The following is a 72,089-nucleotide window of genomic DNA, read 5'->3' on the forward strand; positions in this document are numbered from 1 at the left end:
TGAAGCACCACACAGAACTCCTGAGCTCTTTGGAGCACAATTTCATGACTACAGACTTGGTCTTACTCTCTATTTAAAATGAGGGAGCAGAGGCTCAGAGACTTGTTCAAAGGCCATCACTTGGACAGAGACCCAACTGGGAAAAACCACATCCCATGATATGGTGAGTGGTCAAGTGTGCTCTCTCTCTCTGTGCTGTGATTATGATGCCTACTGACATTCAGTTGGTCAAGAAAGTTCCTTTTGGGGGACAGGAGAGTGTTGAAGCATTTTTTTTGTGTGTGTGGAGGGTGAAGGAAGGATCTACTTCAAATGCCTGGCATGAGGGTATCTAGATTTGATACTCAATGCTGGCTCTCAAAGAGAGAAGTCGAGGAAGTATGTTGGCTTAAAAATCAAAAGATATATAGGCCAGCATGTTGGGTTTTACAACTGATGCTGTCCTATAGATACCTCCCAGAATATACAAGGCCTTTGCCTATTGGAAAGTCCTAGGCTGACGTTGTAAGCATTTCTATGAGACTCTGGGCTAGAGGCAAAGCAATGTCCTGACTTTAAATAACTCGAAGTCCCAGGCACACGCCCCCTTCAGCATCCTCTGGAGTCTTAGACACTCTGGGGTTCAAGCTGTTTCTACCATGTGCCACTTCTTGTTGTCTAGGGACTGAAATAGCCTCTTCTGGCTCTCAGGTAAATGGGCCATGAGCTCCTCAGAGGTGCATATTTTACCTATTCATCTTTGCCTCCCTTGCTACTGGCCCATTCACTCCTACATAGGTACTTGAGAAATGTCACATCCAGAGCTTGCGACATGATTTTGATTGGAAGAGGGCTTCTCATTAAAGCCACCAAGCTCAATGGTGGGAAGACAGCAGGGTATTTGTCAGAAAACTGACCTGGCTAATCATATTACTCTATCCCTGACTTACAGTCCAATTTGGGGAAGGTTATACTTGCTAGGCTTTGGTTTCTTCTACTGTAAAATGAGGAAGACAGATGAGATCACTTCCAGGGTCTCTTCCAGTCTGACCCCTCATAGGTAACCCTTATTTTTGTGATAATAATAATGGTAACTGTTCTGTTTATGGAGTATTCACTGAAGATACCCTCTATTTACGTATAACAACACCCAGCAGGGTCGGAAGAATGATGCCCCCTTGCAAACAAGGAAATGTAGGAGCAAAGAGATTGTAACTTGCACAAGTTCACAGGATAAGCCAAAGACAGAAATGGGAGTCAAAGTTAGATTTTCTGGACCCTGAATCTCCCTCACTATGCCATGTTCCCCCAAATGTAAGATGAGAAAGGAAAGGGATGGGGGGAGAGCAACCATGACAAAAGGCTCTCATAAGCCATTCTTGTCCACTCTTTTTTCCACCCCGCCTGGCTCAGGAGTGTGGATTACAAACTTTCAGCCTCTGCTTTGATCATTACCAGGAGCAGAAATCTCATCCTGCATCCCACGGCATACACTGGAGCCAGTTCTAATTGTTGAAGTGCTCTTCCTCAAACCTCTCTTCTTTTCTCTTCTACTTCTGGGTCTTGGATCAGTTCATTAAAATGGAGAAAAAAGCATGAAGCCTGTCTGAGCAGATAAAACCAGCTAGGCCTCAGCAGTCACCTAAACTTTACTTGCAAACTCTGGGCTGTTTCTTGTAAATGCTGATATACTAAAGAGAAACAGAACTTAAGTTCAACTGATCAGAAACCGCCAATAAACTCAACCTTTTGTAACTACAGACTTTCCAACAAAATAGACCAAAGAGGGTCATTATAGAAATATGACCAAATATTTTCTTGGCTTTACTTCTATGGCCATTCTATAAATGCCTGCCCATCATGTTCTCTCAGTGGAGATTCTAAACCACTTCTGGTTTGGAACTGCCTCATCATGAATCATTACTTCCTCAAATAAAAAAATCTTTAAATTTTGTGCCTCAGTTTACCTTTTGAACAGTCCTGCTCTCCTGGGTCTCTTCTATCCCTCTGCCAGTGGAAGGATTTGAGTTTCACAGAAAGGTCAGAATGTGAGAGGGCCTACGAGCTATGTCATGCTTTCTAGGCTATTTTTAATCAAGGAGTTTTTGGCATAAACCAGATCATTCTGAAAAGGAAAGATTTCTATCCGTCTCTTGCGAGAGGCTACCTGGCACAGGGTGGTCCAACCTTCTTCAGTTTCTGTTTCTCTGCAATTGGCAAGGGAATTGCTGGTAGTGCCAAAGCGTGAAGCTTCTTAGTGTTTATGGAGACTCCTTTTGTTTGGATTTGAACATCTCTCTGAAAGTGGAAGGTGCGGGGAAATCCCGTGGTGTTTCCTCAGTGATGGCTTTAATTGCTAAAGTACACTAAAGGTTAGAGTGGGTGCTGGTGAAAGACTGGGGAAGCTCACACTTTCCTGTGCCACATGCATTTCAAAGTTGGTTTCCTGTTCTAGTTCCTGTGTGTGGCTTTATAAACTTTGTCTTGCCAGAATGCTGGCCCCTGAAACACACTTCTGGGTGGAGCTGACCTGGGGAGGGAAATAGTGGCTTGGACATGCCCAGGGGCCAGTGCTTAGAAGGAACTGAAGGATGTTGGTGTTGAGCTCCAGATGGACTTGTTCATGCCCTTGAAACTTTTCTCTTGCCATGAGTGGTGGTGAGAGCATGGTTCTTCACACCCTTCTCCTTATAGAAGTTGAAAGGTGCTGGGTGTGGTGGTGCATGCCTGTAATCCCGATGGATGGGGGTAGGGAACTGAGTCAGGAGGACCATGAGTTCAAAGCCAGCCTCAGCAACTTAGTGAGGTCCTAAAAGCAACTCAGCAAGACCCTTGTCTCTAAGTAAAATATAAAAAAAGGGCTGAGAATATGGCTCACTGGTTAAGCACCACTGGGTTCAATCCCTGGTACCAAAAAAAAAAAAAGTCGAAAGGTATACATTTATTTGCAAGAGTCTATTGAATTTCTGTTATAATTTAAAAGTTGGACCTCTAAAATGATATAGAAAACAATGAAATGAAATTGAACCATTAGGAATCCCTTTGTCTAACTTTTTCATATCTACATTATGACTTTGTTAACTATGGTGTTACCCTACGGTGCAATAGAACATCAAAAGTTGTTCCTCCTATCTAATGGTAAGTTCATGTCCTTTGTCTAATCTCTCCCATTCCCCTGCTCCTCCCTGTCCTCCCCAGTCTCTGGGAACCACTGTTCTGTTCTTGCTTCATAAGGTGATAGATATGCTAATTACCCTGATTGCATCATTGCATAATGGATATATGTCTCAAAGTATTGGGTAGCCCATAATATGTACAATTATTGTGTGCCAATTAAAAGGTTAACTGATTAACTAAAAAAGAAGGGTAAAAGCTGTGTACTTTACAATGTAAAAAAAAAAATCAATATTTAATTTTTTGAATGTCAGGGTCCAGGAGATTTGACTTCTATTTCCTCCTATAGCTCTTCCAGTCTATGCCCAGGTTGACCTACAGGGGTCCCGAGGAGCCCTTTCCCTTCCATCTTTCTCCGCCCCCCCCCCCTTTTTTTTTCACTGTTATCTCTGTTTTCCACGTTGTCTAATCTTGAACACATTTCAAGGACATTTCCTCATTTTATCCTGTATCCTCTGTCCCTCACTCTGACTCACAAGTCAAACAAGCCTCTCTTGCTAACCCTGACCTCTTCTTGCAGCATAACTGAGATCCTCTGTTATTCCGGGAGCATTGTCCTTGAAGGTTTCAAGGGTGAAGGTGGGTGGGGTGGGGCAGGCAGACTGTCCCCTTTTGCCACACATGCATGGAGTATCCAAGAATAAAGGACAGTAGAAAAAATCCCAAGGATGAAGGATAGGCCAGAATAAGGAAGCTCAGAGAAAATAAGATTCTGAAGGAAAACCTCAAAGTCAGAGCTCCTGGATCAGAGACCAGACAGGGAAGAATAGAGGAGAATGCTCCACTGTGCCCACCACGTACAGGGACTTCGCCTTCCCCAGGCTCCTGGTAGAAGAATACAGAAGAACGGTATCACATCTGGCTCCCTACGAGGGTTCTGGCCACGGATGAAAACCATCTGTTCACTGTTTTGCTTTAACCAAGTCCGTTTTTTTCACTGCTCCTTTTGAAACCCCAGTGACCAAGTCTCCAAAGTCACTGTCTCACTTTTCCCTTTAGAGGACTCACTTTTTACTTCATGTAAAGGGCAGGACCTTTGGGATCTTGGTCCTTCAGAGATGTCCACCTTCACCCTGGTAAATCTCCATTCACTGAAACTGGCTTCTCCTCTTTTTAGGAATCACAGGGATTGATCGCCTTTTCTAAACCTGAGCATGCCATCTGAGCCCTCCAGCTAAAGCCATTTCCAATCTCCAATTGCCCTCTTCTCTCTTTCTAGAAGATTCACCCTTTCTCTCCCTGGGTTTCCTTTTGTGGACCTTAAAGAAGTTTAGGTCTCTTCTGATCTTTCTACCACTGTCTTTGCCATGTTCTATTCTGTCCTCTTCTTCCCCAGCCTTCTTGTCTTTGACCTTCTATAATCCATACCCCCCTCATTATAAAAGCACCCTCCCACTGCCACCACTACTTTCTTTCAAATAGTCTAGCCCCACACCTCTGGGATTGAACCAGGGGTGCTTAACATCTGAGCCACATCCCCAGCCCTTTTTATTTTTTTTATTTTGAGATAGAGTCTAGCTAAATTGCTTTGGCCTTGATAAGGTGCTGAAGTTGGCTTTGAATTTGTAATCCTCCTGCCTCAGCTTCCCAAGCTGCTGGGATTACAGGCATGTGCCACTGTGCCTGGATGTCTCTGTTTATACTTGATAAAGATGTGTGTATGTGTGTGGTTCTGGGGATCAGATGAAGGGCCTCATGCATGCTAAGCATGTGCTCTACCACTGATCTATGCTCCCAGATTGAGGATTTTTTTAATTAGTGAAAATAAAAATCATCCATAATTCCACCATTGGAAATAGCAGTGATTAGCACCGGAGGCAGCAGAAAAGCACTTTTTCCTCTAATTCTGTTCTTTTCTATTGTACATGTTTAATCCTTATGGTGTTCATAGAATTGCTTCTCTTAACGTTATTTTGAAATGTTTTTCTTTTTGTCGATGAAATCCCACTTAATTTTCTGGTCTTTCTCTGTTCTCATTTTCTAAAATATACAATATGTAAAATATACATTATAGAAAATGTGTATTATCATATAAAATTGTATGTTAAAATTGTATGTTATTGGTCATATTGTATGTTATACAAATAATTACATATTATATTTGTATTTGTACAAATAAATAATATATGGTTATATGTTATATTTATAGGCATGCACATTAGATCTGAGAGTATTTTTTTTGTTAGCTGTGGAATTTTCTTTCTTATGTACAGATAAACAGAAATACAAAATCAATTGACATAAATCAGCAAGTATAAATGCATTTTGATCATTCTTTCACAGGCTTAAAGCTGCATAAAACAATTTTCTAAATCTTGGTCTATGGTGACCATAGTAGATCTGTTATAATCTTCTGAAAGATGACCTTCTCAGTGTCACAGCAAGGTGATGTCCTGTGACTAGACAAGTTTCTTTCTCTTTCTTTGCTGATTTTGACTTTGGGTGGGGAGTGCCAGGATGGCAATATTGATCGTGACGTAGGGAGGTCTAGGTGTATATCCCTATGAAAGAAAGCAAGTAGCTATAGAAAGAATCCAACAATTGCAGCTCTTAATAACTTCCCAGCACATTACACGGAAAAGATTGGATAGAAGTCTTCTTTCCCCCGGGATGAAGCCAGAATTGATTCCTCCGCAGGTTTATGTGAACTTGAACTGTGGATCAGAGAAGAATCTCATTTCCTTATAGGAGATTTTATTAATGCATACTTACTGCAGATTGCTTATTTGGAGAAAACTGTGCTTCAGGAAATACATAAAAACAAAATTACACCTTACATGCTAAACAGAAGTTGAGTGTTATAGACAATTCAATCACCTTGAACTGTGTGTCAGGAGACCTGAATTTTAGCTCTAGCTCTGAACATGATGAGTGACCTTAACCCCACCAGCTAAAGGATGGGTTCATATATTGATTTCTAGATTCTTTTCAGTTTAAGTTGGTGTTGGTATTATTATTATTAACTTATACTTATTGACTCTTGATTATGTGCCAGGAGTCATGCTGGGTGCTCTGCAGAGTTATTTATTTGATTTTCATGTTAACCCTATGAGGAAGGACTGTTTTGTCAGCTTTAGTGAGGTATAATTGACAAATAGAAATTGTGTATATTTAAAGGGAAAGACATGATCTTTGATATTTGTATATACTATGAAATGATTACCATAATCAAGCTAGTTAACATAGCTATCATCTTAATAGTTAACATGATGAGAATACTTGAAATCTACTGTCCTAGCAAATTTCAAATATATAATACAGTACTGTTAAGGAAAGTCACCATGCTGCACATCAGATCTTCGGAAACTCATTTGTTTTGCATAAGTGAAAGTTGGTATGCTTTGACCACCGTCTCCCCCTCCCCTACCTCCAAGACCCTGGCAACCACCATTCTACTTTTTGTTTGTACAAATTTGACTTTTAAGATGCTAGATAGAAGTGCAATCATATTGTAATGTCTTTCTGTGTCTGACTTATTTCACTTAGCACCAGGTTCATCCACATGGCACCACCAAATGATATTCTTATTATCCCTACTTGAGCAAAAAGGAAATATTGGCTTAAAGAAGCAAAGTAACTTTCTCAGTGTCCCATAGCCCGTGAAAATTGACTGAAGGATTTAAATCTAGGTCTCCTTGACTCCAGATCGCATGATCTAGATCCCGAATGGCTGCCACTTGAGTGTTAGTTAGAGGTGGGAAATCATGCTGGAGCCTGGGGCCATGGCAAACAGGAAGCTTGGTGAAAGATGCAGGGAGGAGATTAATCCTGAATAACAGCAGGATTTGAATTATCAAATAGGAGGAAAGCCTCAGAGGTGAGGACATTGCATAAACAAAAAGAGATTGACATCTGGATTTGGTGTTCAAAAAGCTACTCTTTTGCATCTGACACACACACTTGGTACCCCTTGAATCCTTGGTGAATAAACAAGCCACATGAAGTGGTAGACAGAAAGGCATTTAAGGACTGTAATGTATTAACCTTGAATCTAGGCAGAAGCAGGCAGCATGTTTGCACAACTCAATTAGGCAATATTCGGTATTCAGATAGAAGTGAAACAGATTTTCACCTCCTAACATGCTGTGAGACTTTGTTCCAGTTATGGTGCCCATTCCAACTTGTCCATCTCAGATAATGCATCAGTTCCAGTGGAGTTTAGACCTGGATTCTCCCTTGAACGCAGCTGTCTCCCTGCAGTATCAAATCCTTCTTTGTGACAATTAAAATGAATGACTGTGTGGGCAGGGGAGCATACCTCTACTCTGAGACAGTCCCTTCTTTCCAAGTAACCAGTTGGTATCCATCCACAGGACAATCCAAGTTCAAGTCGGGGGGGGGGCCTCTGTACTTTTCCTTGGGGCACAGGTGTTTGCCAGACCTTGGCTTGTGATTTTTAGGGTGGAGATAGGGAGCTTTTGAAATGAGCAAAATCTACACCAGGCCTCAGAGAATGAAGGACATGCTCCTTTCTTCCCAAGGATATCAGTGAAACATGTCCCATGCTCAGTTTCTTCAACACTGGGATTCTCTCTCTCTCAGGATCACTATGCCAGGAGGGTTCCAAGGGGGAAGACCATGAACACAGTATTTTGAGCATCCAGGTCCGAGGGAGTGGAGAGCTGCCATTGTGTGGAACTCTGAATGCCATTGACATTGGCAGAGAGCTTCTGTTCTCCCTCTGTGCTATCATCATGAGTCCCCAGCTGAGATGGAACCAGGTGTGGACCATATGAATGGCAATCACACTGGCCTGGCAGTGCAGTTTCTAAATCTAGATTTTTTTTTTTTTTAAACTGAAAAAGAACATGGGAGGAAGTTGGGGGGAAGATTTTCAGGCTGAGATTTGTTATTTTCAGGGCTGCATGTTAAGGGAAGCAGGATTTTTTTTTTAATCTATTATAACTTTTTTTCTTCCAAGAATAATTAAAAAAATTCATTGCAGAAATTAGGGAATACGTAAGCAAGTCAATGAACTGAAGGTATCTACACCCCCACTGTAACAGTGGTCCACATTATGCTTTGAATATAGCCCTGCGGCTCTGCCCTTGTGACTTTTTAAAATTTTTTTTTATTAGCTACACATGACATTACAATGATCTTGGCAATTCATACATTTGAATCAATTGGGGTATAATTTCTCATTTTTCTGATTGTACAGATTGCAGAATCACACTGGTCATAGAGTCACCTAGATACATACAGCAATCATAATAATTTTTAAAATGGACAAGTTTCTTTCTCTTCCTCTCTCCCTGATCCTCCCTAATCTCTCCCCCTCCCTAATCTCAGGGGAAATGGGATTATCTTTCTTCCCCCATCCTAGGCAGAGTTATCTGTCCTTGAGTCCACACCTACTATCAGAAACTTTTGGTAACACCACTACAGAGATATAATAATTTAAGAATATTTCCTAATAGTCACATATACGTATTGCAGAAAGCTTGGTCCTTGTCCCCCAATACCAATTTAATAACAAGGACACTGTTTTGAGAAAAAGGAAAAAGAAGTCTTATTGCTTTGCTAGCAAAGGAGAAACACGGGGGACTCCTGTCCCAGGGGCTGTGGTTTTTTCCTGCCCATCAGCAGGAACAGGGGGCTTTTAAAGAGGGATTCAAAGGCTACATTCCATTGTTCTGTCTGGAGTTGTAATTCACTTGTTAATTTGAGAGACTGTCATTTCTAAGATCTTCTGCTACCATCCTGAAAGTCTGTATTACTTCCTTCCTATGTTGGGTATAATCCTATTTCCCCTGAGACTAGGGAAGAGGAGAGATTAGAGAGGAGCCGGGAGAGAGGAAGAGAAAGAAACATGTCCATTTTAAAAATAAGTCACAGTGGCAGAGCAGCAAGGGCTATATTCAAAGCATAACGTGGACCACTGTTACAAAAGAAGATACGAATATATACACACGTAAAGTCATATATTTATTCCATTTTTTAAGCATTGGAACTGTATTGCATGTTTTTTCCATATTATTCTGTGAGCTTTTTTCCATACCATTAAACATTCTTTAGATTCCTAAGGATCAATAATTTTTTATTATTATGATTATCATCATCATCATCATCATCATTTGAGGTATTGAGGATGAATTCAGGGATGTCATAACACTGAGCTATATGTCCAGCCCTTTTTTTAAATTGATTTAAAAAAAATAAATAAATGACCATGGAATGTATTACAATTCTTATTACATATATACAGCACAATTTTCATATCTCTGTTTGTATATAAAGTAAGTTGACACCCAATTCGTATCTTCATACATGTACTTTGGATAATAATGTTCATCACATTCCACCATCTCTAACCCCCTGCCCCCTCCCTTTCCCTCCCACCCTCTTCCCTATCTAGAATTCATCTATTCCTCCCATGCTCCACCTCCCTACCTCACTATGAGTCAGCCTCCTTATATCAGAGAAAACATTTGGCATTTGTTTTTTGGAGATTGGCTAACTTCACTTAGCATTATCTTCTCTAATGCCATCCATTTACCTGCAAATACCATGATTTTATTTTCTTTTATTGCTGAGTAAAATTCCATTGTATGTATATGCCACATTTTTTTATCCATTCATCCATTGAAGGGCATCTAGGTTGGCTCCATAGTTGAGCTATTGTAAATTGTGCTGCTATAAACATTGATGTGCCAGCCCTTTTTATTTTCTATTTTTAGACAGGGTCTCACAAAATTGCAAAGGCTGGCCTTGAACTGGTGATCTTTCTGTCTCAGCCTCCTGAGTTGCTGGGACTATAGGCATGTGCTGGATGTAGGATCAATGCTTTTAAATGGCTGTGATATGTGGTATAAACATTATTATTTAAATGATGCATTAATACATTACTAATGTATTAATAAGATATTATTTGATCATAAAATTATTTATCCATTTTCGTACTGTTGGACATCTGGGATGCCTCTCGTGTTCTTCCATTGTAAATAATGGGGCCATGCTGTCATGTACATTCATCTTCACACACATACTTTGTTTCCTGAAATATTCTCAGTCCCCAAAATCTTGTAATAGTTGGAAATATTTTCATCAAAGCTTAAGTACAGTTTGGGTCCTGGTTTTAATTAGGGGTCCTCATGCATATGGAGAGGAGATGAGAAAGACGCTTCATGAGTGAAAATACGAAACTTTTCAGCACTGGGGTAAAGTCTGTCTTTGGAACTTGTTCTTGAGCTGAATAGTCAGACTGACCTGTGGTTGTTTCTTCTGTTCTGTGAGGAAGACAGAGTGCCACTTATCCTGTCCTTCATTTGGGATCTGTCTCAAAGCAACTCAGCGGGACCTCTAGACGAATGAGCTGTTGACAGAAATAATGGACCTGCACACTGTCTTGCCTCTTTCCTTCCTCCAACAGGAACTCTGAGACCACCCCACACCTCTGAGACTTCACCTCCTCTTGGCAATTGGGTGCTTAGATTAAAAGGGAAGGGGGTTGCAGGTAAATGGATGGCGTTGGAGAAGATAATGCTAAGTGAAGTTAGCCAAGCCCATAAAAACAAATGCAGAATGTTTTCTCTGATATAAGGGGGGTGGCTCATAGTCGGGTAGGGAGGGGGAGCATGGGAAGATTCGATTAATTCTAGATAGGGAAGAGGGGTGGGAGGGAAAGGGAGGGGGGCAGGGGATTAGCAAGGATGGTGGAATGTGATGGTCATTCTTATACAAAATACATGTATGAAGGTTTGAATTTGGGGCCAACATACTTTATGTACAAATAGAGATATGAAAAATGGTGGTATATATGTGTATTAAGAATTGTAATGCAAAAAAAAATAGTACATGTATAATGGCATAAGGTGGCGTGAACATACTGTATGTACAGAGATACGAAAAATAGTGCTCTATGTGTGTAATAAGGATTGAAATGAAAATAAAATAAATAAAATAATAAAATAATAAAAAATAAATAAAAGGGCAGGGGGCAGGGGAGGAAATTTCTGATGAGACTGTGGCTTAGCTTATGACAGAAAACGAGCAATGTTGTCTTCCCTCTTTGCCAACAATGGGGTCTCCGAGTTGTTCTGCTGCAAGGAAAATCTCTAGGATCAAAAGATGGGGAAGGAGTGGCCAGATGCTTCATTTCCCTGAGGTAGAATCTCACTCATCCAAACAGTGTCAGAATAACCTCCAGGAAGACAAGGCGATTCAACCACAGCAGGCCCCCCTCAGCCCTGGGTGCCCTTCCTGTTGGAAGACCCTGATCTCTTTTTCATCTCTGGGAGATTTTCTTCTAATAGTTCTTTGGTAATGTCCCTATTCAATTTTCTATCCTTTTTGTTTGGGTTTGGAACCTCTTCAGTTAATCATCTTTGTCTCTTTTCTTTCTTTTAAAAATCTTCTTTCCTTTTATCTTTATATTCTTCATGGCTTCCTCAATAAAGTGGAATTTTAAAATTTCCATTTTTATATGTGTACTTTGTAGGGCTTCTTTTCTGTTCTCTATACGTATATCATTCTAGTACTGTTTTAAGAATATAGTGTTAGGTGGGGAAGGAGCTTAGAGTTGTGTTGGAACATTTGCACAGCATGCACCAAATCTTGGATTTGAACTCTATCACCACCAAGTAAAGATGAAGAAGAAGGAGGAGGAGGAAGAGGAAGAGGAGGAGGAGGAGGAAGAGGAGGAAGAGGAGGAAGAAGAGGAGGAGAAGGAGGAGGAAGAGGAGGAGGAGGAGGAAGAGGAGGAAGAAGAGGAGGAGGAGGAGAAGGAGGAGGAAGAGGAGGAAGAAGAGGAGGAGGAGGAGAAGGAGGAGGAAGAGGAGGAAGAAGAGGAGGAGAAGGAGGAGGAAGAGGAGGAAGAAGAGGAGGAGGAGGAGAAGGAGGAGGAAGAGGAGGAAGAAGAGGAGGAGGAGGAGGAGAAGGAGGAGGAGGAAGAGGAGGAGGAGAAGGAGGAGGAAGAGGAGGAAGAAGAGGAGGAGGAGGAGGAAGAGGAAGAAGAGGAAGAGGAGGAAGAAGGGGAGGAGGAGGAGAAGAAGGAGGAAGAGGAGGAGGAGGAAGAGGAGGAGGAGGAGGAAGAGGAAGAAGAGGAAGAGGAGGAAGAAGGGGAGGAGGAGGAGGAGAAGGAGGAAGAGGAGGAAGAGGAGGAAGAAGAGGAGGAGGAGGAGGGGGAAGAGGAAGAGGAGGAAGAGGAGGAAGAAGAGGAGGAGGAGGAGGAAGAGGAGGAATAAGAGGAGGAGGAGGAGGAGAAGGAGGAGGAGAAGGAGGAAGAGGAGGAAGAGGAGGAAGAAGAGGAGGAATAAGAGGAGGAGGAGGAGGAGAAGGAGGAGGAGAAGGAGGAAGAGGAGGAAGAGGAGGAAGAAGAGGAGGAATAAGAGGAGGAGGAGGAGGAGAAGGAGGAGGAGAAGGAGGAAGAGGAGGAAGAGGAGGAAGAAGAGGAGGAGGAGGAGGGGGAAGAGGAAGAAGAGGAAGAGGAGGAAGAAGAGGAGGAGGAGGAGGAGGAGGAGGAGGAGGAGGAGGAGATGACGACAATGCTACCTCAGTGTACCTAAGCAGACTCATTAAAGCATTTTAAAATTTTTTTTCTTCTATTTTAAAAAATTGTCTTTCCATTAGAGTCAAATTTCTGTTTGTGCATCTATCATACTGTGGTGGGATTCCTCATTTCCTGGCAGATCTTTCTGTTTCTACTTAAAGCTGCCTGAAGAGTTGAGAGTGGGGAAGGCTGACCAGCTGGTCAGGCTTCAATTTAGTGTAAGTAGGCAAGAATCTGAGGTACTGTAAAGCCCAAAAAAGAGGACTTTTTTTTTTTGTTTATTTGTTCCTGGAAGGCCTCCAGAGGGGCTGGTATTCACTTTGTCCTCATTTCCTCCAGGGATTAACCTAATTTTTAGAAAATAATCTTGAAATAGTTAGCAAGTGCTTGAGTATTTGTTATTCTCCAGGGAAATGAAGAAGATGGTCCATGGGTTCTTGGTGAATGCCCATATGCCAGTCCGTTCCTCACTTGGGCCTTCCCCAGGCCCCTGGGGCTCCACCACCCACTGGGGCTGAAGTCCCAGCTGCAGCCCCTCTGCCTGTATTGTGGGCTTCGGAGCTCTGTTTCATCCATCAGTACACCTCCATCTGCTTTGATTTAATTTTAATTTTTTATGATCATGGATGTTTTAAATACATGGAAATTATTAGGACACCCGGGTCCCCTTTGCCCAGATTTAACACATGTTAAACATGTTGCCATCTGAACTTCAAATTCCATCTACTTTCCTTTGTTTAGCAATTGGTTCACATCTTTCATTTACTGATGAACCTTATTCTGTCTCCTTTTCTGTATGTGCTTGCGATTCAAACAAACGTGAACCAAACCCTCCATATTACCAGATTTCAAGAGGGAAGAGAAGCAGAGATAGATGTCGTTATTTTGCCGTCTTGAACTTGGAGGCTAGCCAGAGTTTTACTGCAATCATCTAAAAGTGATTGTTCTAGGCTGGTACTTGCCAATTCACTGGGTGGAATATGAAGTACAGTTGTCCCCTCTTATCCACAGCTTCCTTTTCTGTGATTTAAGTTATTCACAATCAACCCAGGTGGGAAAATATTGAATGGAAAATTCCAGAAATAAACAATTCGAAAGTTTTAAATTGCATGCTATCTTGAGTAGAGTGATAAAAATCTTGATCCATCCTGCCTGGGATGTGACTCATTCCTTCGTCCAGTGCCTTCCACTCTGTATACACTATCTGCTAGTAATTAATGGTAACTCTTAAATCAACTGTCATAATATTGCAGTGCTTGTATTCAAAGAACCCTTCTTTTATTTAGGAATGACTCAAAACACAAGAGTGAGGATGTTGGCAAGTTTTCCACTTACAGAGAGGAAGAAAAAAAAATCACATACTGATATTGCCAAGATCTATGGTAAGAATGAATATTTTATTTATGAAATTACCAAGAAAGAAAAAAAATTTGTTCGTTTTGCAGTCATACCTCCAACTGCAAAGGTAGAGCCCCAGTGTGTAAATATTTAACATATTTTACAATTAAGGGTTTGGTGCATTACTGCAGAGGATAAGAGGGGACAGGAGTTATCAAGTTCTATAAATATTGAAGTTTTGTCCTTCCTTTAAGTCATTCAATTATATTAAGTTTCTACAATATGCTTTGTAGCACATTGTAAAAACAATATCTTTGGAAGATACACAAAAGGAGCCAAAAGACAGGGCCTTTGTCAAACAGTTAGGGAAATAAAATTAACAGGCATGTTGATCTTTAAAAATTAGACTTGTAACTTCTGCTTGTATAATGTTTTAAAATTGCTTTCCCAGAGGTTTTTGTTTGATCTCTAAAATAGCTAAGCCAGGGAGGCTCAGACCATGTAATAAGTCCCATTTCAGAGGGGAATGAAGCTGGCATTGGGCACAGACGTGGGAAAGGCTTTGTCATGAGACAGGACTTAGGCTGGAATTTAATGTGTCTGTCCTGAGGGAGAAGGATAGGTGGGGGTTCCTGACTCCTTGTCTTGATCATTGCTTCAAAATGGATATTCTTTATCCATATGTGGAAGACTGAAACTAGACCCTTATCTCTCACCCTGTACAAAAATCAATTCAAGATACATCAGAGACCTGAATATAAGACCCAAAACTCTGTAGCTACTAGAAGAAAACAACAGAAAGACTTCAAAACATTGGTACAGCCAATGATTTTCTGGAATGGGATTTAATAGCTCAGGAAACAAAAACAAACACAGACAAATGAGATCCTATCAAATTAAAAAGCTTTTGCATAGCAAAGGAAATAATCAACAGAATGAAGAGACAATCCACAGAATGAGAGAAAATATTGACCAACTATGTATATGGCAGTGAGTTAATATCCAGAATATACAGAGAACTAAAAAAAATTAACAATAAAAAACATGTAGTACAATTTTTTAAAAATGGGCACATGATCTGAATAGACACTTTTCAAAAGAACAAATATACATGGCCAACAAATACGTGGTAAAAAAAAATGCTCAACTTCATTAGCCATCAGGGAAATAGAAATCAAAAGTATAATAAGCTACCATCCTGTTGGAATGGCTTCCTTCAAAATGAAAACGAACAATAATCAATAATACATCTGATGAAGTTGTGGGGGAAAAAAGGAACTCTGATACACAGTTGGTAGAAATGAAAATTAGCACAGTCATTGTGGAGAATAATGTGGAGGTGCCTCAAAAAAAACTACCATAGTATCCAGCTTTTCTAGTTCTGGTACATAGCCAAAGAAAAGGAAATTAGTATACCTGCCAGTCCTTGTTTATTACACTATTCACAATAGCTAAGATAGGGCATCAGCCTGGTGCCCATCAATAGTTGAATGGAAAGGAGAATGGAATTCTGTGTTTTGCAGCAAAATTGATAGAAGTGGAGGATATTATGTTGACTGAAATAAAGCAGATGCAGGAAGGCAAGTACTGTGTTTTCTCTCTCATATGTTGAAACTAAATAAAGTTGACCTGAAAGTGTAATAGCGATTATTAGAGATTGGGAAGTGTGTGTGTGGGTGGGAAGAATAAAGGAGGTTGAGCTTTATCAGAGCATGCTGTGTGCACGTATGGAAATATCACAATGAATGCCATTAATATGCACAATTAATATGTGTTAATAAAAATTTAAAAAGAATGTCCTTTTTAAAAAAAATTTTTCATTCTAATTTGTTGAATATGACAGTAGAATGTATTACAATTCATATTACACATATACAGCACAATTTTTCATATCTCCTGTTGTATACAAAGTATATTCACACCATTCGTATCTTCATACATGTACTTAGGGTAATGATGTCCATTTCATTCCTGTTAGAGTCTGTAAACAAGTCTGGATGGTGCCTGGCATTTTGCCAGAGGGAGTGGTTTGTGAAGTAACGCCAGCGAGCCATTAAGTGTGGAGATTCCTTATTGGTTGACTACTGTATCGAGTTTATGTTAATTAAGATAAACTGTGTGGAATGTATATATACCGCTCTGGTCCTACAATAAACGGCTCCCACTCCTGCTGTATCAATGTACACAAGCTGTTCGTCACCCCCCGGTTATTTTGCTGCAGCCAGACTGCGGCACATTCCATCGTCTTTTCTACCCCCATGCCACCCCTTTGCCCTATCTAGAGTTCATCTAATCCTCCCATGGCCCCCTTCCCAACTCCACTGTGAATCAGCCTCCTTATTCCAGAGAAAACATTTGGCATTTGGTTTTTAGGGAGTAGCTAACTTCATTTAGCATTATATTATCCAACTCCATCCATTTACCTGCAAATGCCATGATATTATTCTCTTTTATCACTGAGTAATATTCCATTTTGTGTATATATATCACAGTTTCTTCATCCATTCATCTACTGAAGGGCATCTAGTTTGGTTCCATAGTTTAGCTAAAATTATGAAATGTGCTGCAATAGGCATTGATGTGGCTGTGTCCCTGTAGCATGCTGTTTTTAAGTCCTTTGGGTATAGACCGAGGAGTGGGATAGCTGGGTCAAATGGTGGTTCCATTCCCAGTTTTCTAAGGACTCTCCATACTGCTTTTCATATTGTCTGCACCATTTTGCAGTCCTAGCAGCAATGTATGAGTGTACCTTTTCCCCACATCCTCACCAACACTTATTTTTGTTTATATTCTTAATAGCTGCCATTTTGACTCGAGTGAGATGAAATCTTAGAGTAGTTTTGATTTGCATTTCTCTAATTGCTAGAGATGTTGAACATTTTTTCATATATTTGTTGATTGAAATAATGTCATTTTTTTTTCAAACATGGAAAGAGACTAAAATGAATGAGTTTTCAAGAGGAAGTGGAATTTTTTTATAGGGTTATTAATGGAAAATTATTTGCACTAAAAATAAAATTTTCTTTCTCAATTAAATTCTCATTAAAAATAATAAGTAAAAGTCATATTTTCATGCCCACTGCCCTTCCACACATGCCCCAAATAATCACACTGAAAGTTGACTAGATATTTATGGACTAAAAACACAGTATAATAACTAGGAAATGGAATCCTAGAATTTAAGAGTTTTTTTTTTTTTTTTTCAAAGATCTTTATTAATCTTGTATAAAAATAAGGCCCAAAGAGAGTCCTTAGGGGTGGAGTTCCATGGGGGAGGGCAAGGTGCACTTTAAAAGTTGCAGGCCAGGCTCCTGCACAGGCTAAGCAGGGCTATTTGGTGGTGGTGGTAGGGTGGGTGGTGGGGTGCTGCAAGCAGCATTTGGGGATTGAAACCCGGACTCTGCCCTCTGCTGCAGGAGGAGGCTGATGGGAGGAGGAGGGGCTGCCCAGAGCACCACCTTCCTTGTGCCTCATCCCCTGCAGAATCTACCTATGGAAATAGGCTACAGTGAGAGGTCTGAGGTGACCTGCAGTGGGGTGTCCTGGAAGGTGCCAATGTCTGTGTCTGTACGGATGTAGGACTGGTCCCACAGATCTGTAATCATGTCTACAGTGACCTCATCATGGTCACTCACATAGATGAGTGATTCTTTCCATTGCTTCCGTTTCAGCTCAGAGGTGAGGTCTATCTGTTGTCTCCAGGCCTTGGGTGGAGACTTGGGTACAGGGACTCCCCCTGCCCGAGGTGTCCACATGTCCTCCTGAGCAGCTGCTTCTTTCTTCTATGGTTCCACCTCTTGCTTAGCTTTCTTGTAGGCCTTGGTGAAACAGCTAAAGGGGGAAAAGAACATGGCGGGTGGGGGGTGTGGTCTTGGGGTTTTCTGGGAAGTACTCCATCACAGACTCACAGGCCTCCTGAGCAGTCTTGCTGTCTGCCAGCAACTTGTCTGTGGTGGGAGAGTTCGCCCCTAGGAGCAACTTGAGCACCAGGTGGTCATCCTGCCATACAAACTCCTGCTGGGTCAACTCCAGGCCTGACTGCAGGAAGCACACATCCCCGCCCCCCCAAGCTTTCCAAGGACACTGAGCCTTTCTTGTTCAGGAAGTGCAAGTCACTGTGGACGCCTGTGAGCTCTGGGTACTTCTCAGCCATGACCTTCACCAGGTAGTTCAGCAGCGTCTGCTTGAGGTCAGTGGACTTCATCTCCAACAGCACATCCAGACGCTGGAGCCAGACATTGTAAGCTGCTTCATGCTTGCTTCTGTACATGTAGTTGTCCAAGGCCAGGACGACATCCAGGATCTGGCAGTTTGTCAGAGACTTGATGGACATTGAGGCTGCAATGATGGCATTCAGTTGTGGCATGAGCAGCTGGGACATATCCGGGAGGTGACACAGGAAGGTGAGTATGGCCATGCTCTCTGGTGGGACAGCATGCGGTTGAAGTGCAGCATGAAGCAGTCTTCTTTAGATAGCTTCTCCATGGGATGATGCTCTGGCTCAAAGCAGGCAACCGGGTTGTCTGTGCTCATATTCTGTGGGCAGGAAGTGGGTCAAAAGCTCCAAGTCCAGGCGGAGAGCCTGCAGGTCCTAAATTTCAGTGGCCTGGCAGGTGTGGTCCCAGGCTGCCCTTGCACAGAGTGATAGTCAGGTTTTTGGTCCTGTTGGCTTCAATGAGTGTTGCTACTGGGTGCTTTGTGGGCTGTCTTGCCCTTGAGAACACTGAGGTCCAGACTGGGGCCTTGGGACTTGGTCTTGAACTGTTCCCTGAAGTCACTCATGTTCAGCTCCTGAAACACTTTCTCATGGTTGAGCTCTGTGAGTGTGGTGCCTGTAATCTGGCTGGGTTTCAGGGCCACCCAGTTCAAGAATGGCATCTGGAACTCGGTCTGGATGGGTTTCTTGGCCTTTACTCCTAGTCTGGTCTTTGGTCTGGGCCTTCTAAGGACATCAGGAGATCAGGATGTAGTGGGGGTGAGGATGGACGTGTAGGTCTCCTGGCAATGGGGACTTGGCCCGGGGCTCTGACTTTAGGAATTTTCGTAAATTCTCTTTTATTAAAGTATCTTTAGTAAATAAGACAGGTCTTTTTTAACTGATTAAAAAGGATTTTTGTTTTTAAAAAGCAATACATTCCTATTGCAAAAGCTACAGATAATATGAAATAGTAAAAAAGGAAGTAATGATCATCTCCCCTGAAGAACTTCTATTTCCAGTAATGGTTCATGAAATCATTTGGATCAATTCTCTATCTGTGGACATCTACAAAAGGAAGACAAATGTGGAAACCGTTGGAAAACCAATAAGGTAGTGAAAAATTACTAGCCAAGATCCAGGCATAAAATAGAAATCCCAGAGGTAAGATTGTCATGTGGGGCTGTTTCTCTCTTGGGGGGTATTGCTGATTCTTGGCATTGCTGGTAGATGAGGAGTAAAGAACTTTTAACAGCGTTTCTGGTTAGAGAAACAAAAAATTGGAGTGTAGGGTTTGTTAAGGTGAAAGTATTCATTAATTGGGTTGAGACCACCAATAGTTGCCTTCTAGGAGTAAAGATGAGCCAGAAATAATTCTTTCCTCAGTCTCAAGTCATCTGAGTGGCCCAATCATGACAGAAAGGATTTGAAAAGCATGATTAATAAAGATGACCTACTTGACATATATAGGAAATTGCATCTAACAACTGCTGATTGCACATCTATTTTAAGTTCACGTGGAACATTCACAAACTAAAAAGGAAATTTAAAACATAGGACCACATTTTTAAACTTACAGTGTGAACTTCTTTTGATGTCAATTATGGACTTTATGGTGTTTTTTTTTTTTTTTTTTTTTTTTTTAAGAAATAAAGGTACAGAATACAGGTAGGGGTAATGTAAAATCAGTCTTCAAGCTGCAAGGAGTCTCTTGTTATTTAAAAGAAAAAATATTTTGTTGTTTGTGTTGGCATAGTGTGAGGATGTTTTAGGTCATTGCATTTGCTAAAGAATTTGCTCACTTGCTGTTGGTTTCTTCTTCATTTATCTCTTTTGGCTGATCTCTCCCAGGAATCTGAGTCCTACCCTAGCCAGAACCTGGTTGGGATTGGAGGGTGGTGGGAGGAAGAGGCTTGGGTTAAGGACATATCCCTCTCAATTTTGGATTTGTCGGCTGACTTTTGATCGCACCTAAGTATGGAAGGTCCTCAGCTTACATTAATTTGACTTAATTTTTTTTAAACTTTATGATGGTGCAAAACTGATACACCTTCAGGATAAACATACTTCAGATTTTGAATTTTGATCTCTTTTGGGGGCTAGAGAAATGCAAAAAAATATTCTCTCACAGTGTTGGCAGCTGCGGTGAGCTGAAGATTCCAATCAGCCGTGCAATAACTAGAATAAATGATAGGTACCCTACAGTGTACTGTGTTGCTAAGAGAGGAGGGTCAGCTAGGGGTTTAAGATGCATTCTTGACCTATGATATTTTCAACTTATAGTAGGTGTATTAGGTTGTGGCCCCATTGTAAGTACAGATGCATTTGTAGTAGGCACAGAGAAGAAAGTAACCATGATTTTTGGAACTTAATTATTTAAAATCAATTCCTTTATTGGAGTAATATATGCATGTCATTCAAATAGTAAAATGTTTAGAGGGCTTATAAATGAAAAAAAATAATTGTACCCTGTTCCATATTTTGTGCTATGAAGTTCCTTTTCCTAGAGGCATTAACTTAGAACTTTTAAAGCTATTTCTATTGGTAGCTATAAATAATATGCTTATACTGAAGTATATAATATTTTTTAAAAATGCGGACCTTGTATTTTGATGTTGGGCTATGATGGTGCGGATTCATCTCATCCATATCGTCACCCACATTCTTACCTTTGCTTTCTTATTCCCCCAATTTTAATATCCTCTCTTTTCTCCTCTATTCTTTACACTTATATTTGCATATTTATTTATTGTTCCACCAATAATAGCATCTTGTAACTCTTCTCTGATTAAGATATTCTTAAGGACATCACTTTGGGACATAATATCCCAACAATTTTATGTTGGAGCATGAATTTATTTACATTACATTTGATTACTGATTTGTCTTTATTGAAAATCATGTTTCCTTAGAAATTTGAAGATATCTCATAATAATTTTCTAACTTCTCATGGTGTTGATAAGCAATTTACTTTCAATCTTCTTCTCATTCTTGGTAGAGAAACTATTTTCTTTCTTTTAGGATTTTGAATGTTTACTTTAAGTCTTTTAAAATCATAAAGTAGGAAGGCATGGCTATTAAAGTCCAGGACATTTTTCAGTCTTGAATATCATGCCAGTCACCTCTGAAAAATATACTTCCACTATTTCTTTCATAATCTCAGTTCCTCTGCTTTCTTTTTCAAAAATCTAATTAACAGGATGTCAAACTTCATAGATGTATCCAACAGGTCTAATCTTTTGTATTTTTAATCTCTTAGTGTTTCAGTCTTAATTTTCTTTATAATTTATTGGACTTTATTTCCAAATTTTCTTTGGAAGTTTTAATCTTGGTTCTTATTTTTAAAGCTTATTGTTAATGAACTTTTGTTAACATATTAATACCCATATAAAAGAAAGAGTTGAGTGGTATTTATTTTTTTAATTAATCAATTTATTTATTTGTTCTAAAGTGTTATACATGACTACAGAATGCATTTCAGTTTGTAGTACACAAATGGAACATAATTTTTCATGTCTCTGATTGTACATAAAGTAGAGTCACACCATTCTTGTCTTTATACATGTGCTTAGGGTAATGATATCCATTGCATCATTCTTCCTACCTCCATGCCCCCTTCCCTCCCCTCTCTCCCCTTTGCCCTATCCAAAGTTATTCCATTCCTCCCATGCTTCCCCCCACACCTCTATTATGGATCAGAATCCATCTTTCAGAGAAAACATTCAGCCTTTGTTGTTTTTTTTTTTGGGGGGGGGTGGATTGGCTTATTCACTTAGCATTATATTCTCCAACTCCATCCATTTACCTGAAAATGCCATGATTTTATTCTCTTTTAATGTTGAGTAATATTCCATTGTGTATATATACCACAATTTTTTTATCCATTCATCTATAGAAGGACATCTAGGTTGGTTCCACGATTTAGCTATTGTGAATTGTACTGCAATAAACACTGATGTGGCTGTGTCCCTGTAGTATGCTGTTTTTAAGTCCTTTGGGTATAGACCAAGGAGTGGGACAGCTGGGTCAAATGGTGGTTCCATTCCAAGTTTTCTAAGGAATCTCCATTCTGCTTTTCATATTGGTTGCACCATTTTGCAGTCCCACCAGCAGTATATGAGTGTGCCTTTTCCCCCTACATCCTGGCCAACATTTACTGTTGCTTGTATTCTTAATAATTGCCATTCTGACTAGAGTGAGGTGAAATCTTAGAGTAGTTTTGATTTGCATTTCTCTAATTGCTAGAGATGTTGAACATTTTTTCATATATTTGATCGATTGTATATCTTCTCCTGAGAAGTGTTTATTCAGTTCCTTGGCCCATTTATTGATTGGATTATTTGTTTTCTTGGTGTTAAGATTTTTTGAGTTCTTTATGTATCCTAGAGATTAGTGCTCTATCTGATGTGTTTGTGGTAAAAATTTGCTGCCATTCTGTAGGCTCTATTCACTTCACTTATTTTTTCTTTTGCTGAGAAGAAGCTTTTCATCCCATTTATTGGTACTTGATTTTAATTCTTGAGATATAGGAGTCTTATTAAGGAAGTCAGAGCCTAATCCAAAATGATGTAGATTTGGGCATACATATTCTTCTATTAGGTGTAGGGTCTCTGATCTAATTTATAGGCCCTTGCTCCACTTTGAGTTGAGTTTCGTGCATGATGAGAGACAGATACTAATTTCATTTTGCTGCATGTGGATTTCCAGTTTTCCCAGCACCATTTGTTGATGATGCTATCTTTTCTCCAATATATGTTTTTGGCACCTTTGTTTAATATAAGGTATCTGTAATTATGTGAGTTTGTTTCTATGTCCTCTATTCTATATCATTGGTCTCCAAGTCTATTTTAGTGCCAATACCATGCTGGTTTTGTTACTATAGCTCTGTAGTATAGTTTCAGGTCTGGTATAGTGATGCCACCTGTTTCACTCTTCCTGCTAAGGATTGCTTTAGCTATTCTGGGTCTCTTATTTTTCCAGATGAATTTCATGACTGTTTTTTCTATTTCTATGAGGAATATCATTAGTATTTTGATAGGAATTGCATTAAATCTGTGTAGTGCTTTTGGTAGTATGATCACTTAGACAATATTAATTCTGCCTATCCAAGAACAAGAGAGATCTTCCCATCTTCTAAGTTCTTCTTTAATTTCTTTCTTTAGTGTTCTGTAGTTTTCATTGTGCAGGTCTTTCACTTCTTTTGTTGATTCCTTAGTATTTTTTTTTTTTTTGAGGCTATTGTAAATGGGGTAGTTTCCCTCGTTTCTCTTTCAGAGGATTTGTCACTGATATTCAGAAATGCATTTGATTTATGGGTGTGGAATTTATATCCTGCTACTTTGCTGAATTTATTTATTTGTTCTAGAAGTGGATTTTTTTTTTTGCATCTTCTATGTATAGAATCATATCATTGGCAAAGAGTGCTAATTTGAGTTCTTCTTTTCCTATCCATATCCCTTTACTTTCTTTCGTCTAATTGTACTTGCTAGTGTTTCAAGAACTATGTTGAATAGATGTAGTGAAAGAGGGCATCCCTGTCTTGTTTCAGTTTTTAGAAGGAATGTTTTCAATTTTTCTCCATTTAGAATGATGTTGGCCAGGGCTTAGCATAGGTAGCTTTTACAATGTTGAGATATATTCCTGTTATTCCTAGTTTTTCTAGTGTTTTAAGCATGAAGCGGTGCTGTATTTTCTCGAATGCTTTTTCTGCATCTATTGAGATGATCATCTGATTCTTATGTTTAAGTCTATCGATGTGATGAATTACATTTATTGATTTCCATATGTTGAACCAAACTTGCATCCCTGGGATGAACCCCATTTGATTACGGTGTACTATCTTTTTGATATGTTTTTGTATTTGATTTGCCAGAATTTTATTGAGAATTATTGCATCTATGTTCATTAGAGGTATTGGTCTGAAGTTTTCTTTCTTTAATGTGTCTTTGCCTGGTTTTGGAATCAGGATGATATTGGCCTCATAGAATGAGTTTGGAAGTGTTCCCTCTTTTTCTATTTCATGAAATAATTTGAGGAGTATTGGTATTTTGGATGTGAGGTGTCCAGCATAAGTTTTTATTAATGCCAGAATATTCGGAGGTCAGAGAAGTAGATTGTGAGAGTTAAAACCCAATGAATTCATCCTAGTTTGAGTGAACTGACTGGTTAGTAATGGTAGGTGGTGGGACATGCTTGGAGGAGGTGAGTCACTGGGAGTTGGTCCAGTTCCTCCTGTGACCCTTTCTTGTCTCAGTTTTCTGACCCCCATCTATTGATATATTTCCTCCACTGGGCCCTCCCCCCATGATGTACTACTGCACTGAGGACCCAGAGCAAGGGAGCCAGTTACCTATGACCTCTGAAAATGTGTGTGTCCCTGTGTTTGGCTTTAATGTGAATGAGTCCTGAAACTTTGCATTGACAGTTGGCTTACTTAGGTAAAAACATAAATTAGAAGTCCATAAATGAGTAATATTGGCCCCATTGCTGCTGACCCTGAATGTCTCTAACTCCTCCTCTTTGCCTTGGCAGATGGAAAGCCAGGAGCCTGGCACTGCAGAGAGCTCCCCAGGTTCAGCAGAGCAGTCAGAGGAGTGGGACATGCCTTCAGACAAAGAAAGCACCTCCTGCCTGAATTTCCGGGGCTTCTTCCACTGGCTCAGGAAGAGAGTAGTGTCCTCCCTACCAGGGAGAAAGCGCCATGAGAAGGCCAAGAAAGTCCCATCCTGCTGGCACTAAAGAGAAGACATTTGGTTGGAGGCCACAGAATCCTACCTCAAGGATCCCTCTAGTTAGGAACCCTATGCACCCAGTATTTTAATTGATTCCTGAGCCCATGTTGTAACGTTAGCATAGTTTTGTGTTTTCCTAATAAAGTTCTTGTTTTCCATGTCTTCCTCCTCTTCCGTCATAACATCTGGGCCCAGGTTGAAAGTAGGTATGTTGACCAGAAGACTGAGGTTGACTCTGAGGACATCACAGGGAGTATTCTGCCTCCTAAACAAAGGCCTTCATTTCTCTCTCCCTAGGCCCCTTCTTACTGTATTTACCTCTATTTATCAATTATTTTATGCATTTTAACCTCTTTTACCATTAACTCCTATCTGCAGTGTCAGAGGCAGCAGGACCCCTGTGACTTCCACTTAGCTGGGGATTCATGCCTATAATCCCAGCAGCTCCAGAGGCTGAGGCAGGAGGATCATAAGTTTAAAGACAGCCTAGTAAGTAATGAATCGAATATGGCAAACTGTCAAGGCCTGACAAACTTCGTTGTAACACATGGTTGGTTGTTTTATCCTTTTTCCTACTTTAATGTGTTTGTCTTTGACCTTTTCATCTTGGCCTCAGTGTACACTTCCAGAGAAGGTGCAAGCATACTGAAGGGCATCCATATGTCCCTCAGCCCACTGCTCCAAGGGTGACATCTTACACGGCTACCACAGTGAGCAGACCATGGTGGGAACTTTGGTGCTGTACCATTGACTAGCACAGAGAGAGCCCTGGAGCTGCCCCAGTTCTTCCACTAAGGTCCTTTTCCTATTCTTTCTTTCTTTGTTTAGGTACTGGGTGTTGAACCCAGAGGCACTTCTCCAGTGAGCAACACGCCCAGCTTTTTTCATGTTTTATTTAGAGACAGTCTCACGGAGATGATTAGGGCCTTGCTAAGATGCCAAGGCTGGCTTCGAAATCACAATCCTCCTGCCTCAGCCTCCCAAGCCATTGAGATTCCAGGTTTGCACCACCCTACCTGGCTTAGTGGAGCAAATATTAATCTCATCCAGAAGTCTTATTTATTTATTTATTTATTTTTAACAGGACAGTACAGATTTATTGAAGGTACAGATAGTACTGTTAGGTAGAGTAGAGCCTTTTGAGCATCTTCCAGAACATCATGATCAATCCTATGAACTCCTGTTAGAAGGATCTCAAAGGAAAAGCCACAAAGTACATTGGCTTCTCCATTTCCCTCTGCTGGATCCTGTACATTGTGGTGAATTCATTTTTCCTCTCTATGTGCTTAGCATATGGAGTAGCAAAAACCTGACATAGATTTTGGGTACTGTACTTCTGCAGGTTGTGACAAAAACCAAATTCATTATATGCAGCATTGTTTGTATTTCCTGAGGTTGTCTTTTCCGTGCTCATGATATGGTCCGGTGGCTCCATGGTTCTCCTTTTTATCCAGGCTCTGCTTTGTCTGCATAAAAAATACAAAGTCCTGCCGGGTGCTGTGGCATGTGCATGAAATCCCAGCAACACAGGAAGCTGAGAGAGGAGCATTCCAAGTTCAAGGCCAGCCTCAACAACTTAGCAAGACTCTGTCTCAAAACTTACTCTATTTTTATTTTTGCTTTATAGAAAAAGGTGCATTCTGTGTGTCTTACTTGCCCAATGAGAGACACATTTAGAAACACACTAATAATGTGGTGTATGCTGGTAATCCCAAGGGCTAGTCAGATTGAGGGTGGATGATCCATGTTCAAGCCCAGCAGTAACTCAGCAAGGACCTCCTTTCACACCCTCCACAAATGCCCACTCATTTGGAGGCCTGGATATTTCCTCTGGGCCATTCACAGTCCAGAGCTTCCTCCCTTGCTCCAACCAGGAGAGGACACTCAGGTCTGAAGGACATATTCCCAGAAAGACCAGGTTCCTGTAGGTCTCCAGCATCACGTCCCTGTACAAAGCCCTCTGAGCAGGGACCAGGAACTTCCACTCCTCCTGGGAGAATTCTATGGCCACATCCCTGAATGTCAGCGGACCCAGCCTCGCGACGACCGGATCCACTTCCAGGTCTCCTCGTGGACCCAGAAGTCATATTTAAATGTACTTTCCCACGAGGGGCCTGCAGTGTGTGACGAGAACTCAGTCTTCCCTTACCTTTCATGACCTGACAATAATGAGATATTTTGTCACATGTCCCACAGTTGGAGTTGTCTGTCACTTTACCATAACTGCAGTAAGGTGATGCATATGGGCAAGAATCCACAGAGGCTTTGTTGAGCATTCTGTGCATCCTATCACACGTTCAGAATGCCTCTTTTTATACTTTTAAATTACATTATAATTTAAAAAAAAAATGGAAGCTAGGTGCTGTGATGTGTCCTGTAATCCCAACTACTCTGGTGACTGAAGCAGAAGGATTAGAAGTTCAAAGTCAGCCTGAGCAACATAAAAAGACCCTGTCATAAAATAAAATAAAATAAAATAAAATAAAATAAAATATAAAATAAAATAAATAAATAAAATAAAATAAAATAAAATAAAATAATAAAATAAAATAGAATAAAATAAAATAAAATAAATGGGCTGTGAGTGTAAGTTAGTGATAGAGAGCTGTTTAGTGTGTACAAGGTTCTAGGTTTGATCCTTGGCACTGGAAAGGAAGGAAAAAAGGCAGAAAAGTAAGAAGGAAGAAAGGAAGGAAGGAAGGAAGGAAGGAAGGAAGGAAGGAAAGAAGGAAGGAAGGAGTCTAGTATGTGATCTGGAATCTCTAGAAAAAGAGAATGAGTAGGAGATTGTAGCCTGTGTGTTTTGGTGCCTGCCTGTGATCCCAGTGGCTCAGGAGGCTGAGGCAGGGCCAGCTCAGCTACTTAGCAAGGCCCTCCTAAGTAACTCAGCAAGACGACTGTCTCTAAATAAAATATATTTTTTTAAAAAAACTGTCTAGGGATGTGGCTTAGATGTTGATCACTGCTGGGTTCGATCCCTCTTACCAAGAAAAATAATAACGAATATGAAACAATATAGAAGATTCTACATATAAAGAGAGAAATTGTACAAGATATTGGCTCATGGTGTTATGGAGTCTGAGAAGTCCAGGAGCAGCCATCTGCCAGCTGGAGACCCAGGAGTGACAACAGTAGTGTTCTAGTCTGAGTCTGAAGGCTGGAGAAGCAGGAGGGCTGATGGGACAAGTCCAGTCCAAGTCCAGAGGCAGGGAGAACTGATGACCAAGCTCCAAGACAGTTGGGCAGAGCAGTCTTTTGTTTTATGCAGACCTCGAATGGATTTGGAAGAGGCCCACACACTGGGGCAGCCGAACTGCTTTACTGGGTCGACTGGGACAAACTTCTTTGTTTGTTTGTTTGTTCAGGTACTGGGTATTGAACCCAGAGGCACTACACTATGAGCAACACCTCCAGCCTTTTTCCTGTTTTATTTAGAGATAGTCTCACTGAGAAGCTTAGGGCCTTGCTAAGATGCCAAGGCTGGCTTTTAAATCACAATCCTCCTTCCTCAGCCTCCCAATCCACTGGGATTCCAGGCTTGTACCACCCTACCTGGCTTAGTGGAACAAATATTAATCCCATCCAGAAACATCCTCACTGACACACCCAGGATGATGCTTAACCAAAAAATATCTGGAAACCTGATAGTCCATCGAGTTGACACATTAAATCAACCATTATATTAGCTTAACTAATAAATGAGAAACTTCCTGTAGGTATTCAGGTTCCAAGACACATTGAGTCAAATGGATTTCCCAAAGTGTCCCATCTCTTAATGTCACTCTCATTACTGACTTTACATCTGAAGCATAGATCCACAACATATTATCATTTTTGATACCTGAAGAAGATTTGTTATAATCTTGCTTCATGAGAAGGCAGTTGATGCCATTTTAGAAAAAGAAACTGTCATCTAAAAGAGCTAGGCCAGCAAGTCTGATTAAGGCCCTAGAAAATAAGGAACACTGGAGGTATTGTGAAGAAGGACCCCAAGTCCCCTAATCTGTTAGGAGAGGTAAAAGGTCAGTTTTCATTTGGAAGTGACTGCACTCCTCAGCATGGCCAAGAAGGGGGATGTGTGTCATTGCTATTTCTCTGATGCTTTAGAAAAACAATGTAAATAAATTAAGAAACATATTAAACTACAAAGAATCAGCATTGTTTTTTTCTGGGGTAGGAAAGGGTGTGAGTGTCTGGGATATTCACTAGCTGAGTTGCACATTTCAAATGGGGACAAAAGTGTGTGTGCGTGTTCTCTTTTGTCAGCACAGAGCAACACAAAAATGCATTTCAGAGAAATGGTAAAAGTAAACAAAAGTGCAATTTTTTTTTTTTTTTTTTTTAGATTCTCGCTGTGTTGTTTTTTTTATTTCCAAGAGCTGGGTTTTATTTTTCCCTCTTAAGTAGCGTTACTTACATGCACTTCACATACCAAGGTCTGTACTGTACAGCTAAGTGGTTTCTTCTATATTCACATGGTTGTGAAACCATCACCCCGGTGTAACTCTAGAACATTTTCATCACCCTAGAAAGAACCTTTGGACACATTAGAGGGGATCTGCATTTCCCCAGAAGCTCCTCATCCTCTTTCTTTCTCTCTACATTTGCATATTCTGAATGTTTCCTATTACAGGAAGCAGATATGTGATCTCTTGTGACTGGCTTCTTTCACTGAGATCCTGTTTTCCAGGTTCACAGAGGTTGTGTCATGATTCAGTACTCCATTCCTTTTCATGATTGAGTAATGTTTTATTGTATAGATCTCCTATATATTGTTCACCCTTTCATCCACTGATGGACATTTGGGTTGATTCCACTTTGGGGCATTTATGAGTAACACTTCATTTAACATTCATGTCCAGGTTTCTGTGGAGACATAACTCTTCAATTCTCTAGGGAACAGGCATAGGAGGGATTTGCAATTTGAGATTGCAAAGATTTACTCTGATGTTTCCTTCCGAGTGTCCTGGGGCTGTCCTTATTTGGGTCTGTGGGTCACAGAGTTCAATCTTGCTCACGTGTGTGAAGCACTTCACCTTCATCGTTTGGCATGTCGGTGTCCAGCTGCCCAGGTAACAGTTATTAAAAGGATTGTTTTTTTTTTAATTTGCTTTTTTAGGTGTACATGAGAGGAGAGTGTATTTTGACATATTATCCATACATGGAGGATAACTTAGGGTCTCATTCGAGTGGTTGTACATGATGTGAGCTTCACTGGGGTGTATTCCTATATGAATGTAAAACCTTATGTCTGACTCATTCTACCTCCTTTCCTGTTCCCCTCTCCTCTCCCTTCCCTTGGTTGTCTCCTTTTGAAGGTTCCTTGGCTTCAGGATCACTCAACTTCAGTGGTCTAGGGTGGAAATCGTTCTTTCCTTCTCAAGGGTCTATATTCTGGTCAAAAAGCTCCATTTCATGGGTGACAGTACAATGTACAGCTCCACTTCCCCTGCACAGAAGGAGAGGTCGTGGTGAATTCTCTTCAAGGACACAGTGCTCTGGAAGGCAGGCTTAAAGTTTTCATCAAAAGCCAAAGCAGAGCATTTCAGATCTCCTTATGTCAAAGAGGAAGCTTAATACTTATTTCACGACTTCCCTTCCCCCCTACTCCAGATGTGGACCCCGTTGTTCAGGGCCAGCTCTATGGAACGCCTATTCCTATTGCTTGTCCCATGGAGCATCACGTTCTGCACAGGGGAGTTTCTACAGAGGAACAGCCTATGGGTTTGCCTGTGGACTGAGTCAGTTCTCCCACAGTCTTCCAGGAGGAAGTGGGTGCTCAGGTCCCTAGAGATGAGGGTGAGTGGAGATTAAGGGGTTGGGGCTCTGAAGGCAGACTGCCTCTGAATCCAGGTGCCTGGGGTTATGACTTGGGAATGTGAGCCAGTTACCTGACTGCGCATGTTTCATGTTCTTCTGTGAAGCAGGCAACCAATGAGACTTAGCTCATAGGCTTCTTTGAGCCTAAAAGGAGCTAACACCCAGAAAGGGGGCATGTGGTCATGAGCACAAGACCCTGCATATACTCAGGGAGGCCATGGTCACTCATGGCAGCTGGGGCAGCCTGGGACATTTTCCAGGCTGCATCTATTGAATAGTAGGTGTTTCTTGCCAACCCCAGCTCTGCCTATTCATTGCATCATGCCATCAAAACTCTGGAAGAGAGAACTTCTACAAACTTTGAGAAGAGAAACTAGATATTTAAGTCCAGTCAATAGTAAAAAATGGAACAGTTATGCACACTGTAAATACTATCTTATTGAATGGAAATAGAGACAAATATTTGGGAAAGCTCTTATGAAGTTGACAGAGCCCAATGAGTTGACGTTCTTTTAGGTCCAATAGCTATTTCTTAGCTTTGATTACTATTCCGTAAAGTGTGTGTATGTGTGTGTGCATGTGTGTGTGTGTGTGTGCCACACATGTGTATTTTCCTCAGGTGTTCTTAAACCCATGTCTCTCTCTTTTTTTTTTTGACAAATACATAAGGGGCCATGAAATTTCCACCAAGATTTCAAAGAAAGACCTGGAAGCCAGGCAAAATGTTGCTGGATCAAAGTCCCTGTAGGCGCCCCTGAGAGACCAATGCATGAAGTTGTAGGTAAAGTGAAGCTGTGATGGAGACCCCAGATGAGCAGTTAGTGACAACTGAAACCTAATGAATTTATCCTAGTTTGAATGAACTTTGTGGTTAGAAATGGTAGGTGGTAGGACATGCTTGGAGGAGGTGAGCCATAGTGAGTTGGTCCTGGAGGTGTTCTTCCTGTGGCCCTTTCCTGTCTCAGTTTTCTGACCCCCATCTGTTGATACATTTCCTCCACTGGGCCCTCCCCCCATGATGGGCTGGTGCACTAAGGACCCAGAGCAAGGGAGCCAGTGATCTATGACTTCTGCAATGTGAGGTTACAAAATACTTTCCTGGCTGTCAATTGTTCTTGTCATATACTTTGGTCACAATGAAAGAAACAAATGACTAAAGCAAGGGGATGTGTCCTGTGGTATTCTATCCCCATTTGTCCTTCCACACTTGTGACTCTCCTGTGTTCCTCTGTTGCCATGGCAGCCAAGGTTCTCAGAACAAAGGATTCTGACCTTTGAACTTCTCAGTTACTGGATTCAGTACCTGAAGGACTTCAGGTAGCCTGGGTCTGCCTCAGGAGTTGGCAGCATCTGTTTTTCGCAAGAAGTCACTAGAGCCAGTTTTGACAGAGTCTACAGGTACATGAATGTGTGTGTGCGAGAACAGAAGATAGAAATAGAGATAGACAGAGAGACAGATAGATAGATAGATAGAGAGAGAGATATCTCAAGGGGAAGCCAATGTTTGTTTTCTCTTCCCCAATGACTTGCTGAAGCATCACGGGAAATGCTGGACTAAAGATACCATCCGATGATGTCAGGATGGGCATTTAATTAGATGTATTCTTTCTAGAAATTAATTTAATATCAATTATCATAATTTTATAATATTTGTAATTTTTGAGTCAATGATCCTACCTATAGGACTATGTAAAGGAAGACAAAAATGTGTGGATAAGGGGGTTTAATATCATTAATAAGACCATTGTTAATGGTCTTAATTATCTAAGGTTCATTGATCACCTATGTTGATGATTGTTAACAGGTGATCACCAAAGAGAGTTAATGAGAAAGTGCTGAAGGATCACAGAATAGCCATATATTTGTTTCCTGTAGGGTGTACCACAAAATTTAATAATCTCAGTTTCTTTGATGTGACATCCACATATGTGCACACGAGTACAATCCATACATGTATGTAGATAAGAGGGAAATAAGACTATAAAGGAATGCACCAAACTCTTTCCCTGAGGATTGTCATTCCCCTTGGATGGTGGGATATGGGTATTTCTTTACATCTTTGACTTTCCTGTAGCTTTCAAATTTATACAACTCTCTTTTATGGCAGGCAGTTCTTTCAACTGTAGTGATAAGACAAAGCATGAGAGGTATCAGGTGGAGATGCTCAGGGCAGAGGGTCATTACTCAATAAAATGAGTTTTCCAAGAGAAAGAACTGCTCTTGGGCCCTTGACTGGAGAGTGCAAATACAGGATGCACTTCTGCCTGAGTGGGATAGCTGGGAATGGATGAAGGAATGGGCATCATTTGGAAAAGTACATGAGTCACTTCCCCCTATCATGAATTAATATTTTTCTTTTGAAATTTCCAGAGTCCAGGGAGACTGGGCTTTTGAGCCCTTGGTCCCTATGGACGACTCATCATCTGGCAGCAGCTGCCCTGACATGGAGCACTGTATTTCGGAATCCAAATCTTACCAGAGCCTGTCTATAGGCTATTTCCCCGCCGAGGACAATGTTGCCAGTGAGGGTATCACACCCTGTGAAGATGTGACCTCTGAGGATCCTCCCTCCCTCCCTCCTGACGAAGGGCCATGGGGAACCAACGGTGTAACGGGACCCATGGGGAGAAGAAATGAAATTCAGGAGAAGCCAGAGGAGCCTGGTGAAGAAGACATGGATGAGCCCATGAATGGCGATGTGTGCAGCCTCTTCGACTACTCACAAATGAAATGGGCTGAATGGGAGGAAGATGATGAGGAGAGTATGTACAATTGGCAAGAGGAGACAAGATGCCAGAGCGTCTTGGAACTGATTTATTTCTTGAGAGTTATTGCTGTATGTCTAGACAAGGATGAGGAAGATGACGACTCTCTGTTCGCCGATCCTCATCGGGAGGAGGATGTAGACGACTCTGTACCCCCTGAGTCTCCTCAGGAGGAGGAGAATGTCCAGCCATCCAGCAGTGTCTCTTCCCATATGGATCAGGTCAGTCCTGAAGAGCAGGAGGCTTGTCAGGACTTGCCCAAGTATCAACCAGCAGAAAATGGAGACACCAAGCAGAGCCCAGAAATGCCTCCTGGGCTTGAGGAGGATGAAATTGTTGAGGTGAGCACAGAGCTGCCCCCCTGCAGAGGAAGGGACAGGCCCAGTGGGGGTGCCAGGTGGGACAGCATGGAGTCCTTGTACCTGCTGTGAAGCAGAGGAGGACCCCAGTGTCTGAGCAGTTGAGCAATGGGAGAAGGTCCACAGCCAGGAAAGGGGTCAGGGAAGAGGTGTTGGGGAAATGCCAGGGAGCACTGAGAGAGAGAGAGAGAGAGAGAGAGAGAGAGAGAGAGAGAGAGAAGCAGAGAAGCACTGTACAGACCAGTGTGTGTGCCTGTGTGTGGCTTTAGTGTGAGTCCTGAAACTTTGCATTGACAGTTGGCTCATTTTGGTAAAAAAGTAAATTGGAAATCCATAAATGAGTAATATTGGCCCCATTGCAGCTGACCCTGAATGTCTCTAACTCCTCCTCTTTGTCTTGGCAGATGGAAAGCCAGGAGCCTGGCACAGCAAAGAGCTCCCTAGGGTCATCAGAGCAGTCAGAGGAGGGGGACCTGCCTTCAGACAAGGAAGGCACTTCCTGTGTGAATTTCCGGCGCTTCTTTCACTGGCTCAGGAAGAGAGTGGTGTCCTCCCTGCCAGGGAGAAAGCGCCGTGAGAAGGCCAAGAAGGTCTCATCCTGCTGGCGCTAAAGAGAAGACATTTGGTTGGAGGCCACAGGCTCCAACCTCAAGAATCCCTCTAGTTAAGAACCCTATGCACCCAGAATTTTAATTGATTCCCCAGCCTGTGTTGTAGAGTTAGCATGGTTTTGTGTTTTCCTAATAAAGTTCTTGTTTTCCATGTCTTCCTCCTCTTCCATCATAACATCTGGGCCCAGGTTGAAAGTAGGTATGTTGACCAGAAGACTGAGGTTGACTCTGAGGACATCACAGGGAGTATTCTGCCTCCTAAACAAAGGCCTTCATTTCTCTCTCCCTAGGCCCCTTCTTACTGTATTTCTCCCCCTAGTTTGTCTATTATTTCATGCATTTTAACATGTTTTATCATTAACTCCTATCTGCAGTGTCAGAGAAGACAGGACCCCTGTGACTCTCAAGTGGCAGAATGGTTTGGGGGGAACTTCTGGGTCTGGAGTGAGTGGCAGGGGGTAGTGAGTCACTGGGAAGGCCATGTCAGTCAGTAGTGTTAGACAGAGAGCTGTTCTGATGACCCTGGGGACCTGGTGGTTCTAGCATGTTATTCTAAAATGTCCTGGCATGGTGGCTGGTTCTAGCAAGTCGGCTGGCATTAGGGGCAAAGTGGCAGGGGAAGGTGGGGGCTGGGAATGCCACTTAAGCACACTGAGCCTGGCTGTCTTCATTCATAATTTGAGGGAAATTTTATTATAGAATGCACAGTGTTGTTCCCGAATCAATGAGATAAAACAAGCCCTTGATAAATACTGTAGCTTCTGATGGTGACCATGTTCCTGAAGATCTTCTCATCACAAGACATCAACAGATATCTAAGAGAGCCTCTTGGGGGTCAACTCTCATGGAGCTATTTCTAACACTGAAGCTATTTTACCAAAACTTAAAAAGTTTTCAGTAGATCTTAATTTAACCAAATCCTCTCAACCCATGTACTGTGCTCTCTGAATTTCCTCTTCGAGTGCCATTAAAATTGTCCCTACAGTTCTTCCTCTTTGAGGATGGCTGGACTCATCCTTCTTGCTGATTCTTCCTATGTTTCCAGCTTATCTCCAGGGTCACCATCCTCCTCCTCACTCATCCACAGGCTCAGTCAAACGTGTTTCTCCTCCTCCTTTTACTATCACCCTGTGTGACTTCCATTGTCCCCATGTTGAGAATCCTGTGTTTAGTCTTAGAGTCTTCCTTTCCTTAGTTTCAACCTTCTCCTTAGTTTCAACCTCCCTTCCACAGAAATTGAGCACACACACTTCTCACTAGTTTAAGATATCAAAAAGAGATGTTTGGATTTTGGGGGACCCGTGACTCCTCATTCAAGAGTTAAAGACACGTACACCTATGACCATAAAGGATTGTCGGTGAGGTCATCTGTAGCAAGTATACGAAGTGTACTAAAGAAAGAATACTTCAGCCTGAGAAGGTTGAATGTGAAAGTTTTCATAAAAAGCAAAACATAGAATCCATTTAAGTTGGTATTTTTTCCCTGCTTTTATTGTTAAAATATATATATAAATTTTACCATTTAACCACTTCTTTTTGCATACAATTCAGATATATTGAGTATATTCCTCAGAGTAAAGCAATATATTAATATGAAAGAGCATTAAAACATGCCTAACAGAAACATCTAGATGAGAATGGTGCTTATGAGGGATGTGGGAGACAAATGGAACCGCAAAGGAGGAGGTCAGGGGCCTATGTTTTATCTATAATATATTTGTTTTTGGGGGGGTAGGTGATACTAAGATTTGAACTCAGGGGTACTCAATCACTGAGCCACATGCTCAGCCCTATTTTGTATTTTATTTAGAGACAGGATCTCACCGAGTTGCTTAGTGCCTCACTTTTGCTGTGGCTGGCTTTGAACTTGGGATCCTCCTGCCTCAGCCTTCTGAGCTGTTGGGATTATAGGTGTGCACCCTTGGCCTGGCTATAATATATTCTTTTTTTGTTTGTTTTTTAATTTTTATTCAGTGCTAAGGATCAAACCCAGTACCTCATACAAGCCAGGCAAGCCCTCTTCCCCTGCTCCAGTGATACAGATTCAGACCTATACATGGTATTATTGATAAAATATTCAAGGAAAGTAATAATAGGTATTGATATCAATTACCTTTTTTAAAGAATTTTATTTATTCTAATTTGTTATAAATGACAGCAGAAAGCATTTCAATTCATAGTACACATATGGAACGCAATTTTTCATGTATCTGATTGTATACAAAATGCAGTCACATTTATTTCTTCATACATGTACTTAGGGTAATGATATCCATCTCATTCCACCATCCTTCCTATCTCCATGCCCCCTTTCCTCCCCTCTCTTCCCTTTGCCCTGTCTGAAGTTCCTCTATTCCTCCCATGCTCCCCCCAACCCCCATTATATATCAGCATCCACATGTCAGAGAAAATATTTGTCCTTTGGCTTTTTGGGATTGATTTACTTCACTTAGCATAATATTCTCCAACACTGTTCATTTATCTGCAGATGCCATGATTTTATTCTCTTGTAATGCTGAGTAATATTCCATTGTGTATTTGTATACCACAGTTTCTTTATCCTTTCATCTACTGAAGGGCATCTGGGTTGGTTCCACAATTTAGCTATTGTGAATTTTTCTGCTATAAACATTGATGTGGCTGTGTCCCTGAAGTATGCTATTTTTAAATCCTTTGGTTAGCTAGGTCAAAAGCTAGTTCCATTCCAAGTTTTCCAAGGAATCTCCATATTGCTTTCCATATTGGTTGCACCAATATGATTTGCAGTCCCACCAGCAATGTAAGAGTGTGCCCTTTTCCCCACATCCTCGCCAACACTTATTATTGTTTGTATTCTTAATAGCTGCCATTCTGACTAGAGTAAGATGAAATCTTAGAGTAGTTTTGATTTGCATTTCTCTAATTGCTAAAGATGTTGAACATTTTTTTTCATATATTTGTTAATTGATTGTATATCATCTTCTGAGAAGTGTTTGTTCAGTTCCTTGGCCCATTTATTGTTTGGGTTATTTGTTTTCTTGGTGTTAAGATTTTTGAGTTATTTATATATTCTAGAGATTAGTGCTCTATCTGATGTGAGTGTGGTAAAAATTTGATCCCATTCTATAGGCATTCTATTCACCTCACCGATTGTTTCTTTTGCTGAGAGGAAGCTTTTGAGTTTGAAACCATCTCATTTGTTGATTCTTGATTTTATTTCTTGTGCTATAGGAGTCTTGTTAAGGTAGTCGGGGCCTAATCCAACATGATGAAGATTTGCACCTACATTTTTTTTTCTATTAGGCGTAGGGTCTCTGGTTTAATTTCTAGATTCTTGACCCATTTTGAGTTGAGTTTTGTGCATGGTAAGAGATAGGAGATTAATTTTATTTTGCTGCATGTGGATTTCCAGTTTTTCCAGCACCATTTGTTGAACAGGCTATCTTTTCTCCAATATATGTTTTTGGCACCTTTGTCTACTATAAGATAACTGTTATTATGTGAGTTTGTCCCTGTGTCCTCAATTCTGTACCATTGCCAATACAATGCTGTTTTTGTTACTGTAGCTCTGAATATAGTTCAAGGTCTAGTATAGTGATGTCTCCTACTTCTCTCTTCTTGCTAAGAATTGCTTTGGCCCTTCTGGGTCTCTTATTTTTCCAGATGAAATTCATGATGGTTTTTTCTATTTCTATTTTGATTGCGATGGTATTCAATCTGTACAGTGCTTTTGGTAGTATGGTCATTTTGACAATCTTAATTCTGCCTATCCAAGAACAAGTAAGGTCTTCTTTAATTTCTTTCTTTAGCATTCTGTAGTTTTCATTGTACAGGTGTTTCACTTCTTTTGTTAAGTTGATTCCCAAGTATTTTATTCTTTTTTGAGGCTATTGTAAATGAAATAGTTTTCCTTGTTTCCCTTTCAGAGGATTTGTCACTGATATACAGAAATGCCTTTGATTTATGGGTGTTGATTTTGTATTCTGGTACTTTGCTGAATTCACTTATTCATTCTAGAAGTTTTCTGGTGGAATTTTTTGCATCTTCTATGTATAGAATTATATTGTCAGCAAATAGTGCTAATTTGAGTTCTTCTATTCCTATCCATATCACTTTACTTTCTTTCATCTGTCTAATTGCTCTGGTCACTGTTTCAAGAACTATGTTAAATAGAAGTGGTGAAAGAGGGCATCCCTGTTTTGTTCTAGTTTTCAGAGGGAATGCTTTCAGTTTTTCTCCATTTAGAATGATGTTGGCCTGAGGCTTAACATAGATAATTTTTATAATGTTGATATATGTTCCTCTTATCATCCCTAGTTTTTCTAGTGTTTTCAACAGGAAGGGGTGCTGTATTTTGTCTAACGTTTTTTTTTTTTTTTTTTTTTTGTGCATCTATTGAGATGATCTTCTGATTCTTATGTTTAAGTCTATTGACATGATGAATTACATGTATTGATTTCCATATGTTGAACCAACCTTGCATCCCTGGGATGAGCCCCACACGATCGTGGTGCACTATCTTTTTGATATGTTTTTGTATTTGTTTTGCGAGAATTTTAGCATCTATGTTCATTGGTGATACTGGTCTGAAGTTTTCTTTCTTTCATGTGTCTTTGTCTGGTTTTGGAATCAGGGTGATATTGGCTTCATAGAATGAGTTTGGAATTGTTTCTTCTTTTTCTATTTCATGGAATAATTTGAGGAGTGGTATTAGTTCTTCTTGGAAGGTCTTGTTGAACTCAGCTCTGTATACATCTGGTCCTGGGCTTTTCTTGCTTGGTAGGCTTCTGATGGTGTCTTCTATTTCTTTGGTTGAAATTGATCTGTTTAATTTGTATATATCATCTTGATTCCATTTAGGCAAATCATATGACTCTAGAAATTTGTTGATGGCTTCAATATTTTGGATTTTGTTGAACTACAAAGTTTCAAAATAATTTCTAATTATCTTTTCTATTTCTATAATGTCTGTCCTGATATTTACTTTTTCATCATGGATGTTAGTAATTTGAGTTTTCTCTCTCCCTGTTTTTGTTAGCATGGCTAAGGATTTATCAACTTTATTTATTTTTTTAAAGAACCAACTTTTTGTCTTGTCAATTTTTAAAAATGTTTCTTTTGTTTCAGTTTCATTGATTTCAGTTCTGATTTTAATTATTTCCTGTCTTCTACTGCTATTGGTATTGATTTTTTTTGTTCTTTTTCTAGGGCTTTGAGATGTGGTGTTAGGTCATTTATTTGTTGACCTTTTCTTCTTTTAAGGAATGAACTCCATGCAATGAACTTTCCTCTTAGTACCACCTTCATAATGTCCCAGAGATTTTGATATGTTGTATCAGTATTCTCATTTACCTGTAAGAATTTTTAACCTCCTCTTTAATGTCTTCTGTAATCCATTGTCCATTCAAATAGCATAAAATTTAGTCTCCAGGTGTAGGAGTGGATTTTATTACTTATTTTATCATTGATTTCTAATTTCATTCCATTATGATCTGATAGAATGCAGGGTAGTATTTCTACTTTTTTATATTTGCTAAGAGTTGCTTTGTGGCATAGTATATGGTCTATTTTAGAGAAGGATCCATGTGCTACTGAGAAGAAAATGTATTCTCTCATTGAAGGAATGGAATAATCTATATATGTCAGTTAAGTCTAAGTTATTGATTGTATTACTGAGTTCTATAGTTTATTTTTTCAGCTTTTGTTTGGAAGATCTATCTAGTAGTGAAAGTCACCCAGTATTAGTGTGTTGTGGTCTATTTGACTCTTGAACTTGAAAAGAGTTTGTTTGATGAATACAGATGCTCCATTTTTGGGGCCATACATATTTATAACTGTTATGTCTTGTTGATATATGTCTCCTTATATCAAATAAAGTAGACTTCAAGTCAAAGTTAATGAAAATGGATAAAGAATGATAAATAATCTGAAATATCATTCTTTATCCATTTTCATTAACTTTGACTTGAAGTCTATTTGATACAAGGATGAAAATCCCTGATTGTTTCCATAGTCCATGTGAGTGGTATGTTTTTACCCAACCTTTTACCTTCGGTCTGTGGATGTCTCTTCCTATGAGATGAGTCTCTTGAAGGGAGCATATTGTTGAGTCTTTTTTTTTAATCCAATCTAACAGTCTATGTCTTTTGAATAATGATTTTAGGCTGTTAACATTCAGGGTTATTATTGAGACATGATTTGTATTCCCCGTCATTTTTGTTTTTTAACTTGACTTTGTTTCTCTTTTGATTGGTTTATCCTTTAGTGTAATACCTTCCTTTGCTGATTTTTATTGTTTTTTTTGTTTCCTCCTCATGACATATTTGCTTTCTAGTTGTAAATTATTTTAAGTTTTGTTTATCATGGAAGGATTTTATTTTTTCATTAAATCTAAAGCTTAATTTTGCTGGATATTAGATTCTTGGATGGCATCTATTTTCTTTCAGAACTTCGTATATGTTGTTCCAGGATCTTCTAGCTTTGAGGGTCTGGGCTGAGAAATCTGCAGAGATCCTCATTGGTTTCTCCCTTTATGTGATCTGATTCCTTTCTCTTGTGGCTTTTAATAACCTCTTATTATTCTGTATGTTAGGCTTTTTCATTATAATGTGTTTTGGTGTGGATCTGTTGTGATTTTGTACATTTGGCATCCTGTAAGCCTCTGGTATTTGATTTTCCAATGCATTCTTCATGTTTGGAAATTTTTCTGATATTATTTCATTAAATAGATTGTTCATTCATTTGGTTTGTAACTCTATGCCTTCCTCTATCCCAATAATTCTTAAATTTTGTCTTTTCATATTACTCCATAATTCCTGAATGTTCTGCTCATGTTTTCTTAGCATCTTCACTATGTGGTCAACTTTATTTTCAAGTTTATATATTTTGTCTTCATTGTCTGAGGTTCTGTCTTCCGAGTGGTCCAGTCTGTTGGTTATGCTTTCTATTGCATTTTTTATTTGGTTTATTGTTTCCTCCATTTTAAAGTTTTCTGTTTTTTTTTTCTTTTCAGAGTCTCTAATCTCCTATTGAAGTAATCCTTTGCTTCCTTTATTTTCTTAGGTAGCTCTTTATCAAAATGATTTTTTTGGGGGGGTGTCTGTATTTGTTCTCTTGTATCATCCTTTAATTCACAGAGCATTTTAATTATGTACATCCTGAACTCCTTCTCTGACATTTTTCCTGCCGTGCTGGCCATGAATTCTAATAATGTAGTATCTTGATTTGTTTGGGTCACTTTGTTCCCTTGTTTTTTCATGTTGTTTGTGTCTCCCGTCTAGCATTGCAGATCTGAGGCATTAAAAATTTTACCCTATAGGCTTATCATGTCTCTGTGGGGTTTCAATACCTCTCCTTTAAGGAGGAGAGCAATAATATTAACATATCCCAATACAAACAATATACAGCCGTCAACCAAATAGGTCCTAGTAAGATGTTTATAGTTTTGTCACGATATATAGAAATGGTGAGTTCACTTATTATCTGTAATTTAAACAGTAGGTTTGCAAAAGGGTCTATAGTATCTGATGGTAGACAAAGAAAACTTGGGGGGTGGGTTCTCTCTTGGATTAGATATTAGGAATTGTGAAAGAAGTATCAAAAGAAGTTGGTGAGTAATAGGAGAAAAGAGAGAGAGTGATTTTGGGGAGACAAGTGGGAAGACTGTAGAGTACAACAAAGAAACAAACAGATATAAAAACTTAACAAAATAAAAAATGTAAAAATAGGAGATAAAAGAATGTTCAACACAACTGTAATATGCTATTCAGATATCCCATTCCTCAGTAGCCTAATCCATGAAAAGTACTTGGTTTCACAACTATTGGGGATGTGAGGGCAGGAGAAGAGATACAAAGAAAAGAAAAAAGAAAAAAATCTCAAGGGAAAATTAAAGAACTGTTTCTATTGGAGTTCAGTACCTTTCCTGCTGCCCTTCTCATCAAATAGGTGGGGTTGTCTGTTGTTTGCTGGTATCTCCACCCTCAGAATGGTGAAAGTTATTAGGGCGGGAGGGTTAGTTTTGGGGGCAGAACTCCTGGAGGTGGGGTATAGCACTTGCTAGTCCCCATTGTGAGACTGCACCCCAAGGATCTCATTTGAGGCCTGCTCATGTGATGTGGGTACCTGATCTTATCTCCTTATACTGCCTGTAGACCTCACAATTCCTGGCCTCTACTTTAGCCTCTAAACGCTATCTCATTAACCCCCTCCCTTTCTACTTCCCAATCAGGAACCATTCTGTCCTCTCCCTGAAGGTCTTGTGGGCTGCATTCTGCCACCTGATGTTTTGTATCAGGCAGGTCAGGACCAGTCTTTGTGAGCTACAGACTGGCCACATAGCTGCAAGCACTGTGTCAGGTTAGTGAGGGGGAGATGGGGAAGGAGGGGGAAGTTTGGGGACTACAGGTACCTTGATATTGCTTCTAGACCCCAGCTGGTGTCCCAAGCTGGGAGTTGCTCCAACTAAAGATGGCAACAAAGGTGTCTCAAGATGGAGGCAGCTGCTTGCAGAGATGGGGTGTCAGGTTGGGCCGGCCAATGTGTTCAGAGATGCAGCTCTGTGGTGAGCAGTGGTGGTTGATGGTTGTCTCCAGACCCTGTCCAATGTCCCCAGGTGCAGGTAACTGTATATATAGAGGTGACCCTGGGGAGCCCCACACTGGTAGATGGGGGCCTACACAGGAGCGGTGGCTGGGGGTCTCACCTGGATGCCAGGTAAGGCACAGCAACTGGGATTACTGCTTGATAGCTGCTGTCCAGTGTCCTCCAATAACTCACAGAGAAACAGTATTCCCACTGCTTGAATCCCAGGTCACAGAGCAACAAGGAATGCAGCCTCCTCTAGCCCGCCATCTTGGATCTCCAGCTGAGTGGTATTAAACCTTGTTAAGAAAACTCTCAGTCTCTTCCCCTCTTTTCCCTAATTTTTCCTCCACCAGTACTTTAAACAATTTTCTTTAAATTATATGCTCACATTCCTTCCTTCTCTTCCTCTTCTGCCTCTTTTTCTTCTCCTTCCTCTTCTTCTGTTTTATTTTTAAGTTTTAGGCATTAGTATAGACTCCTCCCCACTTTTTTTTTCTAACAATAGACATTTTACTGTAGAAGATAAGGTTTTTAGCTCTTTTTCTGGCCTCTACCTCCACCTTCCTCATCCCATCTCTCTTGCATGACTTATCTCTGGTCACTCGATACTACATAATGAACAGCCACAGCACCCCAATGGCATAAATTAAAAATCCTGATTTCTCTCTCAATTTCAGGGTTTCGATGAACTTGGTCAAGTGGCTCTATAGATCTAGACTAAGTTCCCCTGGTGTGTGGGAAGTGACCTGCCCTGGGTGATCTAGGCTGGATGCTGCTAGGCTGCTCCACATGTCCTTCACCCCCAACAGGCTACCTGTGGTCTGTTCTCATGGAGATGGTAGAGGAACCAGAGACAAAGCCCATTTAAAGCCTCTGCTAACCTCCTAATGGCCAAAGCCAGTCACATGATTGAGCCCAAGATCAGAGGCAAGTAAGGGTACTCTTAACTACGACGTCACAGGGCAAAGGACACGGGTGCAGAGAGGGTGAAGAATGGGGTCATCACTGCCAATCCTTCTCTCTGAACATACCTACTTAAAACTTGTGTCTGAATTTTTGTGAGTTCAATATGCTCTGTCTCTCTCTGTTTTGGAGTTAATCAATGTGTTTCTCTAGCTTTTTAAAAATATTTCAACTTTGCTCCTCAGATGTTGGATCAAAAATTTCAACAATTTTATCTTCCTGAACATACCTGGGGTGCTCCTGTCTGGATTGGTGGCCTTTATTCTGATAATGGTTGCCATCTTCAGCTTGATCTTCTCCACTCTCCTGGAAATTCCTTCTTTCCCGAGTGTAATCCTCTGCTTCCTAGATCTGTAACTTCTTTTGTCTTAGGTTAACCCTTTGTTTTAGAGGAACATGTCCTCTAATAGCTTCCTGAAGAGGAGTACATGGGAGACATATTTTTCTAGAACTGAAATCTTTGAAAAGGCTTTATTTTACCTTCTAACTTTATAGAGTTTAGAGAGATAAACCCTCCTAAAACTTCCTGAGACCAGCATTTCCCAACATATATTACTGTGTTCTGGAAATGTTAATATGTGTTACCCATAAGACTATTTTGAGGATAGGGCAGTTTGATAAGTGTTACATCAAAAACTGGTTTCTCTCCTAAGCGCTTCTCAGAGCTTTTAATGAGACTTCAAATATGCTCTGTGACTCCCTGTGAAGTGGGATGTATCATGTGATCTTTTCAACCTTTGCGTGATCATGGAACCTTTTATTTGTGTTGCGTCCTAAGGGAATAATATTCTTCAGAACAAACATTTGGAAATGGTGCAGAAGAATTTTGAACTTGGGTACCCTTGTGTAGGTACTACGAAGAGACTGATTCTACTCACCCCAACACCCTGTTCTTTAGCTCCTCCCCGGAAGCCTTTAAAAGGCTTTTAAATCCTTTTGCTTTCTCCTGGTAGTGAGTTTCAGAACAGAGATATGTTCACTTAGGAGGGTAATAGCAAACTAAAAGAGAGGGGATATGAGGGTGAGAGAGAAAGAGGAAGAAAAAGCAGAATGGAAGAATATAGCATTTAAAAACTGTGTAAAGTGAAGTATCTTAAATTGTCATAACCATAGTCCTTTCTGTAGTTTCTGGTATGGGATTCATTCCCCCATCAGTCTTCCTCTTTATCTTGAGAAGGGATGATGGCACATTTAAAAATAAACCTGTCAAAATCCTTTTGGGGAAACATCCTTTCCCATTCTCAATTCCGGTGGTCCTGGGAAGACTCCCCTCATCCTCTGTCTCTGAAATGGTCATGGGACCTAGTTCTGTCTCATGAGATTCAGCTATGGGGTTTGGGCGAGAACTTTTGAGAAGGGTCAGATCAGTTTTTTGCTTGGATTAGTAGATGTTTGGATGATGCTAGGCTAGGGCTGCCTGTGGTCTTTGCTGCCACTGTTTTAAGAGATTTTATCTGAAAATGGATTCTAAATCAACACAAAGGGAAGCAGGATCAAGTCATCAAAGTCATCAAAAATTTCTAGAGTTTTCCTTCAGAAACCCACATCAGCCTTGCCTTGTTTATCAATTTTCTTTGGACTTTTCAGTTTCTAAACAAATACATTCATTTTTTTTTTTATGTTTCAGTTCCTTTAAGTTGGATTTCTATCATTTTCAATGAAAAGAATCCAGATTAATAGAGTGACTTTGCCTCCCTTAGCAGCACAGCTACTAAGATAAAGTGGGAATGAAGATAGAGGTGTCTACTGCCCAGTTAGAACTCATCAGTTGCAAGTTTCCATTCCCACATAGTTCTTTTCTTTTTCCTCAGAAGAGACTATCCTAAAACATCACCATTTAATGAGACCTACTACAGAGAAAGGAAGAAATCCAGGCAACCCATATTCCACGACTCGGCATCTTAGACACCCAGATAAGAACTTAACACTGAGAAGAAAAATAGCCAAGTTGAGTGTCAGGGTGTCAAATGTGGGAGCTGAGCTCTAAATAGCATAATGATGTCTGTTCTAAAGACTATTGCAGAGGAAAAAATTTTCCATGTACAAATTCTGGAAAATTCTCTGAGATGTTGCCAGCAAAAGGGAGCAGAAACCCTATAGAGGAAGAAGGCAGGCCGTTCTTTGGTGCTGCATATTGGCTAAATGTCTGTGCTTGTGTGTTCCTGACCTGTTCTGAGCTCACCCATCTTTCTTTTTCCAATGGGGAGAAAGAAACTTAACCAGTGGCTTTTAAGTAGAAGCTCCTTGACTCTTGTAGTATGTTACAAAGTCAAAGAATCTTCACTGGGGAAGTGGGGTCTGGTTTGCCAGACATTCTCTCATAGACATTGGCATTTCTTTGCCTTGGTTAACAGTTCCAATGAGCACCAACATGTTTGTTTATTTTTGAAGATTAAAGATTAGGGGTGCCGCAGTCTGGCTGGGCACAAATCACGAGCCACTCAAGCAGGAACAAACTTTATTTCTGAACTCCCCCTGAACGCCACCCACGCGGCCCTTCCAGGGACTACACCAACCGGAACTCCCTCCACCGGAACTTCACCAACCAACGCGAACTCCTCAGGAATCCCTGCGAGAACTCCAAAGTATCGGTGCCCAAGGCGGACAGCAGGGGTCTATATACAACTGAATACACAGCTTAACATAACCATCATCATCTCAATGGCTCGCTGGCATCACCTCTCATCCACTCCCTTCTAGCAAAATGCCATGTGGCAGGCATTCCGACTGGACTCGGCTATGGCTCTCAGCATAGGGAAAAAATGGATTAGGTTGTAGATTAGACAACAGATCAACTACTACCAGAGTGTTTTCCTTACTACTTCCTCCACACATGTGGACATAAAATCACATGTGGACATGGATGAGTACTCATGTACTCATGCACACACACATATGCACACATAGTCACTTGTGCATCCACGTGTGTACTTACATATGGATGCTCCCTCAAGATCAGGGAAAGAGCTTCCAAGTTTCACACACATATTCATAGACGGTCTAACAATGTAGCCTGTAGTTCCTGCCTTGGTGGAAAGAGGTGGAGAGCAGGGAGTTGGAGTGGTTTATCCAGGTCTTCTCTGCAATCTCCCTCATTGTATGAAAACAATGGGCTTAGTGACTGGGGACAGAGCAGTGGAGCTTTGGTTTTGTCTCAGGAAGACAGCCTGCCTCTCCCTGGGGTGTTGTCTGCTGTGTTTGCTTCTGGTTCGTTTCCTGGAAAGGAATTGTTTACACCAAGACATCAAAAGGGAGGACAATGAGAGAGGAGGAGAGTGCGTATTTGTATGTATAGTGGAGTAAGTTCAAGTTTGCCTGGACTCTGGAAGAATTTGCAGGGTCAGCATTTGACACCATGAAGCAGCTCAGGCTGGTAGGAATGTCCTGAGTTCCTGGTCTCTTGGGTACATCTCCCCTGGGAGCAATGCGCTTCAGTACTCCCCCGTTCTCTGTGGAGCTCTGAGTTCCAACTCTGAATGGCCTCCCTGAGTGCATGCAGGCCTCAAGGCAAAGGTCTCCGTGAGGGTCACCTTGGTCATTTAGTAAAGTGACCCAACTCTGTCCCCCAAAACTGCTTTATATCCCTTGCAATTTTTAATCAGGAACCATAAAGATCTTATTTGCCTATTTATACAAATAAGCAAATATCTGCCTCTCTCCATGAGAATATAAGTTTCTTGAGGTCAAGGGCTCTATCTTCCCCTCATTTGTCTCCATTACTTTGAACAGATGGTAGCATATCATAGATTCACTGTAAATTTAGTATTTGTTGATTGTCTCACTCACTGCACAGACTGAATTCTGGGGAGCAATTAGTCAACTTAATTCAATGATTTGAGGATCTGGGATACAAGAAAAGCAAACCATCATTAATGTTTTCAAGAAATATATAGTAGCCAGGCTTCATGGCACATGCCTGTAATCCTAGTGACTTGGGAAACCAAGGCAGAAGGATCACAAGTTGGGGGCTAGCTTGGGCCATTTAGTGAGGCCCTCAGCAACTTGGCAAGAACCTGTCTTAAAATAAAAAATACAAATGATTGGGGATGTCACTCAGTTGTAAAACATCCCTGGATTCAACTCTTAGTACCAAAAGAATGAGAGAGAGGGAGAGAGGGAGAGAGGGAGAGAGAGAGAGAGAGAGAGAGAGAGAGAGAACGTTTTATTATGGGTGAGATGGTTCTCTGTGTGTCTACTTGATGAGGCTATGATGCCCAGCTGTTTGGTCAAACACCAGTGCAGATGCAGCTGTGAAGATATTATCTAGATGTGATTTGCATTTATACCAGTGGACTTTGAGTGAAGCAGAGTGCTCTTCACAATGTGTATGTGTATGTATGTGTGGGCGGGGGCTCATCCAGTCAGATGAGGCCTTGAAAGTAATCGAATGAGGTTTCCTAAAGAGAAAGGAGGGGTTCTCCTGTTCACTGCAATGTAAAATCCTGTCTGAATTTTCAGTCTGCACTCTGAAATTTGAACCCCAAACCAACACCAACTCTTAGGTGAATTTCCAGCCTGTTAGCCTTTGCTAGTGCTTTCTCTCTCTCTCTCTCTCTCTCTCTCTCTCTCGATTTTGTTTCTCTAGAGAACTCTTACTACTACCCAGGGGTCATAGTCATAATAATAACTACCACATTTTCAATGCTATATATTGTGTGATTTTATTTAACCTTCACTAAAACCCTATAAAATAGGCATTGTTTATTATTATTCCTACTTACCTTACAATGTGAAAATCAAGGTCCAAAGAGGTCAAGCAATTTAGCCAATATCAGACAGCTGGCCAATCATGGAGCCTGTACCCCAAACTGAGTGTGTCTGATGCTGGAGCATCACACAAAAATTTGAGCATCACTAAAATTGGGACCTGAATTAGAAATGGTTCTTGTTTGAGGGGCTAGGGAGGTATGACTAGAAATATTTGTTATTTATAGGGTAGAGATTGATAAGACATAATATAAATCTTATGGAATTTCAGAGGTGAGAAAGACTAATTCTGGCTCCCGTGGGTCATGTGAAGCTTAGCGGATAATCAGTTCAATCTGACCTTTGCAGAGTGAATGGGACTTGGACACATGGAGCCAGGAGAACAGTCATTCTAGTTCAGCATTCTCAAGTAGAAATATATGAGCTATGTCTAAGAGCCACATACGGAATTTTAAAATATCTACTGTGGAATTAAGGAAATTCCTTGAAAGAAAAGAGGTAAAATTAAATTTGATAATATGCTTTATTCTGCCCAATACATCAGAAACATTAATCCATATAAAATTATTAACGTGGAAATTTCCACATTCATTTTTTACTATATCTTCAGAATCTTATATTACATTGCAATTCAGCCTGCAATCAATATAAAAATTAGATATGAGATATTTCACATTCTCTTTGAGATCAGTTAATGTATACTTTTCCCCTAACAGCTCATCTCAGTTCAGGATAGTCACCTTTCAAGTGCTGGTCCCATTAGTTTCATGTAATTCGTGAGGCATGACGGAGACACAGAGGCAGGAAGTACTGAGTATGTCTGGGGAATTGAGAAGAGAGGTCAGCTGGAGTGGACTGTGTCTTGGGAGAGCCATGAGCAACATGGCAGAAAGGTAGGTGGGGCTGGATTACGCACAGCAAGCGTTTAGACTGTAGTAACAGGAGCCACCATGGGTCATCTGAGGAGGGAAGAAAGCTCCATCTAAGTAGTGTCACCCTACAGGATGAAGGGGTCATGGGATGGTTAATGGGGAGGAAGAACAGCTAGAAAGCAATGGTGCTAGTTCCAAGCAGGAGTAATGAAATTAACTAAGGCTAGGATTTTGGGAATGGAGAGGGTGGAACATATTTCTGGATATGGGTGGGCAGGCACTGGTGAAGTATGGGAGAAGCCTTGAGAAGGTGGGTGTTAAGAGGGAACTCCAAGCTTTCCATCCCAGGTGACTGGGCCACAGTGTGAAACGTGAAGCTGAAAAGCACTTCTACCAACAGATTATGAGATTCACATTTTTTTTCACTTTGGGGATTCAGAATCAATTTCCCAGAACCTCTTCCCTCTTCCCTATTGGGGGAAAATACCTTGTTTCTTGGCATCTCTCCAGCAGAAAGGAGGATGGGCATACTGTCTAACTCTTAAGAAGACCATCTCCGTGTTGTTCAGAGTTGGATCTATCCTTCATCCTGTCTGAGCCACATGACCCTGAGCATCCCATTGAATGTCTCTGGGTCTTGGAATTCCCAGAAGCATAGCTCCCCCACCCCAGAGGCATGGCTAGATAGCAATGGGACCTTGCTGTCTGATACATCTAATGAGCTGTTATTATATGGTCAGTGTGTCTCTAACTGCTCTAATGAGCTGGAAGTCTGGAGGAGGAATGGCAAGGATTTACAGCTTTTTCTTGGGAAACCTATGTCATGTCAAGGGAGGGATTAGCTGGACCAGGCATGACTCTCTGCTCAGTGGCTGCTGATAACAAGCATCACGGACCACGAGAGCCTTTGTTGATTAGCACTGTGTGCTATGGTAGGGGCCTTCCTCACCATTGTTTATTTTAGATTGTGGTCATCCAGGGAGCCTGCTTGGTGTGTGTCAGACATACTTAATAGAGAGATAATTTAGGAATTAGAATGTGCACGATGGTTATGGGGAGTGGAGTCATTCCCACGATTGCTGGCTGCATACTTTGTTATCTAGGGAAAAGCTTCTGGAGACTTCTTGGAGATACCTCAACTTCTGGAACTCCCCCTCCCTCAATCTTCCTACAGTTTCTTCTTTAGTTATGTTCTGAGTTTCCCCCCTCTCCAGGTCTCAGTATTGCCCCTTAGATGATTCATCTTAAACTTCCAGTTTTGATCTTTTTCTTCCCCAAGGTACTTCTTATCCCCCCCACCCTCCCCAGCCCCGCCAGCCCCTTTGTTCTCTCAACTCTTGTTCAGTTTCTTTCCTGTTTGGAATATTTATTTGCTGCTCACATCTGTCTGCTGAGTCTCTTCGTGTGAAATCTCCACCATTTTTATTTGCCTCACATTGATCCTTGTATTTTTTTCTTACATTTTTCTCCTGGCTCCATTCTTGTAAACTTTATAATATCTCCCCTCTCCCATTTTCCCTTTTCATTGTCCTTTGAGAAGAAGAAGGAGGAGGAGGAGGAGGAGAGGAGGAAGAAGAGGAAGAGGAGGAGGAAGAGGAGGAGGAGGAGGAAGAGGAGGAGGAGGAGGAAGAGGAGGAGGAGGAGGAAGAGGAGGAGAAGAACAAAATAAAAAGCAGCATAGAAGGATTTTTGTAGTCCAGGGAAATTTCTACTAGATCATTACAAACAAACAAACAAACAAACAAACAAAAAACTGTCTTTTTCAAAGGCGAAGACCTTTAATAGGATCCAAACCATAAGACTCCAGGAGTTACTTAGCACACTCACTGGAAAACATGACACACTGAACCAATATATTTTGTATTTGTCTTTTTTTTTTTTAAGTTATATAGTTAGAAACAAATCAAGTCCAAAGACCATAAGCCTCAAAATTAAGAATGCAAGAAAAGAAGGCCTATTATTTGAATTATATTGTTGACATTGGCCCTGTCATAATGCCAAAAACTTTTAATCATTCTCTAGGGGACTGTCTATCAAAGCCACAAAAAGTTGTCCGAACAAGAGCATTGAAAACTCTGCCCTTGATTGGCTCATCTCAAGCCATCTGAGGATTAGTCTCTGAAGTTCCTTCTCTCAAAATCATCCCCAAACTCAAAGGGGAAAAACTCTAATAGCCAAGCTTCCTTCTTTTTTTTTTTTAAAGTTCTTTTTTTTTTAATATTTATTTTTTAGTTTTTTTTTTTTTTTTTTTTTTTTTTTTAAATATTTATTTCTTTAGTTTTTTAGGTAGACACAGCATCTTTATTTCACATTTATGTGGTGCTGAGAATCGAACCCAGTGCCTCACGCATGCCAGGCGAGCGCGCTACCACTTGAGCCACATCCCCAGCCCCCCAAGCTTCCTTCTTAATAATCCAATTTGGATCAATTGACCATATCATCATTCAAAACCTTCTTTAACCTATTAATACGCAACTCACACAGGCTCCTGGGATAATGAGTTCCATATGGCACGAGGTGATTGAGTCCACCTTGATATTTTTAGAGGAATTCAGACGTATGCTACTCTAGCTGGGCAGGTGTCTTTCAGCCTCCAAGTGCCCTCCAGGGGTAATTGCTTAGGTGCCCTTTGTACAGTGTTCTTCCTCCAAAATCCCTTATCACCAGGAGATCTGTCCCAGACATGCAAGAAGGAGCATTTGTCTCCTAGGCCACTGTGAAACTGAGCATTGTCCCAGAGCTGAGGTTGCTTCCGCAGGGCTCTGCACCCCGACTGCATCCATCTGTTTTTAAAGGGAGCGGCACAAAACAGCACCAGATGTGCATTAAGTCCCCTTGTCACCAGTGTCTGCTCTGCTCTTTGCTGGCCCCAGAGCCTTAAGCAAATCACCTGAATCTTCTCAGCCTCCAGTTTCTCATCTGTAAAATGGATACTTTGGTATCCACCCAAATTACTTCTCAGAATATTTTGGAGGAATGAATGAGATGGGGGGTGTTTTGAAAATGGAAGTGAGCTGCAAATCTGTGTTGTCATCATCATCCTTTGATGGAGGTGGCTAGATCCTCCTCTGCAGGAGGAAGTGTGAAGTGTTGAAAGATGGTCGTTCATTTTGGTGCCTTTCTGGGCACTGGGCCCTGGGCATTTGACCTCTCTTGCTTCTCTCTTCTTGGCCACTCATTGGCCTCCTGTCTGCCTCTCCAATTTTGGAGAATTCTTTTTCTAAGTGTGGGCTGGAGTCGTCCAGTAGGCTGTGTTACACTGCAGCGTGGAGATGGTCCCCATCCTGCGCTGAACACATTTGAGCAATGGAAGTTGGGCTGAAACTGTGAAGGTAGATCCTGCAGATAACAGGGACTTAACCCAGAAGAAGGGTGGGGCTCATTTCCAGGGGAAGATTTTCAGAGGAGTCTGGAAATAAGGGCTGAGAGGGATGTCTGAGTACGAGAGAAAACTGGGATCCTGGTACCATTCCTGGCTGTTGAATTCTTGATACGTGTTTCTTTTCTTTTTTTTCTTTAATGAAATGCCATCTTTTTAGTTATGCCTTTTAAAATATTTCATATACTTTATGCACGTTAGCTCTTAGTCCTGCAAACAACCTTGCAAATTTGGTGTTGACATGTTTCCCGTTTTACAGATGAGGAAACTGAGGTTCAGAGAGATAAGCTGGGATTCCAACATGTCTTTGTCCATCTCCACTCTCTGCAGTTAACCAAAAGGAAGGGGAAAATCAGCCAGGGAACCTCAAGTTTTTGATAGTGGTCATAGCACATGCTTCTAATCTCTCTCATGGTTTTCTTAATTACAAGAGAAATGACCAGGAAATATCACAAATAGAGAAAAGCCATACTCATGCTGGAAACTAGAGAATCTCTACAGATTCAGTCAAGTTCATTATTTCTAGCAACTTCTCCCACAGACCGCCACCTTCCTGGCACTTGGTACCTTCTGAACTTGGTTGCGTCAATCACTCTTTTTATTTTTTAATTTTTTTTATTTTCCCCCAAGTCAACATGTTCCTCCAAAGGCAACCGAATAAAGTATTCACTGCTCTCTTAAATCAGTTAAGATTTAAATCCCTCTGATTTCTATTTTCTGTCTTCTAAGACCTATAGATTTTTTTCTCATGTTGCCTTTCTTTCCAGCTTACTTTGTTCTGATGGGGTTGTACCTTTGTTTTTTTTTTTTTTTTTTTTAAAAAAAACCCTCTTCTTCCATTAAACTGGATTTCCAGAGGGAGTGGGGCTACACATATGAGTTTAATCCACATGTTGAGCCGCAGCCACTGTAGACCTATGTGGAGAACCCTGGGTCCATGAAAGCCAGGAATGTGTTAGGAGAGGCTGACCTGCAGGTGGTTGCTTAGAGGTGTGAGTGAGGGAGGTGACTACAGCTAGGAGGCCAGCCAGGAAGTGTCTGCAGAATTTTGATGAGAGCCGATAAGTGAAACGTGTATGAATTTGGTTAGGTGTACATTGTTTCTGCAAGAAAACACATGCCTCTGATTTGGAAAGGAAACCAGTGTCCCACTTGGAAGATGGATTCTACATTCAATTCTCTTTACCTACATCTTTTCAGTATGCATTCTGCTGGTATATTTTGCCCATCATTTCTTCCTTTATTTTGCTGGAGGTCTAGGGTTAGTGTTTGTTTTTATTCAGCTGTCTTTTTGACCTGTGGTTTTTTTTTTAATTTTCATATGCATAAGGATCACTTATGATTCTGACTTAGAGGTCTGAGCTAGGAACCTGAGATTTTGCATTTCTAATGGACTCCCAGGGAATGTAGATGTGACCGATCCACTGGGTTCTAGAAGGATGACTGAAGTCTTGGAAAGGCCATCCAGAGGTACCTTCTAGCCCTAACTCTGTTCCTTTCACTCTTATGCTTTTTTTCCAGGCTTCTGCTGACTCAGGTTCAGCATGATTTCCTGCATTGCATCCTCCTGCTAAGCACTGCCCCACAGATGAGTGGCTCCTTCAAGCCTTATCTCTGCATTTACTGTTCCCTCCCCTAGGACCATGCACAGCTTGTGGTAGATTCTGCAGCACCTACAGCATCTTTCTTCCCTGCTTCATGCTTTCTCACTTTTTTAGATAGTCCTGCTGCAGCCCCATTGCCAGCACAGAGTGAATTGGGCACATGGGTGGCAACGAGGGCTGGCCTTTGACTCTCAATGTTATTGCAGTTTACATTTCAACATCCACAACTTAGGTGCATTTTCTGTAGGTTTCTATTGAGTCGGTAAACTAACAGCATTTAACCAGAGAACAGAGGAAACAAAAGAAGGATTTCCTTTGCTTTATTTACATAAGAGAGGGAGAATCTAGCCAGAGTGATCTAATGTGAATTTTCAGAATTAGCATTTGCTGTTTTCATTTGCCTAATGTAATTCCACTTCTGCTTATTCAATGGGGATTTCATTTGTCTGATGTGGTTTTCTAAGAAGCACTAGTGGTTGAAGGAGCAAAAGGAAAAATGAACTCGATCTTCATATCTTTTAAAAAATTTATTATGAAGATGATTAGATTTTTTTTTGAAGTATGTTTTTTTTTTTTTTTTTAATTTCTCAAAAGCCTGAGATGACTTGTGACAATCTGGACATTATCTAGCCTGTATTGGTTTCCAGTAGATTTCTTTCTGGATGGTATAGTCAAGTCAGGCTATATGTAGTTTCCTGTTCCTGGGGACAGATGCCTGTAGCATCCTGGATCCTTGCTTTGGAGTTACCAATGGGGTCACTACCTGAAACTTTGAAGATGATGTCTTATCAGGACGAGTGAATCACAGTAATGAGGTCTCAGTTTGGTTTGATATCATGCCCAACTTCCTGCCCAAACTCAAATAGGATATATAATCTCATAGGCAAAAGAACAGCATGTGTATATTTTGAAGAGTTCACCCTGGGGAATCCAAGTGAATCTCCCGATTATGTGATTCTAATTACTTATTCCACAGAGGTTAGGGCAAAGAGACCCGGAATGAGGAAACGGATGTATGATAATTGGCTTGCAGGTTTGCTTACTGTTATTTGGTACCATATTAACATCCCTTTATGTTTCTTGAGCATTTGCCTCACTGTTTTCTCAGCAGGGTAGATGGAAAGGCTGATGGGATCTTGCAGTGCCTGGCTGGACTTGGAGGTTGGAAGCAGCTATAAATGGGGACATTTGCTTGGCTCACTGGCTAATGAGTGAAGGATCGCCAAGAGTAATAAGGGTGCAGTGGAATTTCCTTAATGATTGGCACAGTTCATTAAGAGAAGAAACAAAACTGTAGAGATACTGTTGGGGAGAGGCTGGGGATGGGAAGGCTCGATCATGTAAATGGGGGCTGTGGCTGCAAGGAATGTAGCTTTCACACAATTAGGTGTTTGAAGGAAGACAGAACCAGGACACAGTTGAATAATTTTGGCTAATTGAGATTTGCATGGGTCAAAGACCAGAGGTCTTGCTGCTGTTAAAACAGGATGACATCCGTTATGGGATCCCTGGATGAACAGCGGCCCCTGTGTGCCCCAGGATAATGGAAAGTGATTCCTTCCTGACAAAGAACAGTTTTCATGGGTGATGCCCTTCCACCCTAGTCCCAACTGCTTGTTCTCAGTGGTGAATCTGATGGCCTCAAATTTGTCTAGGTAGATTCGCATCCAGTCTGTCTCCCTTACCTACTTTTTTCTAGGGGTGAGGACTAATGATGCATCTATAGCTCTTCTATCAGGGATACTGCTTTGGTAAGATGTGCCTCTCAGAGAGGCTGCCGTGGCAACCTTCACCATTCCATGCTTTGGATATGAGAAAGGCTGACCACTTTATTTTTTATTTTTATTTTATTTTTTTGCTTTGGTACCGAGGATTGAACCCAGGAGTGCTCAACCACTGAGCCACATCCCCAGCCCTATTTTGTATTTTATTTAGAGACAGGGCTCACTGAGTTGCTTAGTGCCTCACTGTTGCTGAGGCTGGCTTTGAACTTGTGATCCTCCTGCCTCTGCCTCCCGAGCCACTGGGATTACAGGCATACACCACCACACCCGGCAGGCTGACCACTTTAAATGTTTGGTAGAGAGAGTATGAATTTTTGCTTCCAGATGGTATACAATAGGCATTCTGTTTCTTTTTTTCTCTTTAAACAACTTCTGTCTGTGAGACCACCATCATGCTCTAGCGATACAAAATTCATCCACAGTCATCAGAAATGCTCTGCCAGACACGGGAGCAAGGCCACAGATGGGCAAGTACCTGCGAGGCCACAGTCAGTCCATATAGCACATGCGTGTATAGTGAAAAAGGGTGGCCTTTCTACTTTGTAGCTGCACATCTATATCATGGTTCTGGTGAGTGCAGGCTGGATTTCAGTTATTGCTTGCCCCTGTGATCAGCCCCCCCCCCCTCTGTACAGGGCTTGGTCTACACAGCTACCAGACCTGAAGTGGCATGAGGCTATAGGCAGACCCCTGGTACAGACCACTGTACCATCCAGGTGTTCCTTCTTAACCCTGGCTGCTTCCCCACCAGACTCAGGTCTGGGACTCACACTTCTTCCCCTCCAGGGGTAAACTCGAATACCTTTTCTCCTGTTTTGCTATAATCAATGGCATTCTCCTTCCCAGCTACTCAGGAGGTTTAGGCAGGAGCATCACAAGTTTGAGGCCAACCTGGGCAATTTAGCAAGTCCCTGTCTCAAAATAATAATAATAATAATGATAATAATAATAATAATAATTAAAAAAAATACTGAGGAAACTCAGTGGTAGAGTGCTTGTATAGCATGCACGAAGTTCTGGGTATAATCCCCAGTAAAATATCACATACACACACACACACACACACACACCTGGTACTGTCCTTTCTCCCCACTTCCTGGGTGCTTAACGTATTCCCATCAGCAAGTTTAGCCTTATAAAATACAATAAGAACTGCAGTTCTAGATTTTCCACCTTCCCCAAATCCCCAAGGCAAGAAAAGACAATGTTCACTACCAACTAGAACTGGAAAGGCAGAAATACAGAGAAAGCAAACGATGGTTATGTAATAGTCTGAAGAACAATTCGAGGCTCTTGCAATAATTGGACAAGAACTGGTTCCCATTGAGTGGTGCGGACAGAGGGAGGAAGGTGGAGCTGCCATTGAGTGACTGTGTGACCTTGGGAAGACTTCCTTGTAGAAGGCAGGAGGGGCCAGAATGGAATGATTTCTTAGTACATTTCACCATTGCTGTCTGTAAAAAAAAATGTGTGTGCTAAACAAAAAGATTGGGAGAAGCAGAAGAATAAGGCAAGGGAAACATTCTCTCTACCTTTTTATTTCTTCCTTTTTTCCTCTTTATTCCTCTATCACCTCAGTTCATTCTATTTATCTTACTTTTTTGTTCTCACTCTTTCTTTCTTCCCTTTGGCTTTGTTCTTACTATTTTTGTTTCTCCTTCTTCTGTATTCGATTTTATTTATATTTACTGAAGAAAGTTTTGTAAGCTTGGACCTTAAATTTAGCCACATTGAATGTTTTATGTATCTATCTAAACTCAAGAAGAAACTGAAATCAGAATTTGAAACTGTAGCCAGATGCAGTGGCTCATGCCTGTAATCTCAGCAGCACAGGAGACTGAGGCAGGAGGATCATGAGTTCAAAGCCAGCCTCAGCAAAAGCAAGGTGCTAAGCAACTCAGTGAGACCCTGTCTCTAAATAAAATACAAAATAGGGCTAGGGATGTGGCTCTGTGGCCAAGTGCCCCTGAGTTCAGTCCCTGGTACCCCTCCCCACCAAAAACAAAATTCGAAATTGTTATAACATGGGTGTGTAATCTCCAAATTTGTTTTTTCAGAGGACTTCATGAACAAAAATATACCTCCTCTTTCCACTAAAACTAGCCAATCTGAGAAATGATGTTGCCGCATTGTTAACCTTGGAAATGGATGTTAATCAGGAGGTGTTAGGCTGACAGAAGACAAGGATACTCTGTGGGAGATACCTCATTGCCTTCATCCTGAGGTGAGCTGCAGTAAAATGAATATGTGATGAAAATAATACTGGGTTGAAATGTTGCAGTGATTACACATATGTTCGAGGGGAGATTAGAGTCAGCTCATGGTCATTATAACATTAGGCTGCTCTGGAAAATTAACTCTCAGAATTTCAGATCCAGGTTAGTTCTCTGTAGGTCAATGCAAATGCTCAGATTGGCACGGAGCTTCCTTGACTCTTATGCTGGGACTGTGACTTTGACAGTCAGTGAAAAACGCACGTCTGGAATAAAACCAGACTTCGCCCTTTTCAAACTTCTGCTCCTTGGTATTCAATTTTTATGACTTGAATGTGACTCAGGCTAAAGGCTTTATTTTTGGCAAAGATAAGAATTGCTCTGGATGTGTAAATCAGGAATGCTGTTTAGCTTTTAAATTAGAGCATGTGACTAAGTTTTATTTCTCAAATCTTGAATGAATATAGCTGACACTTAGGAAAACACATTTAGATATGTTAAGCAATGAATGCTCAAAGAGAAATATTGCAGACTCTTTTTCTTCAAGTTGCTAGGGTAGTCCTGCGATATTTTGGTAAGAGTGCTATTATTTTGCCTTGGGTCCAACTTGGAATTGTAGATTATAGGAATTATAGGGGACTGCAGCCATCATTCTATTGAATATTCATTAGGACAGAGGAGGAGCTGGGGGTCCACAGGGCTGAATTCGAGGGCTCAAATCACTCACTGAGGATTTTCAAAACTGGTCCTAGAAACTTCAAAGTTCTCCTGACACCATCTCCTGACCTTTCTACCACCACCAGCATCTCGTGAATATGGGATTTGTACAATTGCTGGTTCCTTCAATTATTTTAGATGGTGTGTGATAGGGTATTAAATAATGGAAGCATATAAGGAGACATCCGTTTCAATTCTCATTCTTTCCTCTTGTTTACCTAAAGGAAAACAAACCTGTGTTTGAGATTAGTCCTTCACCCTAATACTTGCCAATTTACCCCCTTTAACCAATAGATAGCAGATCTTAGGCTCGGAGCCTTCACCCAGGGACTCATGTACAAGTAGAATTTAATAACATTGTTTTTTTTTTTTTTCATTTTCTACTTATAGGAAGTATATTAATCATTTGTGAATATATAACAAAAATATCCCAAAACTTAATGACTGAAAGTTAACAATATACACTTGTTGTCTGAGGTAGTTTCTGTGTCGGTCAGGAATTTAAGAGTGTTTTAGATGGACATTTCTGACCTAGGTCTTATGAGCTTGTACTCATGAGGTCAGAGAGGGCTGAACTGATCTGACAGCATGGCTGGAGAAGATGATCTACTTCCAAAATGGCACACTTACATGGCTGTTGGCAGGAGGCCTCAGTTCCTCCATGTGTGAACCTTTTCACAGGAGAGCTTGACTATCCTTAGGACATATCAGCTGTTTTTTTCTAGAAGGAGCAATCTAAGAGAAAGAAAAATAGAGGTGACAATTTTTTTTTTTGTACCAGTGATTGAACTCGGGGGGCACTCGACCACTGAGCCACATCCCCAGCCCTATTTTGTATTTTATTTAGAGACAGGGTCTCACTGAGTTGCTTAGCTCCTCACTTTTGCTGAGGCTGGCTTTGAACTCGTGATCCTCCTGCCTCAACTTCCCGAGGTGCTGGCATTACAGGCATGTGCCACCATGCCTGGCAGAGGTGACAATTTTTTGATGACTAAATCTTAGAAGCCACCCTCTGCTTTTTCTAGAACATCTTCTTGGGTACACATGTCATCCCTCTTCAGCGTAGGAAGAGACAACACAGAAGCATAAATACCACAGGACAGGAATTTGTGGGGGGTGGGGGCAGCAATTTTGGAGACCAGCTCCCACAGAACATGCTTAGTTTTCTCTTGATGAAAATGACATGAATTTACCTTTTAGACACTTGTATTTAAGTATGAAGATTTTATATGATTATTATAAATGTTCTAAAGAAAATTTTAATACAGGAAGTCCCCAGGTATCACAAAGATTGTGTAGGTGACATGCATACGACTTTCATTAGGAAACATCTTATCCCTCTGTGGCTCTCCAAACCCAGAGGTACAGAGGAAATAGCTACTTTGCCAGTGTTGGTGAACAAGTGATCATGTGACTACTCAAGACTACGGTCCCTGCAGTAGAGAGAGGTACACCTTGTTACATGTGGAGGAGACCCATGCTAACAGCAATGGTCCCTTGACCCCTCCTCTGAAGGCATCTTCTTGTTTCTGATACACTTTGTGTGTCTACCTTGTGCATCAGAGGTGAGACTTAGATTTATGGCCTTCATTTCTCATTCTTGACTTTTCTTTGCTTACTGCCCCAGCCTCCCCACTGTAGTGAGCCATCTGTCCAAAACCAGATTCGACTTTACCATAGTGAGGTTTCTCAGAGCACAAAGTCCAAAAGATCTTCTAGACTTGTCCCTATGTTTGAAATAGCTTCAATGTATGGATTTTCTTGTCCAAGCATCTTTGATGGTTATTTTATTGAACTAAACATTTTTTGTACCCCATAAATTTCTCCAGGCTTAAAAGAACAAACAAGGCTCATCTTTGGAGAAAATGCCCATTTTTTGAGGAACAGCTCTGCATGTTTATAGAGCCAGGGGTGGTTTGACAGTTATGACAGTTTAACAGTTGGCATGGGGTGTTTTCTGATTGGTGGGTAAGGATCATGTGAGCCAGCAGGACTAGTCTGATTGGTAGGTAAGGATCATGTGAACCAGCAGGGCTAGTCTGATTGGTGGGTAAGGATCATGTGAGCCATTAGGGCTCACCATTGGATGGCTCTTCTGGGGGGATGGGGAAGTTAGTCTTTGGAGCCAGGCCACTCCCAACAAGGCTGAGAAATAAGAATCCTTTTCTAGATATAATGTGCCCAAGTTCAGGCCAAGCAGTTAATGCAGGCAGGCTCTACATTCCTGTTGCTGGTACTCATCTGCTCACTCATACGCCTGTGCATTACTTGCCTGGTTTATTGGTGTTCATTGTTCATTTCCCTCATGCCTTCCAAAGGCTTCTTAGTAATTTTCTACCAAGTCAATTACCTCAGGAATTTATCTGCTCCAGTTCCCCCCCCCCCTTAGGTATGGTTCTCAATTTTTATTGTTCTTCTCTATCTGAATTGCTAGCTCTGACCTTGAGACTTCTCTCTACTGCAATTATTGGAATTCTTTTGCCTTTCTTCTGAGTTGAATTCCCTCCTGTTTGGATGCTGTTTTTGTTTGCTTATTCTTAGAGAAAGCATGTCCTCCAGAAATTATCCAAGTTGAGCCGATTACAGCAGAGCACGTGGCAATGACAGTCTTCAACACGCCCTTCTCTCAAGTCAGCCTCATGTGGACCAGTTACCACCTCGGTGTGATATTGGACCCTCCTTCCACACCATTCTGGAACTTTTGGTACCAGGGATTGAACCCCGGGGGTGCTTAACATCCCCCATCCCTATTTTATTGTTTTATTTTGAGACAGGGTCTCACTAAGTTGCTTATGACCTCAAATATTGCTGAGGCTGGCTTTGAATTCACAATCCTCCTGCCTCAGCCTCCTAAGCCACTGGGATTATAGGCAGGTGCCATCGCAGCCAGCAGTACAAATCTATTTTTAACCCTGATCCTTTGAATGTGATCAACTCTTTTCTCTCTGGAAGCTTGTAATATCTTTCTTTTGTCATTTATATTATGAAATTTCACCATGAGTTTCCTAGGGGAAAATCCAATTCTTCAAATGTATTTTTTCCCATATGTACACATATTTTTCAGTTCATTTTATAGGATCTTATTAATGCTATTGTTACTGACTTTGCTTTCATACTTCTCTTCTCTGCTATGTCTGAAACTCTAATTATTTGGATATTGGACTCCCTGGAACACTCTGATAATCTGATCTTTCCTTTACTGTTTTCTTTTCTTTGTTTCTTTTTAGGGAGATGACTACAACTTTATCTTCCAAACTCTCTACTGAGTTTCTAATTTCTAACACCATGTTTTCAATTCCTGAGACATATCTTTTGTTGTTGTTCTTCTTCTTCTTCTTTTTTTTTTTTTTTTTGCAAATGTAGGATCCTGTTCCTAAGGAGCAATACTTTTTTAAAGATCCTTCTCTGAGGATGTTAATAATATATTTTTGAAGCCATCGGCTTTTTATAGTTTCTTGCACTTATTCTGAGCTTTTTGTTTTAGTATCAACCTTTAACATTAGCTGTGTATCTCCTCAATGTTAACAAGAGGAGGCTAAAAAAAAAAAGTCAACCTGAAGCTCTGAGAAAGTGGGTATAGGCTTATTTTACAAGACACCTGAAATAAAAATATAATTACCATATGACCCAGCTATACCACGTCTCAGTATGTCGCCAAAGAAATTAAAATCAGCATACTATAGAGTTAGATGCATATCCATGTTTATTATAGCACAATTCACAATAGCCAAGTTATGGACTTATCCTAGGTGTCCATCAACAGATGAATGGATAAAAATGTGACACACACACACACACACACACACAATGGAGTAGTATTCAGCCACAAAGAAAAATGAAATAATGTCATTTGCAGGAAAAGTAATGGAAATTGAGGTGATTGTGTTAAGTGAAATAAGCCAGTCTCAGAAAAACAAGTTTTCTTCCCTGTGTGGGATCTAGAGGGGGAGAAAAGATGAAAGTAGAAGGGAGACTGTTAGAGAAAATGAAGGGGGTCAAGGGCAAGGGGAACAAGAAGGGATGTGGGGAAAACAAGGAACTGGGAAGGATCAACATATGCTAAATATAGGTGTGAATGCACCACGATGAAACCCATTATTCTATATAATTAATATGCACTAATAAAATAACAGATAAATAAAATCAACCTAAAAATACTTCAAATAAATGAGAAGGCATTATTCAATGTGGTCATTACTGTGACCAAGAAGATCACAGGGTGTATGACAGGGAGAACATGGATGGGTATCTGACATAGGAGGAGGGGGACTTGTCTTCATGACTTGGAGTAGGAATTAGTCAAACTGGGATGGAAAGAGCATTCCAGGTGCAGGGAACAGCACTCATTTATCTGCTCACTAAGTATATTTGTGTAGCAGGTTTTGCACGAGGGCTTTAATGATACAACCAACATAGTTCCTACTTTCTTATCTTCAAAAGAGGAAGACAAACAACTGAGCCATTAAAACATAAATTAATTTCCAATAAGAGTAGGCTCCAAGAAATTAATTTATGTTTTAATGGCTCAGTTGTTTGTCTTCCTCTTTTGAAGATAAGAAAACCTAGATGCCTTTCAATAGACGAATGGATAAAAAAAATGTGGCATTTATGCACAATGGAGTATTACTCTGCATTAAAAAATGACAAAATCATAGAATTTGCAGGGAAATGGATGGCATTAGAGCAGATTATGCTAAGTGAAGCTAGCCAATCCCTAAAAAACAAATGCCAAATGTCTTCTTTGATATAAGGAGAGTAACTAAGATCAGAGTAGGGACGAAGAGCAGGAGAAGAAGATTAACATTTAACAGGGATGAGAGGTGGGAGGGAAAGGGAGAGAGAAGGGAAATTGCATGGAAATGGAAGGAGACCCTCAGGGTTATACAGTGGAGGGGGTAGAGAAAGAGGAGGGGAGGGGAGGGGAGGGGAGGGGAGGGGAGGGTGGAGGGTGGAGGATGGGAAAGGCAGCAGAACACAACAGACACTAGTATGGCAATATGTAAATCAATGGATGTGTAACTGATGTGATTCTGCAATCTGTGTATGGGGTGAAGGTGGGAGTTCATAACCCATTTGAATCAAAGTGTGGAATATGATATGTCAAGAAATTTGTAATGTTTTGAACAACCCACAATAGAAAATTAAAATAAATAAAAAAAAAACATAAATTAAGCCAGCATGGAGGCAGATGCCTGTAATCCCAGCAGCTCAGGAGGCGGAGGCAGGAGGGTCGCAAGTTCAAAGCAGCTTCAGCAATTTAGTGAGACCCTATCTTAAACATAAATAAATAAATCAATAACATTGCTGAGGATGTGGCTCCGTGGTTAAGCACCCCTGAGTTCAATCCCCAATACTAAAAACAAAACAAAACAAACGACCTGTGTTCCATTCTTGGAATTAGAAGTTTGAATGTGGGCTGGGGATGTAGCTCAGTGCACAACGGCCCTGGGTGGTTCAATCCCAGGTACCACAAAAAAAGAAAAAAAAAAAAGAAGCTTGACTGCAGTCTCCCTTAAAAGATCCTATCAGAGAGGTAAGTGGCATTTCAGGCAATTTGTGAAATACGATTTTATGGATTAGCCTGAGAAAGGTTCCTACCATTTATCATTGCAGTTTTCAAAGAAATATACTAATTTTCAAATACCCAGTCTGTACTAAATGCTCTGTAGGTATTAAAACTTCACTTAAAACTGCACTTTTTTTTGGAGCATAGCACTTTAAAGTTTTGGCACCGCCTACACTTTTATGAATGGCAAAAGGCAGAGTTAAATTAGTACCAGATTTTCTCTTGTTGCGGATGGTCTTTCCCTCAAAAGTCTTTGATCCTTCTGGCAATGACGCTGACTGAGTTCAATATGTTTTTAGCACCGTGGCTTCGTATGTGTGTGTATTTGTGTGCGTCTCTCTCTCTCTCTCTCTCTCTCTCTTAATGTGTAAAAAGAGGGGAATGGTTCTTTCCTGCTCATCTGGAATAGCAATGTACCTGCCCATCTGGAATATGATCAGAAACACCTTACTTATACTCACTGCTATAGAACCCCAAAGGGCAGTGAATGATTGCAGGAAAAAAATTAATGAAGTAAGAGTTGAGAAATGGTTTTTCATTCTAGCTTTGTCAGCAATTAGGTGGGTGCCCTTTTCACTTTCTCTGCTGGTGGTTTTTCTTATTTGTAAAGGGGGTCAATAATCCATGACCTGCTCACTTCCCCCCTTCACGGAGTGGATCAAAGGAGGCAATAGGTGAAGAGTTGAAAGGTGAGCTCGGATTCGAGACATTTGCAGGTGACGACCACATCGTGCAAGTGGAGATTATGCAGCCATGAGGTCTACAGAATTGTCCACCCCTCACCCCTATTCTGTGTTAGGACAGCAGAAAGAGATTGCTAAAGCAGGTTCAAACTCAAGGGCTGTCAGAGAATGTTCTTGAGCCCTGCCCTTACCATCCTGTTTTGGCCTAGCTGGTGAAGGTCCCCAGTATCATCAGATAGATCCCAGGCTGTCTGTTTGGCCATTCTCCTGCCCCTAGTGGGGCTGATTGCTAATAGCTTGCTGCAGAGAATCTAGAAGTTCTCAAGGTCCTCAGTCACCTGCATCAGCAACACCTCGTGCCTTAGTCTGATACTGCTGCTGTTACACAATACCTAAGACTGGGTAATTTATATACAGAAGAAATATATTTCTTATAATTTTGGAGACTGGGAAGTCAAAGATCAAAGAGCCAGCAGACTCAGTGTCTAGAAAGGGCCTGTTTCTCACAGATGATGCCTTCTTCATCCTCCTGTATCAGAAGGGCTTTCTCAAGCCTCTTTATTGAGGCAATCATCCAACATGGAATCATCATGACATAATTACCTTCCAAAATGCCCCTGCTCTTACCACCACCACCTTGGCAAATTAAGATTCAGCGTATGAATTCTTGGGTGGACACAGAAATTCAGACCATAATACCTGGTAACTTGTTGAAAGTGCATAGTCTCAGACCTCACCACAGTCTCACTCCATCAGAAGCTCTGGGGTGGGGGAGAACAGCACTCCATATTGAACCCATGATCCAGGGGATTCTGAATCACACCCATGTGAGGGTCAAGGCCACAGAGTCATTTTTCAAATTTAAATGTCCATTCAGGGGTTTTATTAAATATCAGATTCTGAGTCTAGATTGAAGCTTAGGGAAAAAATTCTGCATATCTTGCTGTTCCCAGGTGGTGCCAATGTCTCCAGACCTCAACCATGCTGTGAGGAGCAATGTCATGGAGAAAACTGATTGGAGACAGCCGACCTGGTACTAGGGCTGAGCTAGCCAGTAACTTCACAGTAACATGCGAGGGCTCTAAATGAGATCCGACCTTTCCTCTAAGTCCTCCCATCTCCAATACTGTGTAGTTCTTAACCTATTGTTCTTTGCAGGACATGTGATACCTGGGAGTCTCAGAGATCCTTGGAAAACCTTATCAGTAACAGACAACAGGGTAAGAGAGCCCAAAGAAAACATCAGGGACCCCAAAGAAGTGGCTCCTTAGGCATGTCTGAGAGCTAGCTGGGGCCTATCCACCAAGGGTATGACTGAGAGGCCAGGATCTGGATGGGTTCCAAAATCTGTCACGACATCTCTACCTACTTTCTCCATTGTTTTTATGAAAAAGTTTGGAAATGCCTTGTTGATATGCCCCTTTTGCCTCCTAAGACTGTAAAATTCTGCTCAGTGGCACCTTGGAATTGTGGGCAGAGTCTTTGAGAGGAGAATCTGACCCCAGTCTTGGATATGGTCCACATCCAAGATGGCAGCCATCTCTGGAAGCCCACTTTGCATTCTCCTTTCCCGTTTAATTGAAAAGCTCCTGACACCTGGAAGCTTTGGGGGAATTCCTCTTACCTCTTGCATGGATTGACTTTATTTCCAGACCTTTTCAAAACTGTGGGGGTAACACATCAAACTCCCAGGTGTGCATGCTGGTTGGGCTGTTGTTATAAACATTCCAAACCCACAAAGCTAAACCTTGCATTTTTAGTTTTCTTTTTCTTTTCTTTTCTTTTTTTTTTCTTCCTGAGGAGTTATGGCTACTGTGAGGTCTTCCTCACTTCCTGGGAAGCAGTTTCTATGAAGCACAGATGTCAGGGCTGCAGTCTGACCCACAGCTGCTGTCACAATAACACAAGGGAATTTTAGGAGGGCTCCACCCTCCCTTAGTGTCAATATTTGTTTAGAGGAGAAGGCAGGGAGGGAGAGGCGAATGGCGGTCTGGAGAAATTTTGTCTGAAAAAAGAAATGGGGATGGAACATTCCAGCCTGAGGGACTATGAAATCACTCGGTCATGGTGTGAGACCAAACTTGGCCTGCTGGGCCCACAACGGTGATCGCAAATATATGACAGAACCAGAATTAAGATTCTGCCCAGATTTTCTTGTTTGCTTTCATTATGGTTCTTATTGCGAGAGCCTATATTTCTTCATATGTGTGTGTGTGTGTGTGAATCATTGTGTTTATTTGGTTGTAGAATAATGCATTTTTCTGTAGAGCAGCCTTCATCTTGTCCCTGAGCCCCTTGTCTCTAGTTCAGTTCCCAGAACATTGTAAGTAGTCTACATCCATTCAGTTAATAAAAGTGAGGGATGAATAGTTGAAATTCTTTTTTTCTCCCCTCTAAGGAAAACCCCTATGTCTTCTGCCTGCTTTATTTCCCCTGCATTTCTATTTGAGCACTGTCTTCATTTCTCTGAATAGTTTGTCTGGGAGGCCTTCCTATGGTAAAGTATATGAGTCTTTGTATTCCTTTTTCATTTTGCGTATTCAATTTTTCAATTTGGAACCATAGTTGAGTTCATCTGTCTCTCATGGATGGACATATACTTAAATCATTTCCCATTTTGCTGTGGCAGCAGCTTGCAGTGTAGACTCACGGAGGGGCCAGGTGCTCTAAGGTATCCTGCAGGTCCCCTGAGGGAGGGGCAGTTGCTCCTGACATTCAGTAGGGCCCTTCACTGGCTGTGGCTAAAGCCAGAGCCAAGGGAAAGAAGTTGGATGCACTTAGAGCTGCTGGGAGGGGATGGTATTAGCTGCTTCCAGGGCCCCAGATACCCAGATGCCACTCCCCGCTGAAGCTCCCCAGAACGGCAATGTTGTTCTTGTCCATGCAGGGCCTGGTCACCAGGTAGCCACCTCCAAGGGGCCTGCAGACAAACTTGAATCTAAGCATCTAGCTGTGGGAAGAGCTATTGGGAAGCAGGACGTGAAAACACAGTTGAACTTGAGGATAGAGAGTCATAGAGGTCTCCAGAAGGCTCACTCCACATGTAGGCTAGAGTCTCTACTCATAGTCATGCCCAGAATACCAGCATGCTCCAGAGGACAGTTTGACCAGAAGCTACTCCAGCTCCCACGAGAAGTGGCCCATCTCTTTCAGGGTCCCCGGAAATCCCTCTGGTCTTAGGAGTTGAAAGCAAATACTCCAGGCTGAGATGAACCTGGGCAAAGCTGTGCCCAGGCTGTCTCCCTGTGGGGCATCTCTGGCTTCTCTTTGGTATTAGAGCTCTTGGGTTTTGAAAGCAGACCTGGATTCCTGGCTCAGGAATCTGGGCATTTTGTTCAATTCTTTTTCTGGTACTAATTCCTAAACACTGGTTTCTTTCAAAGGCCTCAGTGAGAACCTTATATTGAGCTTTGTTGAACTCGGTACTCCTGTGCCTCCGGAGTTGCCTGTATAGACATCTGAAATCATGGCCCAAGCCTTGAGCTCTCCATTGATGAAAAACCTTGATGGGGACTGAGTCTTTGTTTCTTGAAGAAAAACTAGAAAAATAATTCACAACACCTTCCATCTACAAATAATTATTATCGACTCTTTAGTAAATGGTCTTCCAGGCCTTTTCCATTCTATAAATATTTATGGATATATGTATTTTTAGCATAAATGGGATTGTAATGCGCTTTCATTTAATTTCTTTTACAAAATGATTTCTTCTGTTACCTACATCTTATCATGTCACTATGTAAACTTCAAACCTCATAATTTTTAATGACTGCATGGTGTTCAATCCTGTGAAAATGTTAGCTTTTAGTACCCGTCTTCTGTATTTTAACATTTTGGCTGTTTGCAATTTTCTACTGGTGTCGTCTGTGTTTAATGAACATCCATGATTTTTCCCTTGGCATAAATTTCTGAGTGCAGAAGGGGGATAAAGGGGACGCACATTTTTCAAGTTGTTTGGAACATCTTGCCAAAGTGAATCCAGAAAAACTGTTAACAATTTACCCTGTCATTGACAATATATAAACACGACTGCTTATCTGTGTACTTGCCAACTTGGGACCGTCATTTTTTTCCCCATTTTTTAAAAAACTGTGTCAGTTTATGAGCAAAATGGTATCATTTTATTTGAACTTCTTTGGTTACCAATGAAGTTGAACATTCTTTCAATGGAATTTTTCATTGGACGGTTGCATTTTTCCTTCTGTGAATTACTTCTTCAAGTATTTTGCTCATCCTCTTTTTTTTTAAAAGACGAAATAGACTTTTTTTTTAAAGCAATCTTAGATTCACAGCAAACAGAGTGAAAAGTGTAGAGTTCCCATATTATAATGCCCCCAAATGGCCTCCCTCCTATCAATGTTCTACACAATAGTGGCACATTGCTTACAATCAGTGAACTTACAATGATACATAATTGTCACCCAAGATCCATAATTCACATCAGGGTTCACTCTTGGTGTTGTGCATTCTGTGGGTTTGAACCAATGTGTATTAACATATATGCACCCTGACAGTGTCACACGGAATGGTTTCAAATGACCAAAAAATTGTCCTGTCTACTCATCCTACTATGCTACTCATCCTTTCCTTTCCTTGGGCAATTAGCAACAACTGATTTTTCTTTCTCTGTTTCCATAATTTTGCCTTTTTCTAAATGTCACAGAGTTAGAATTGTACAGTGTGTAGCCTTTTCACATTGTCATGGTTTCCTCCCTGTCTTCATGACTTGATAGCTCATTTCTTTTTGGTGCTAGGTAATGTTCCATTTTCTGATGTGTCACAGTTCATCATTTCATTTTCAGAAAGACACCATGGCTACTTTCAAAGTCTTGGTCATTATGAACAAAATAGCTACAGATATCAGTGTGTATAGTTTTGTGTGGACATATGTTTTCCTTTAATTTGTGTACATACATACGAAGGGAGTGCAATTACTGGATCCCATGGGACTTTTCTTTTTCAAGCCTTGTATTGTCTTAATTAGTTAGAGCTGCTATAACAAATTACCAGAGGCCGGATGGCTTTAAGAACTACATCTATTTCTCACAGCTCCATAGGCTGGAAGTCTGAGATCAGGGTGCCAGCAAAGTTGGGTTCTGGTGAGGGCTCTCTTTGATTTGCAGACAATTTCTCCCTGTATCTTCACATGGCAGAAAGAGGACAAGAGAGAATTCTTAGGTCTCTCTCTCTCTCTCTCTCTCTCTCTCACTCTCTCTCTTTTTTTTCACAACAGCACTAATAGAACTTATGAGTCTCCACCCTCATGACATACTTCCCTCCCAAAGGCTTCACCTCTAAGACATCACATTGGGGTTTAGGATTTCAAAAATGGGCTTTAGGAGACACGTCAAGTTCATTGCAGTACCTTCTTTTTTCTTGATATGTAAGGATGGCATTCGTTTTTGCTCATGATATATGTTGCAAATATTTTTCCCAATTCAACATCTGCTTTCTAATAAAATTAAATGATGTTTTGTAATAGAGAATATTTTAAAATTTTAGGCAGGCAAATCATCCGTCTGCCTATGAGCCATCTGTCTTCTGAGGTTTTCTTCTGCAGTATTGAAAGCATGAACACCTTGGCAGAATCTTATGTTTCAGGGTCTCACAGACACTGGTAAAAGAATTTAGAGCAAGACCTTAACTGTCTGGGTTTTTACTCTGAATTAAAAGGAGCACAGGTTCCTCTAGGAATTGCACTGAGTTCTTAGCAGGTATGTGGGTATTTTCATTTATTTGTTCTTAGTTAGAGTTGCTCATGTCAGATGCTTCTGAGGTCAGAGCTCTCCAAGCTGTTTTCTCCGAAGTTTTCTTAGGTTCAAAACATAGGGGACACTTTATGGGGTGTCCAGATTCGTACTTTGATGACAGTGGTCTCATAAGACACAAGGAACTAAAGCTTTCCCCCTTTTTCAGAAGATCCAGCTCAGTGTCCTTTGCTTTCTGAGATGCAGCTCAAGCTTTCAGCAGCATCAGGAGAACAGTCAGTAGTGTAATATGTGATGGGGCTGAGTCATTTGGTTGATTGACAGTGTCACTTTTTAATGGCAATAAAATCATCTTTGCATTTCATGGTTTCCTCTGAAACTATGCAGTGAGCTGCAGCTCCCAGTCAGCTCCAGGATCACAGGGGGAGATGACCAGCACTCTAAAGTGTTTTGTGTGTGTGTGTGTGTGTGTGTGTGTGTATAGATATTCAAAAAATTACATGAGGTGCTCAACATTTGATTATAAAAATGTGTTGGTTAGATGATTTCCCCCAACTGTAGCTATTCTGATCACATTTAGGCTGGGTTAAAATTAGCTATGTGCCGCAGGCCTGCTGCAGCAAAATAACCGGGACGGGGGTGGGTGGGTGATGAGGAACTTGTGTACGTTGATACAGCAGGAGTGGGAGCCGTTTATTGTAGGACAGGAGGGGTATATATACATTCCACACAGCTTATCTTAATTAACATAAACTAGATACAGCAGTCAACCCATCAGGAATCTCCACACTTAATGGCTCGCTGGCTTTACTTCGCAAACCACTCCCTCTGGCAAAATGCCAGGCGCCATCTTGACTTGTTTACA

The 72,089-nt window shown here is 41.0% G+C and overlaps 1 protein-coding gene and 1 pseudogene across 1 annotated transcript; one reads left to right on the plus strand and one right to left on the minus strand.

Moving 5' to 3' along the window:
- Positions 1-17,484: 17,484 nt before the first annotated feature.
- LOC124076643 (formin-like protein 1) lies at positions 17,485-26,343 on the minus strand (annotated as a pseudogene).
- A 4,358-nt stretch (positions 26,344-30,701) lies between these two features.
- Positions 30,702-34,463, plus strand: LOC124076644 (uncharacterized protein C12orf71 homolog). The gene is made up of 4 exons (XM_046420699.1): positions 30,702-30,707; positions 31,972-32,045; positions 33,099-33,834; positions 34,257-34,463. The coding sequence occupies exons 1-4, from the start codon at positions 30,702-30,704 to the stop codon at positions 34,461-34,463; spliced, it is 1,023 nt and encodes a 340-aa protein (XP_046276655.1).
- Positions 34,464-72,089: the final 37,626 nt, after the last annotated feature.

This window comes from Marmota monax, unplaced genomic scaffold (genome assembly GCF_021218885.2).
Source record: "Marmota monax isolate L192 unplaced genomic scaffold, Marmota_monax_Labrador192_F-V1.1 WCK01_AAM20220418_F8-fsc00251, whole genome shotgun sequence".
Taxonomy (NCBI): Eukaryota; Metazoa; Chordata; class Mammalia; order Rodentia; family Sciuridae; genus Marmota; species Marmota monax.

Bases quoted from the DNA above. Each gene is read 5' to 3' on its own strand.
- LOC124076644 (XM_046420699.1), top strand. The intron at 32,046-33,098 runs GTAGCCTGGGTC...TGAAATTTCCAG, and splicing joins CAGTACCTGAAGGACTTCAG to AGTCCAGGGAGACTGGGCTT. The intron at 33,835-34,256 runs GTGAGCACAGAG...TTGTCTTGGCAG, and splicing joins AGGAGGATGAAATTGTTGAG to ATGGAAAGCCAGGAGCCTGG.